Here is a 72,089-nt window from a genome sequence, read left to right on the forward strand (position 1 = left end):
AATTTGTAGATTAAATTGGTAATTTCTAGTTTTCTTCTAATTCAACTTATCATAGTATTTTTGCTATTGGGGAGTTAATTGATGAAACCTACAATTCCCATCATTACCTTAGTAAGAAGTTGCTGCCTTACGAGTTCAAGTACAACCTCATAGAAAAGACATGCCTAACCATGATATAGGCTACAAGGAAGTTGAGGTACTACTTTCAATCTTATAAGGTGCAAGCAATTTCAAAAATAAACCCTTTGAAGTACTTATTCGAGACTACATCTCTTATGAGAAAGTTGGCTAGATGGTTGGTACTCTTAATAGAATTTGACATTGAATACATTACTAAGAAAGTAGTCAAGTGTAGGGTTGTGGCTGAGTTTTTATCCTAGAACGCGATTGAAGGGGATGACTCTTGGGATTTGGAATTTCCTAATGAGAATCTAGGGGCAATCGAGATCCAAGAATGAAAGATGTACTTCGATGGAGCCGTGAACGCAAGAGATGTAGGCCTATGAGTAGTTCTGATCATGCCAGAAGGAGAGATGTTGCCAATGGCCAAAAGGTTGGATTTTAAAGTGACTAATAAAATGGCGGAGTATGAAGCATGTTTATTTGGATTAGAAGTGGCTGTAGTAGCAAGAGCTAGACATCTAATGGTTTATAAGGATTCAATGCTGGTAATTCAATAAGCCTTCAAGAAATGGAAAGTAAAAGAAGAGAGGTTGAAGCTGTATGTCAACTATCCTAGGACTTTAGTGTGAAGATTCTCCAAGTGTTCCTTTATACACTTGCCTCGGGATGAGAATCAGATGGTGGATGCATTAGCTACTCTATCATCCTTGTGGGTCAATCCCTCACGACTGTCAATGAAACCTTTGGTAATTTTAAAGTCAGGTGCGCCTTGTTATCAAGGGAATTGAATTATGCAAGTTCATATAGGACCAGAAGAAAAGCCATGGCTCTACGATCTGAAGAAGTTCATAGAAGACAGGGAGTATCCAAAAGAAGCGACAGCCAAGGTAAGGTATACGCTACAAGTCCAAGCCAGGAATTACATCAACCATGAGGGAGTCCTATATAGAAGAATGATTTCGAGTGTACAGCTTCAGTGTGTAACTAAAGCAGAAGCTCAGGTAGTAATGGAGGAATACACAAAGGAGTGTATGGGCCTCATATGAGTGGAATTGTATTAACTAGGAAGATCATGCGGCAAGGCTATTACTAGTTGACAATGGAGAAGGATTGTATAGTGTAGTGAGAATATTCCAAGGGTGCTAGCTATACAGTGACATGAGTCACGTGACTCCAACCGAGCTACACAACTTGACGTCTCCTTGGCCTTTTGCAGCTTGGGGTATCGACATTGTTGGAGAAATAAAGCCTCCTTCGAATGGCCATATATTCATAGTCGTAGCCATCGATTACTTCTCGAAATAGGTAGAAGCTGAATCATTTACCACCGTGGGGGCAAGACAGATGGCCAGATTCATAGAAAGAAACCTGATCTGCAAATACAAGGTCCCTCACCATGTTATGACGGATAACGGGGTGCAATTTATGGGTGAGACATCAGACCTACTGGCGGAATACAAGATCGAGGCATCATAGGTCTTCTCCGTATAGAGGCAGCCAACAAGAATCTAAAGAAGATACTTTCAAACATTGTATAGAATTAGAAGGATTGGTCATTTTGATTACCCTTCGCGCTTTAGGGATATCGGACAACTGAGCGAACGTCGACTAGACAGACACCATACTCTATGATTTATGGAACTGAGGCGGTATTGCGAGTTGAGTGAGAATTGAAATCTTTGAGACTTATATTAGAGGCAGAAATACCGCAGTATTAATGGGTTGAGCAAAGGTACCAACAACTAGCCTTGATTGATGAGAAAATGATGAAATATACTAAACGCAGTTGTACCAGAAAAGGATAGTTAGGGCATTCAATAAGAAAGTAAAGCCAGAAAAGATTAGAGCTGATGATCTGGTTTTTAAACATACAAGACCTACCACATTCGACCCAAGAGGAAATTTCAGGCTAAACTAGGAAAACTTATACTTGGTCAAGAGGATTCTGCCTAGAGGTGCAGCCAAAATCTCAGGCCTAGATAGGAATAAGTCATTGAGCCAATAAATATAGATTGTCTCAAGAAATACCATATGTGGAAAAGGAAAATAGAAAAAATAGTTTGCCAATCATAAAAGCTGAATAGGTTGGTCAGAAAAAAGTCAGGGCAAAAGAGAGAAATAGTCAGCTAGAACATCTCAAAAGACTGGCTGATAACAGAAGTTATTTCGTGAGAAATCAAAATATTCCCATCTGGGCTTTTATTGAATGAATAAAGTTATCTTGAATTGTTATCAAACATATGTATGTCTATTTGTCATTCTACATGCTAACTGAGAAAAAAAAAACTAAAAGTTCCAAGCAAAGTAAATGAGATATGAAAAAAAAACATATTTATTTTTTTTTTGCATAATTTGCATCTACATCCTTAAGATAAAATAGCCAGTTCTCGAATCAAGCAAGGCTAAGGGAAATCAATATTTGAAGTAGCCAAATCTACAAAAATAAGTAAGAAGAAAGAAAAAATAAGAAAAAAGAAAAAGCTAAGTTGAAAATCTAAAAGGGCGGCTTAGGCAAAAATAAAGTCTGCTAAGTTGAAAAGTCGAAGGGCGACTTAGGTAAAAGTTAAGACAAAAGTCTGCTAAGTTGAAAACCCAAAAGGGCAGCTTAGGCAAAAGTTAAGGCAAAAGTAAAAAAAATAATAGAAAATAGATTTGGTTGTATGGCCTCCTGATGTAATTTGTCGCACAAGATTTTATACAAAGACTGAATTATAAAGATGAGAAATAGGAGAAATAAAAAAGGTAATACATTTTATACCTTCAAAAAATAAAAGGCTACACAAAGGTTTCAGGCCTTACATACAATCAGAAAAAGAAAAGGTACAAGCAAAGGGAAGTCAAAAGCCGGAGTTCCCTCCTAGACTATCCATCTCATCGTCGGATTCAACATCCATCCCTTGGGGTCTGTAAGGCTGACAGCTGGAGAGTCAGGGTATCAATCCGTCATTACTGAGCATCAAGTTAATGCTACTAGTCGTCTAACTGCCCCTGTAGTCCCTCATGGTCCTTTTGATGAAAATCCAAAAGGAGAATTAGTTAGCACATTTCACGCATTTCATGCATACATTTTGTATTTCATGATTTATTATTTATTTTAGTTCTTACCCACCAATCCTCGCCAAGGATGAAGAACTGTCTCCTCGCCGCCCCAACCAGTCGATGTACATGCTCAAACTGGTCTCTTTGAACCTATATTTGTATATATGTCACTAACCTTTTCAAGAAAGCTAAAGTGATGAAAATGCAGAAGGGAAGAAAAAGCTTACATGGGTGCAATTGCTCGGGATGAACTCTGAAGGGAAATACTGATTCATAGCGAGATGGTGCTGTATCACACAGAGTGGACTCCAATAAGAAATCATCGAATTATGAGGGAATCAGACAGCCCCGGGGACCACATCTGACGTAGCCGTAGGTAGTGCCTCAGAAGTCACACTAGCGGATGAGACTGCGACATGGGAAGGCTGGCTGCACCGAGAAGACCATCCTTTAGTTGGCTCTCGGATAGCAAGGGCCTAGTGAACAAGCTATGGATAGGTGAATAAAAGAGCAACACACAATACATGGTAAAAAAAAAGAGTTCCAAATAATCTGAGAGAATACCCGAACAGTGGTGTCATCACTAAAGGGTGAAATCCCTATCAATTGTGTGATGAATAAGGTGTAATTAATAAGTCATGATCGGATGGTTAAATCCTCAAGCTCGTCATACCCATTCAAGCACTCTGCCAGCTCTTCTCCAGCTCCATAACATGGAAAGAGGAAGAGGCAAAAGAATCCGACGCCTGTTGTGACCATGCTCCCAACCATAAATCCTTTCACCTAGGTACTAAGCCCGATAGGCAGCCTTGCTAGTAGCACTCTCCTAGTTCGAGGTCAGCCATGTACAACATATAAGGCTTCCATTGGTCGCGTTCCCCCAACCAATCACTGTGGATTTATAAAACAGAAAATGTAGGCGATAATATAAATAAAACATGAGTATAACTAATGAATTATGTTTACCATATTCTAGGTTAGGCTGTTGATCCACGTACAGTGCACGTGAACCTATGACCACTTCTAGGCTACTGTTCTGCTCGAGCCCCAACGGCTCAAACGAGGAAAAGCTCGCGAGGTGCAAATGGGCTGTGAGCCTATTAGGAGGCTGATCTTCAAAGACCAAACTTGTAAAAGTAAGGAGTTAGCGCACACAATATTTATATAAATCAACTAAAAGAAAAGAAGTCAAGACAACTTATGTGGATCGCGTGCTAGAAATTGCAAATCCTTTTGCCACCACGGATGATGACATCCCTCTGATGATAAAGGTATGTGAGGGCCGCAGACCCTCTGTCATAAGATGAAACTTGGTATAGGTCTTACAAGGGTGCTAGATAGTGAAAATTCAGCGAGCTTCTAGAGTCACTGATAAGGTCGTACCAGAAAGGTACACCAAGAAAGCTCAAGTCATCTAGTCAAACTCCTGAGCATTCCGAGGAATGAAGCCCCGGAAGTAGAGAGGGATGCACTAGTAAGCAAGGCATCTCGCATTTTTAAGCGTCGGAGAAAACCCTAGCAAGTCAATGATGGAGCGCTCTCGAGCCTCGGGATGCCGATAATGGATCGCATCATTAAAAGGCACGGGCGTGCTGAAGAACTCGATGTTAATGATAGCAGAAAATGAAAGGGGAGAAAGAGTTAGCTCACCATCAAGAGTATGAAAGGTGTCTATTGTATCCATCCATCTCTCTAGCAAAGCATAAATTGAGTCATGGACTCTCCTAGTGACCGAAAGAAGTGTGGCCACGAACTGGCAGAAGCCAGTGTTCCTAATCCTGCCTTGAACCGAGCTAGGTAGCTTGTCAAACTACTCACGTGCATTGTAGAAGTTTTCGACGAACCGAATCGACACTACATTGCCTTGAAAAGTATAAAATAGGTATTTAAGTATCATGCACATGCAAAAGACTCTAAGAAGGTAAATATGTTTATCCAGTGTTATTTTCATGAAAAAACCTTAAAATACCTTTGTCTTGCCTATATACAACCGTTTGTATTGTGTAGAGCCGAATCGGCACTATACGGCACTACATAGTGTTGATAGCTATACGCACAGCTGATTCAACTGTACATATAGCCGATTGCTGTATAGCTGAGGGTTCTCAAATCCCTTTAGTTTTTTTTTCAAATTTGTATATATTTTGAGTGATTAACATGCATACTGTGTTTCTAAGTTGCAGAAAATAAGTTTAGGTCAAGAAATTACCTCTCCAATGGCTCAGAAGGCGCTATGTGTGCTCAATTTTGCTAGAAGAGGAATCTCCTCTCCTTTCACAAGCCCAAGGTCATTTTGTCAGAAAATCAAAGCGGTAAACTCCCAATCTGGTGCACCTAGGGTTCGTCTAGTAAGTTTAGAAGAGGAACTTGCCATTTGGAGACTCATTTTGTGGAGATTGGCTGAAAAATGAGCAAAAAATCAAAGAAAGAACAAAAGAAGCTTTAGAGAGAAATTAAGAAAATGAGTAAGGTGAAGAAAGAAGAATGGATAAGCCTATATGTATGTACTAAGGAGGGGCAAAAATGTCATTTAGGTCCCTGACCTGCCAAAATTGAATTTTAGTCCAAAAGTTTATACAAGTCTGCAAAAGATACATAGAAGCACAATTGATACCCCGAGGGGGAGTTTTGAAAAAATTACAAGTTTGGTCCTTGATCCGGTAAAATTACATCTTAGTCCCTACACGGGCCAAATGCCAGTATAGCTTCTGGAAAGAATTAGAATAAGTCAAATTATGCACCAATGTGGGAAATTTCAACCCAAGTGAAAAATTACCAGATCGGCCCAAAACAACAATATTGTTTCTTGGAATAGAAAGTAGCTAGAGGGAGGTCTCTGCAATCACTAAATCATCGGGCGTAGTTCCCAAATCATCAGACGTGGCTCCCAAATCATTTGGCGTGGTCCCTATTTTAGCAGGCGAAGTCCTCAAACATATAAGTAGACTATCACGACCCGATCTGTGGGCCCGTGACTGACACTAGAGAATGGGTAGGCTTAAGGCCACCAAATCTCGTAGTAAGCCTGACTATTCACTAACTCAATCAAATTAGAATCCGGACTCAATCCAATGCACTTTTTCCACAATTACTCTTAAATCAACGGGTACTATAAATTTAAATTAGGTCCGCCAGCATAATTAGGCGAGACTTGAATTTATATAAAATTACAAATTGATAAGTCTAAAATTTCTACTGTGGAGAATCTAAAATTTCACAAGTCAAACATACCAAAATCAATTACATCAACCCGATGATGAAGGAGTCGGGCTGCTAGATAAGAACTGCGAGAATACTAACAATCACCTGAAAAGCAGTTAAATTAAGACTGTCAGTCTCAAGAGAGTTAAAATCATATATCCCAAAATGAATAGTAATACCCCAATAAAAAATTTGTTTAATTAAAATAAGGTGCATGTCATGCTATGCTTATGCAAAAATAAATAAATTTTATTTCATACTACGGGACGGAGCACCTCAGTAGAACCCTAGCCCATCACTAACAGTCTCGACTCTCTCACTCCAAAAGAACTGGCGCCTAGAGAGCGAAGCTCGACCAGGGTAATTAAATCCAATTCGGTCACTTAATTATCACTAACAGTTTTAGCCTTTCGGCTCTCTTACTCCAATAAGACTGGTGCCTAGAGAGTGAAGCTCGACCAGGGTCCTTAAATCCAGTCCGGTCACTTAAGTTTTCAAATAAGCCGGCGCCCAGAGAGCAATGCTCAACCAGGGACCTTTACTCTAGCAAACACACTCTACTCAGCCTAGAGAGCAATGCTCGACCAGGGCAAGTCCTAAATTTACCTTTTTAAATTTACCCTTTTATCCTTTTATTATCAGTCTCGGATTCATACCGGTGTGCACGCTGTCCTGATGTAATCCATCAAGTGGCATGCTCTACTGCCGTCCCACCCCGAGTCAACTCATAATCAATAAAATCATAATGCAGAAAATGAAACTTATATAAATAGTGATTAAATAAATAATTAAAATATTAAATCATGTAATCAGAATTATTTTGTAAAATCTTAGCTTGACACATGTAATAGATATATGACTTTAACTCACAGCTTTGACGACCTCCTAGCTCTGCTCTGATGCTTCGGGTGGAGCGAGCTTAACTAATGGATTTATTTAATCACGGGAATAATTTAATCAGAAAAAGTAAAACATTTGACAATTAAACCTAGGCTTAGACTCCTAGAACTGACTGTCTAAAAATTTTCGACTTGAGTAAATTCTACCGAAAATTCGGCAGAACCTCCCCTAAATTATGGACATTTACCCCCCGTATAACGGGTCTAGGACCTGCCATAAAACACATCAAATATACAACGATAAATTAACGGGAGTCGGGTCACTAAAACTGCATTAATTTTCCCGACTCCACAACACAATACAATCGCGACTATTGGCAAACAGTCTGACAAATTATTTATTTTAATTAAAAACCTCACATAACTTTTCTAATATTCAACACAACAATTAAACACATAATTTTTATCAATGAATTCTAAAATTAACGGGTCAAAGAATTACCAAGACGCTTGATTGCTCGGTCGACTCGCCTCCAGCCGCCGAAGTCCGATCGATGATTCAAATGCACCAACGGACTTGAAACAACGCGCTGATGACGATCCCAGCTTCTAATCTTTCGATTCGACCCTCGATCATCTGGAGAGATTTACGAACGATATCGACCGTCAATTTTCAAACGAAGTCCGATCGCCACGAAACCGATGCCATTGGGAAGCTTGAGCTGAGGAGAGTCCGAATATGTTCTTTGATCGACCATCCCTCGCCGGAACTCGCCGGAAAATCCAAAAAATCCGGCTGCCACCCATTTTCTCCCTCCACCGCGAACTTCCAACTCCGTCCACCATTTGCGGCACCACCATTGCCAAAATGAAGCTCAGGCCGAGGGGAGTTGATCGCCACCCGACTCGGCCGCCAAAGCAGCCGGAAACACCCAGAATGGAGTCCGAAAGCTGAAGAACCTATAGAGAATGAAGAGGGGCCAAGGATCTTCCTCTCAACAGTGCTTCTCGCCAGCCGCTTTGTCGGCCAGCTCCGCCACACCCAGATAGTCTGCCACTGACGACCGCAAGGCCGATCTTCTTCTCCCCGCGCGATCTCTCTCTCTCTCCCGATTCTCTTCTTTCTCCTTTTCTTTTCTTTCTTCCCTATATTGACATTTGGTCCCTGAACTTTTCTTCTTTACCATTAGTCCCTCAATTTTTTTAATTACTAACAATTTCGCCCTGCAAAATTTTCGATTAACCCTTAAACTTTTCTTTAGCTCTTCAACTAAGCCTCTAACTATTTAATTTGGACCAAATTAGAATTATTGAAAAAATATATAATTACTTATTTACCCTTGCTTTTAAATATAAAATTACCAAAATACCCTTACCGACATATTTAATTATAAAAATACCAAACATACAAATTTTCATTAAAACCCCATATTAATAAAATTATATTTTTAATCCTTATTCCAAAATAAATTTTCAATTTAACCCTAACACATAATTAATTTAATTAATCAATTTGCTAAATATTTTCCAATTAAAATTAACACTATTAGCTAATTAAAATGTCACTTCCCCAATTATTTTTTATAAAATATTCTTTACTAATTCTTTCATAACTTTCAAATATATAAATTAGTTTATACATTCATATTATGAAAAATTGAATGACCGAAAATATAATCTATTTTTCAAAGAATTTACTTTAACTAATTTCTTAAAAATCAAACAAATCAGATATACAAATAACTCCTTTGTGGTGCCTAGCATTAAAATTCTATTTAAATCATTCCAATTAAATCAAATAAAAATAAAGTAAAATAAATTTAAATAAAAACTCATTTATTAACTATTACTAATATTATTATTATTAAAAGAAAATCTCGAGTATTACATAGACGAAGTTCTCAAACAATAAAGCAAGCCAAGTCCTTTAACCTAAGCAGGCGAAATCCTCAAATCTCCAGTGGAGTGAAATCGGTAATTTTCCAGTGAAGCGAAGTCCTAAGCAGGCAAAGTCTTCAACCCAAGCAAGCGTGGCCCCGCATCAAATCATCAATCGAAGTTCAAGCTTATGAGGTGTGGCTTCTACAGCTCTCATGTCCTTTTGTTGTATCTTTGATGTCTAGGATTTTTCTCAATTTATTTAATATAATTGCATGATCATAAATTTCAATAAATCAGGGCTAGTTGTTAGCATCCCTTTTCAGGATCCAAATATTGAGAAAAAAATGAAAAACCCTATGATGAAAGTTATTATTTTTTTGAGTCTCAAGCGGTGAAGAACAAATAAACCCAATGCTGGGGTCGACGTTAATCCAGCTGGAATTAGCTTTTTGAAATCAATATGGACCTAATTGTTAGAAAAAAAAATAAGTTTAAGGGTCAAAATGACAACCTTTATAAAATCAGGGACTAAACTGTAAATTTTAAAACTTCCTCCATAGAGCTAATCGTTCTTTATAGAATCGATTGAATTTTGACTCCTCGACATCATTTTTAAAATAATTTTACGTTCAAATATAAATTCTAGAACGTTTCCTTGATGATAATCATTATTTTATCGATAATTACTTAAATTTTAAATAAATAATGAGATACTTATCGATATTTCCTAGAATTTATCCCTTTATAAAAGAAACCCTAACTTTAGAAATGGTAAAAGGTGTTTAGGATTTTAGAGAGGAGAGGAAGAATTAAGATTCGACCATAAGTGAAATTAAGAGAAAAGAAACATGAGAAAGAAAAAAAAAAAAGAGAAATTCAAAAGAAGCATAAAGAATTGCACTGACGATTATAGTTAATATTTGAACATTCAAGCCACTTAGAAAAGAGTGATTTTAGGAAACAAGCCACTTAAGAAAGAGTGTTTTTGGAAACTTCTTTTCAATCGATAGAGGATTTCACAAAGCTAAATCCAACTCTGGATTCCCATCTAGTTTTTGATTCAACTACTTCCTCATCGCCCGAGATTCGGAGATCCAACCTACACGGTGACAACCTAAGGGTTTCTTCCACCATACATCTACATCTATCATAAAAAAAAATATCACGACCCGATCTGTGGGTCCGTGACCGGTGCTAGGGAATAGATAGGCGTAAGGTTATCGAGACCCGTAGCAAGCCTAACTAATCAATAACTCAATTAAAAATATAATTTTTATCTATTATAACAATATTTCAACACTAATATCTAATCATACAAATACATATTTAAATCAGTCATTCGGCATAATTAGATAACTCTTGTCCAGATGGTTTAATGTGCCAAAGAAAATAAAAGATTTTAGGATCATTACTGTGGAAATCTAGAATTTTAATAATCAAATATTAAAATAAATTCAATTACACTAAGTTCGAAGAAGTAGGATGTTGGGCTGCCAAGGAGAAGAATTACAGAAGACCTAATTGACACCTGAAAAATTAAATTGAGACTGTCAATTTCGAGAGTGAGTTAAAATCATATAATCAAACTATACCAACAAACACTCATACAAGGTAAGATAAATATTTATTTATACATATAAAAAAAGTACACACATCATGTCATTACTACACAAATTTAATTAATCAGAAGTTAGGACGGGAATAATGGCAGAACCCTAGACTCCAATTCTATTAGCCCATAGACTCTCTTATTTCTAATAAGACTGGAGCCCAGAGACCAAAGCTCTATTAAGCTCCCTAAATCCAGTAGGGTCATTGAATTACCAATGCAGTCGGCGCCTAGAGGACTAAGCTCGACTAGAGACCCTTCCTCCGATAATTTTTGAATCTATAAGCCTAGAGAGCTATACTCGAGTAGGGCATATCATATATATACCTGTCTATGTTTTTCACCGATACGCATGCAGTCCTCATCTAACCCACCAGGTGGCATGTTCTATTGCCGTGCTCATCCCAAAATATTTATAGACAATAATAAAAATAATAACCACAATAATAATTAATAAATTACATTTCTATATTTAACATCATAAATTATTAAGGTATAATGGAAAAATATCAATAAAAATAATTATAATCACAATATCAATAATGATAATAATAAAAATAAAAATAGTGACAGTGACACCAACATTAGCTGTTAATGATGATAATAATAATAATAGTTCTAGTAATAATAATAATGATAAAAATAAAAATAATGAGCATACGATGATAATTATAAAATTAATAATCATAATGATAATAAAGCAAATAAATAACATGACAAAAAATTAATTGACTACATGACTTTATCTCACATATATGACGTTCTCCTGTCATTTCTTATATGTTTGGTGCAGCTGCCAGATGGGATGGAGGATCTAGAAATCCATAAATATTTATTAATAATAATTTTTATATAAAATAATCCTCCTAACTCTAGACTCTTTAAGAAGTTTCGGGTTATCTCCTACTAAAATCTCGTCTAGCCGGTGTTAGTAGATTTTTCGCCCAAATTCGGAATAAGACTAATAGCTATAAGTCTTCAATCTCTATTAAATTCTAGAATCACTAAACTAAATCAAAACTCCAATTATTAGTCTAATTTTTTAACCAGTCGCAAACTTCTACGATTTAATAATAATTTCCTAAATCTCTAACCAATATTATAAAAATAAATGAATACTGAAACAATAAGCTCGAGTGCGAAGTCTACTATACTGAGCCGGGAAACTAACTTGATACGGTCACATGGACGCCCAAAAGCACAAATTAGAATTTCGCCTGCCGGCACGCGTCTGAGGTCACCGAACTCGATCGCTGGAAAATTTCGACGACGACGAGAATTCAATCTGAAGGTACCAAATTGTAAATCAAAACATGGGGAGTCCAAATATATGGTTACTTCCGCCTAACAACCACTGAAAGGTCATTAAACGATCCAAAAACCGAATATCTCCGACAAGGCTAGTCCACTTCTGATCACCGACCAAGAGGCATTGTTGGCAACTGCAATGTCTAGACACAGGCTTTTAAGGGCGACAAAACTAATTCCGGTCTCGATTTGACCAGAAAACACCGTCATAGGGGTGTTCTAGCGACGACAGTAAGAGGCAAGCTTCTTGCCACCTTGCTTCATCAATCTCTAGTATTTTCAGGTGAAACTGATGGTGGGGATGAGCTCACAATGTTGAGGAGGCTCCACGATAGTCATTTGACGTCGAACAGTGGTCGAAACGAGAAGAATGGAAGAGAATGGTGGCAGCGTTAGCAGTGAGGGGAGCTATCGGTGAGAGATATTGCTCAGGGGCCTCATTGCAATATCTTGCAACAGTCAAACTTACCATTAGGCCCCTCAGATAAAAAGAAGAAGCTACAGTACTCCTGATTTATATATATGCACAGGAAATTTGTTAATTGTGGGGTTTAAATAGTAAATTCTTCTTTTGTGTCTAATTAAATAATAATTCATTAACTTCCATTACTCAGGCTACCAAAATATATCTTTAACTTAAAAATCACGTTTAATTTAATATATCTATAAATGAAGTTAATTTACATCAAGATAAAATTCAAATTAGGATAAAAATAAATTTAAAATACAATAAATAAAATAAAAATAAAATAATTTGATGAAAACATAATTATTCAAATATAAGTAGTGAAGATAAATAATAATAATTTAGCACGTCTAGACATGGATCAAAATATTTAATGGTCCAAAAAAATCAAATTACTAAAATACTTAGAAAGTAACATTTGAATAAAATAAAATAAAGTAAAAATGGAGATATTACATTCTTTTCTCCTTAAGAAAATTTGTCCTTGAATTTTGAAAGAAATTAGGCTTACCTTAAGCTGGCAAACTTGAGTATCCACGATCATGACTAACTGCTCCTTATGAGTCAATTCTTCACTTACCTCCACATACTGAGGTTGCAACACGTGCGAATGATCCAAAATATACTTTCTCAACATAGAAATATGAAATACCGGATGCACATACGAGAAATTCGGTGTCACATCCAACTTATATGCTACTTCTCTAATTCTATCGATAATCTCGAAGGTTCCTACATAACATGGGGCCAACTTGCCCATCTTACAAAATCGCATCACGCCTCGCATATAAGACATCTTCAGGAATACATGCTCTTCGATGCTAAACTCCACAAGCTTCCGCTTCGAATCCACATAACTCTTCTGCCTACTAAAAGCTATCTTCAATCTCTCGCGGATAATAGGAATATTTTTTTGAGGTAATCTGAACCATCTCTGGTCCTGCTAACTTTCGTTCACTAATTTCTTCTCAGCACACAGGAGTTATGCACTTTCTGCCATAGAATGCCTCATAAGGAGTCATCTCGATGCTCGCATGATAGTTGTCATTATAAGTAAACTCAATCAATGGTAGGTATCAATCCCACTAACCACCAAAATCTATGACACATATCCTAAGAGTATCTTTTAAGATTTGAATTGTCCTTTTCGATTATCCATCAGTCTGGGGTGGAAAGCTTTGCTCAAGTCCAAACTAGTACTTGGCTCTTCTTGTAGCTTCCTTAAAACCTCAGAGTGATTTGTGGTCCTCTGTCAGACACTATAGAGATAGAAATCTCGTGAAGACTTACAATTCTCTCCAGATACACCCTTACATACTTAACCACAGAATAAGTAGTCTTCACGGTAGAAAGTATGTTGACCTAATCAATCGAACCATAACTTCCCAGATAAAGTCATATCCAGCTGAAGTCTTAGGCAAACCCAACACAAATCTATAGTAATCCTTTCCCATTTTCACTAGGGTGTGGGAAGTGGCTGTAACAAACCTGATGGCTTTTGGTGCTCAAGTTTAACCTGTTGACACGTCAAACACTTGGAAATAAACTCTGACACATTCTTTTTCATCCCATTCCACTAATTAATGCCTTTCAAATCGTGGTACATCTTAGTAGAACCTGGGTGGACACCGTAAGCTGTGTAGTGAGCCTCTTTTAGAATCTCCTTTCTGAGATTATCCACGTCAGGAACACATAATCGAGTGCCCATCCTGAGAGTATCATCATCATCTATAATAAAATCATTGGCTTGACCTTGTTGCACCTCTTCCCAATTTTTTTTAACTATGGGTACTAACTTTGAGCTGTCTTGATTTTGTCAACAAGTATAGACTGGACCTTGAAATGCGCTAACATCATTCCTAATTCTAATATCTCTAATTGTAATCCTTGATCGTACAGTTCATGCAACTCTTTAGTTAGAGGTCTTTTCTCTGTTTTGATGTGAGCAAGGCTACCTGCTTACTTCCTGCTTAAAACATCTGTCACTACATTTGCTTTACCTGGATGATAAAGAATGGTACAATCATAATCCTTCAAAAGCTCAACCATCTTCATTGCCTTAGATTCAACTCCTGCTGGAATATACTTCAAACTCTTGTGATCCGTATATATTTTGCATGTCTCCCCATAAAGATAGTGCCTCTAGATATTAAGAGCAAAAATTACTGCTGGTAGCTCCAAGCCATGAGTGGAATAATTGTGTTCATGCCTCTTTAACTACCTGGATGCATAAGCCACTACCTTATTATGTTGCATCAAAACATAACCTAATTCGACTCTAGAAGCATCACAATACAAAACCACCAGTTCCAGATGGTAAAGCCAACACTGGAGCTGAAGTCAAACAATCTTTCAGCCTTTAAAAGCTCCTTTCACACGCATCGGTCCACTGGAACCTCACATTCTTTTGAGTCAACCTAGTTAAAGGTGCTGCTATTCTTGAAAAGTCCTACAAAAATTAGTAGTAGTAGCCTACTAATCTTAGAAAGGTACGAACTTCTGTCATTGTAGTTAGTCTTTGCCAATCAGTCACTGCCTCCACTTTCTTGGGGTGCACTTCAATGCCCTCTTTAGACACCACGTGTCCTAGAAAGACTGCACTCTCCAACCAAAACCCGCACTTGGAGAACTTAGCATACAACTAATGCTCCCTTAAGGTCTGAAGTACCATTCTCAAATGCCACGCATGCTTCCTTTCACTTATGGAGTACACCAAGATATCATCAGTAATTATAGTGATAAAGCGATCTAGGAACAGCTTGAACACTTGATTCATCATATCCATAAATGCGGCAGGAGCACTAGCGAGTCCAAATGACATTACCAAAAACTCATAATGCCCATAATGCATCCAGAACACCGTCCTAAGAATGTCCTCCTCATGAATTTTCAACTGGTGATATCCCGATCATAAATCAATCTTGGAAAAGCATGCGGCACCCTAAAGCTGATCGAATACATCATCAATACGAGGAAGCGGATCCTTATTGCGAATCGCCGCCTTATCCAACTACTAGTAATCAATACAGATGCGTAAGGTACCATCCTTCTTCTTTACAAATAGTACTGGAGCACCCCATGAAGATATACTAGGTCTGATAAACCCTTATCTAGAAGGTCCTACAAACGCTCCTTTAGCTCCTTTAACTATACTAGTGCCATTCTGTAAGGTGGTTGGGAAATGGGAGTTGTACTGAATATAGTATCAATGCATAACTTAATCTTCTGATCGGTGATAATATTAGAAACTCCTTTCGGAAGACAACAGGATACCACAAACAACATGATCATTCTCCATTACACTCTTCCCTAATGGCATGTCCTTTACACTTATAGGATATCCTTGATATCCACATCATATCATTCGTCTGGCTGCAATAGTTGATATAAGGTTAGATGGTGCTAAAATTTGATCACCTTAAAACAGAGCTTCACATCGCATGAAATCTTAAAAGTCACCTTCTGTTCTCTATAAGATAAAGTGGCGCATTCTGAACTACCAATCCATTTCGCATAACAATTAAGCCCGTCATCTAGAGAGCCTTAAGCTAACACAATTTACCTTGAAAGAATTATTTATTTATAATCACTAATAATAATTATTATTATTATCTTGAAAAACACTTTTATAAAATTGTAAAATCTCTAATAATTTTCTTTTTATAAAATTCTACAATATTGTGCACCAGAGTGATGATACCTCTCATCACCAAAGGGTTACAATGCATGATTCTGATGCAATATGCATTAATATAAAATCTATGATATATGATGCATGTCCTAAAAATGAGCTATGATGCTTACGGTGTACTAGACTCGGTATTTACTGTGTAAGTCTAATAGTGAAATGTCATAATGAATTTCTTTATAGGGCTAGCCACAATATTGTATTTTAAAACACTTCTATTTTATTATAAAAATAAGTAGTACTCGCTTAAGCTTCTCTAGGTTCCAAGCACTCAAAAGATACATACCAATCACTATTTTTATTCTTCTTACAACTATAAAACTCAACCTTATATGCCCTTACCTCTACTCCATATCCTAAGTACTAAGTTTGGCTTCACTCATTAAGAACGTACTTGATATAATAACAAGACAATTTATTTTATGATGGCAACTACACTCTGCACCAACCTAAATTGTACTACTCACCTCTAAAATAAAAATCAAAGCATCTAAGACTGGCTTGCACTAATCATTTGCAGAAAGACAATGGGTCTACCTTGCCTTCTAACATCTTGCAAAGAAAGAAAAGTACACCATCACTGAGTAAAGAACACCACGAATCTCTGACCTTGCTTCCGCAACTGCTCTTATCCTCAACATAGTATCAAAGATAAGCTCACAAGTCAATAAAGAAACAACAGACTCTTTAACGGCAAACGGTGAGACTAGACTCAATGAAAACAAACGAGGACGGACTTGATCCTAGCTCAAAATAATGATAATAATAATAATAATAATAATAATAATGACAATGATATGAACTTTAGTGGTTAATAATGATAATCATAATAATAGTTCTAGTAATAATAAAAATGATAAAAATAAAAATGGTGGGGATATATAATGATAATAATAAAATTAATAATCATAATGATAATAAAATAATTAAATGACATAACCAAAAATTAATTGATTACATGACTTTAACTCATAAATATGACGTTCTCCTATCGTTGCTCATGCATTTGGTGCACCTGCCAGATGGGACGTAGGATTTAGGAATCTACAAATATTAATTAATAATTATTTGTATATAAAATAACCCTCCTAACTCTAGATTCTCTAAGAAGTTTCGAGTTATCTCCTATTAAAATTCCGTCTAGTTGGTGTTACTAAATTTTTCGCTTAAATTCGAAATAGGACTAACAGCTATAAGTCTTCAATCTCTATTAAATTCTAGAATCACTAATCTAAATCATAACTCCAATTATCAGTCTAATTTTTTAACTAGTCGTAAACTTCTACGATTTTGTTATAACCGATCGGCTTATCAAGCTGACCCCTTTATTTCTTTTTGCATTTTTGGTGTATTTCAATGTATTCTCGGCCTTTGTATGGTTTTAGGTCTTTTTGGTTTTGTGATCATAGTTGTAGGGGGTTGTAATAGCTAGGGTTTTCTTTTCTGCTTTTTTTCTTTATTATTTTTTTCCTATTTATTATATGTTAACCCAATACATGATTAAGTGACTAATTAATACAAATTGACCACATAGACTTAGGGCTAAAAACTTATCCAATATGAATTTGATAGTCTAATAGGCTAATCTATTTTAATTGGACCTAAACCCTAAAACCTAATTAGATTAGTGGTCTTTGGCATGTTTAGTTAGGGATTGAATTTAGTTAAGATTGAGATCACAATGAATGGGCCCTCTCATAACAAGTAATCCATTAGGCTTAAAGGCTAGAATCCAAAGAGTATTAGGCTAGAATAGGTGGGTCTTATACATAATTGGTTACTAAGCTAGATTAATAACTTAAATATGGGCTGGGCTTGAATAAAATGGGCTAGAGTTATGTGTATTATGTGTTGATTTGGCATGCTTGTGTATAAAATGCTTGCATTTATAGGGAATATTTTGTTAAACAATAAATTTAAAGACTAATATACACAAATAAGTAAGTTGGCTTCTGGATCCATCTCTGGACTCTATGGCATAAGCTTCCTTATGGAATCTGAGAAACACCACTCATTAGTAAAAGTGTTCCAGTGATTACCCGGGTGGCGACTCCCATCTCCGTGCTAGTCTTAATGACTAGTTAGCGTGTTCCCAATTAGGTCGAAAAGCCTTACAATGACGTAGTCGCGCCAGAAACCGCCACGCACACTTACACCTTAAAATTGGACATGGCATAAAAATTACAGTCCATTAACTTAATTAAGATGGTAAATGGCCTTTAACTTAAAATCCATAAAAACTTAATGGGCTCTGCCATGCTTTAATTAGGTTAAATTGGGCCATATTAGATTTAGGATCACAGAATTGAGCCTCTTCATAAAGAGTATTCAATTAGGCTTAAAGGCTAGAAATTAAATCATAGTTTGTAATTGGGCTAGACTAGGTAGGGCCTTGTATATAATTAATTAGTAAGTTAGGCTAATAACTTTAATATATGGGTTGTGATTTAATAAAATGGGCTAGATTTAGGTGGACCTCACATGTTATAGCACTTGATGTGTAGAAATACTTATGTTATATTTATAGGGAATAGCCAGTTAAATAATAAAATTAAAGGCAAATATACACAAATAAGGAAGTTAGCTTCTGGATCCATCTCTAGATTTGTGGCATAAGCATTCTTATAGAATTGAGAAACAACACTCATTAGTAAAAGTGTTTTGATTACCCGGGTGGCGACTCCCATCTTCACGCTAGTCTTTAGCGTGTTTCCGATTAGGTTGAAAAGCCTTGCAGTGTCGTAGTCGCTATGACTTTAGAGGATGAAAGATGAAATTTCTCAAGTTTGATCCAATCATCACCAATCAGGGTTTTGAGAAGTATGTATAGGCTTTTAGCACTTTTTTGAGACATATTGTTTTGAATTTTGAAGATAAAAATCATGTATGGAGAAGTGGGAAGGGTGCATATGCATTTATAGGCATCGAATCAGAGTTAAATCTATACTCTACAACTGCAGAACCGAATCATCTAAGCATACATGCAATAGGCTGTGGCGGAGCTGAATCGGCTTAGCATATAGCCGATCGGCTATGTGACATCATCACATTTTTTTCCAATTTTTTAAAAATCTTTTCAGGCATTTTCTCGGTCCCTAGTTATGTGTAACCCCAAAAATTGCAATATAAAGGAGGAATTAAAAGCAAAGAGGGATTTTAACACCAAAACCATAAAATTTTCATACATCTTGAAAAGATTCGAAGTTCATATAAGGATAAATAGCAAAAAAGTGAAAGTACAAATAACACAAGAAAAATCAAAGGTCGAGGTTCTCTCCCAAATCACCCATCCTATCGTCTGAATCGGTGTCCATCCCTTGAGTCCGTAATGTAGACAGCTCAAGCGTCAGATTATTAATCCTGCATTACTGAGCATCAATTTGATGCTACCGATTGTCTACTTGCCCTTGTAAGCTTTCATGGTCTCTCTGAGGAAAACCCAAAAAGGAGATTAGTCTATATGTTTTATACATGCATACATACTGCATTTCATAAAATATTTTTATTCTTACCCGCCAGTCCTCGCCAAAGATAAAGAATTGCCTCCTCGTAACGCTGATCAATCGGTGGACATGCTCAAATTGGTCTCTCTAAACCTATATGATTACTATTATATATCACTAATTTTTCAGAAAGAAAAGACGTGAAAATGCAAAGGAGAATGTTATTCACGTGTGTACAAGTACTCAGAGTAAACTTTAGTGGGAGGCAATGCTCCATGGCAAGTCGGTGCTCTATCACACCATGAGGACTCTAGTATGAGACCATCGGGTCTAGGAGGAATGGGATGCTCTCAAGAATCACGTCCGATGTGGCTATGGGAGGTGCCTCGGAGGCAGTACCGATAGAGGAACCCAAGATATAGGAGGGCCTAGAGCACCGAGCGAATTGCCTATCGGTCAGCTCAAGAGTAGCGGAGGTACGGCAGATAAACTGCAAACAAAACATTTGGATAAAAAAGTGGAATAAATAAAAATAAAAGATCCAAGAAAGTAACTCAAATGAAGTACTTACGCCATAGTGTTATCGTTGATTGGCACAGTCCACAGCAATTGAGGGATGAAGGAAGTATAGTCTATCCTCCAAGACCAAATAGTAAGATCCTCGGGCTCATCATATCCTGTTAAACACGTCGCTAGCTCCTCCACAGTGAGATCTGATGTCTAGAACATAGAGAGAAGTGGAGGCGAGGGGATTTAACATTTGTTAGGGCCTCGCTCCCACCCATAAATTCTCTTGCCCAAATACCACACCTGATAGGCAAGTCCAGCTAACAGAATCTTCCTATGCTTAGAGGTTAGCAGCAGAGAGCATGTAAGTATCCTAGTGACGATGCTCCCCCAGCCAATCGCTTCGGATTTGTAAACCGAAAAGGTGAGTAACTTTATACATAAATTACAAATAAGACTAATAATTCTTATTTACCTTATCCCAATTAGAGAGTTGGTCCACATGTGGTGCACGTGAATCTGAGCCCACTCTAATGGGACACTCCTACTCGAGCCCTAGTAACTCAAGTAAGGGAATGCCTGTGATGTACATATGGGCTATGAGCCCACCAGAAGGCCGATCTCCAAGGCCCAGACCTACAAAACAAATCACCCATCCTAGAAAGTTCTCGAACCCGCTAAGAGGACAAAACCATGAGGCCAGTGGGGGCCAAAGCAGACAATATCTCATGTGATCTAGTTTTGAGTCATTACATATATGTTATCAACCATTTTCTACCCCATTTCAATGTGCAATTCGATTCATTCATGTACTCCCGTACCATAGAGTGCTGCCATCCTAGAAGCCTGCCAGAAGCTGCTTCTTATCCAGGCATCTTATCCTTGCCCCGACATCCACTTTCCGCCCTCATCAGACCGCTTCTCTAGGCCAGGTTGTCACAGAAATCAATAGTCGTAATGCAAATAAAAAGGGAATGGGCATAAATGAAAAAGATAGAGTGGAACTTACATGTACGACATGTCAGAAGTTGCATATCCTCTTACTCCCATGGATAGTGATATCCATCCAGTGGTACAGATAAGTGCAAGCAGCTGACCCCTAATTGTAAGAGGAGACCTAGTCTAGATCCCACAGAAGGGCCAGATAATGAAAGTCTATTGAATTCTCTGAGTTACTGAACAAGGTAGTCCTAAAAAGGTATACTAGGAAGGCTCGGGCCATCTGATCTACCTCTCGAGCATTCTGAGCCACGAAGTCTCTGTAATGCAGAGGAATGCTTTGGTAAGCAATGCAGCGAGTGTTCTTGCACACCGGGAAGAATCCAAGTAAGTCTGTGATATAGTGCTTCTAGACATTGGAAGGCTGATCGTGAATTGCATCATCAAAAGGGATAAGGATACCCGAGAAGTTTATCCCTGTGATAGCAGCAAAAGAAAGAGGAGACAATGTCAACTCACCGACTGGAGTGTGGAAGGTGTTGGTGGTGTCCATCCACCTCTCAAGCAATATATATATGGAAGTATGATTCGTCCTCCTAGTAACGGATGGAAGTGTAGCCATAAACCGACGAAAGTCGGTATCACCGATCCTAGCCTGAACATAGCTTTGGAGCTCATCAAATCAATCACTGGCCCCATAAAAGTTTTTGACAAACCAGATCAATACAACATCACTCTAGAAAAGCGCAAGCACATGTTTTAAATATAATTCACACGTAAAAGACTCTAAATAGGTAACTATGGCATTTATTTATTGATGTTTTATGTTAAAATACCTTAAAACCCATTTTCCACCATGTGTTCGGATTGTGCAGAATCGAATCGGCTCTATGGTTTAGGGCATGTAATTGTTTTCAACATTTTTCATAATTTTCATACATTTTGAGAAAATAATGAGTGTATATATTATGTAAATAATATGAGACAAATTTTAAAGCCAAAAAAATACCTCTCTAACAGCTAAAAAGCCTAGTGAGTATTCAATTTTTCCAAGAGAGGGATTTCCTCTCCCTTTACAAGTCCTAAGTCATTCTAGCGAAAAATCGATGGTGATAACTCCCAATGGGTGTAACCAGGGTATGTCCGGAGAATCGAGAACACGAGACTGCCATTTTGATACTAGTTTCATGGAATTTGGTTAAGAATTGGTTGAGAAATTGAAGGAAAAACAAGAGGATTTTAGAGAAATTAAAGGAGAAAATGAGATAAGATGATATATGAATAGGAATGAGGATATATATAGACCTTAAAGAGGGCAAAAATGTAACTTAGGCTCCTAGCTATTTGAAATTGCATTTTAGTCCCTAAATGGACCAAGTACCAATACGAGTACCCAGAAAACACATAGAAGGCTAGTTTGCATCCCAAGGCAGAAATTGTAAGAAAAACTACAAGTTTGGTCCCTAACCCATCAAAAGTGCATTTTAGCCTCCGAACAGGCCGAATACCAACATAGCTTCCAAAGGATGTCAATTGAGTCAAATCATATTCCGAGATGGGAATTTCTAACCAAAAGCACCCAAAAGTGGAAAATTACCAAATTAACACGAAGTGGCAAATTACCTCATGAAGTGGAAAACTGCCAAAGAGTAGTCTATATGAAAGTAAACGGGCGTGGTACCCATATTAAAGGGCGTGGGTCCCATATCAATAGGCATGGTCTCCAAATCAATGGGCGTGGGTCCCATATCGACGGGCGTGGTTCTTATATCAATAGGCGTAGTTCTCGAATTGACGAGCGTAGTTCCTAAATTCAAGTAGGCGAAGTCCTTAAAACTCAAGCGGGCGTGGTCCCCATATCAAATTAAAATCCTTTTCGAGCTTATGGGGCGTGGCTTCTACAGCTCATCAAGATATCTTTTTTGTCGTATCCTTGATGTTATGATTTGTCTCAATTTATTTAAATAGCATGCATGCTTATAAATTTTAATAAACCTAGGATAGCTGTTAGCGCTCGTTTTCCGAATCTAAATATCGAAGGAATTACGAAAAACCCAATGATGAAACTTACTACCTTTCTCGAGTCTCGGATTTTGAGAAGGAGTGAATCCAAGAGAATGATGGGAATAGTTGGATTCAAAATTACTTTTCTAGAATTAATTTGGACCTAATTGATAGAAAAAATAAAGTTTTAGAGGTAAAACGACAATCTTCATAAGTTCAAGGACCAAATTATCAATAATTTCATAACTTTTGCTCCCTAGAGCTAATCGGCTCTGTGTACAGCCAAATCGGCTCTACACAGAGCCAATCGGCTTAGCATAGAGCCGACTAGCTCTACACAAGATTGATTGAATATTTTTCGAATTTAATGCTGTTTTATGCGTATTTTTGGCCTAAAATGCCAAAAATTGGTAAAAGCAAGTTTCTAACCTAATTTTTCCCTTCTGCACAACTAAAAAATCAGTTTTTGGCTCGCAAATAAAAAAAATAGCAGAAAACCAGTCTCAAACCTCTAGAGCCGATCAAATGTGTATAATATTAGGCAGATTTTCAAGATAGCTAATCTCAAGCCTCTAGAGCCGATCATATGTGTATAATATTAGGCAGATTTCAAGATTTTTGACGGATTCTTACTAATTTCATGTACTGTAACTTAGTTTTAGTGTTTTACTTTACAAATTTTTTTGTTGTAAGCAGGTTGTAATAGCTAGATTTACTTTTTGTCCTTTTATTTTCACTTTTATTTATAATGGATGCTAAATATATGTTTTATGATTGCCTAATTAAAACTGGTTAGTTAGACTTAAGCCTTAAAATTGGATTTGGCATAAAAAATGTAGTTCACTAGGTAATAAGATGCCATACTGGACTTTAACTTAAAATCCATTTAGAATTAATGAGTATTACCATGCTTTAGTTAGGTTAAATTGGGCCATATTTATAACGCATCTGCCCAATCTGGACTTAACTATATGATCTTCTATCTTCACTTTTTCAGACCGTGGAGTCTAGCAACTCGAAGCTCTAACTGCTACTGCTGCAATCTTGAACTGACTCTTAAACATCCTGCATAACACTAGTGGGGAAAAATAGGGGGTGAGTAAAACTCAGTGAGAGGATAAACAAATAACAAAAGGGAACAAACAAGGATTGAAATAAACACGTATATTATTATACCATTCTTGAATACTTTTCTACTGAAGAAAATACTATTATCATTCTGAATATAAATATTTGATAAAAAACACTCGAGCTGGATAAATGAGATTTTATAAATCTATTTAAATAAAGAATCAGTTCAATATGCATATGAATATGCAATTTCTTTTACTAATTTGAATTCAACTATCTGCATAAACTCTATCAAATTTGAAAATATTGATACTAATTTAAATTCTGAGATTATACCAAGGGTAAATGGAAATAATATAATAAATAATTCAGTGGAAACTAATATATACTCATGGATGTACCCTACTGATCTCTAGCAATTTTGACCACTCAGATGTCTCACCTATATAGACCCCAAAGTGTAAATAACTAGTCATATGCGCATAGACAATAAGCCCCCAAAAGGCACCATCTAGCATATGTCCCAAAGACTATGTGTATACTAAGCGTTGTTCCAAAAATATTATAACTTGATAACACCCGTCTAAGGTGATTTCATAGGTCACATAAATGAGTATATACTCATTTATCCAGCTAAGTAAAATCATAATTGCATATAAAGTAAAATAAAAAATACCATTATATGTTCCTAATTTTTATAGAAAATGATAGAGTTGAGAAATATATTTAAACTAAGTAACTTTTCATAGAAATATTTCAACAATTTATAGAAATATAATTATAAATAATATATTACTGAAAAGTACGATATTATAAGTTTATCTACTAACATGGTATGCAGGGCCTAACCGACTGTACCTTCACTTAATTTTCAGCTAATTCTCTTCGGACAGCTATTCAAATGCACAACTCTATAATTCATGTATAAACATAGAGTTAATCTTAAATCTATTTCTAATATTCCTCAACCAACATCTATTATTCTATATCCAAAATCTAATTCTAGTCGTAATCTTATTTTAGCATAATCTTATTAATTATTTATCTATTTCAATTAATTAATTCTATCGAAAATTCGACAGCACTTTCCCTATAAAACATACTAATTCTCCCCCGTAAAATGAGTCCACAACTTGCAAGAATATTAACACAACACATCCCACCACAATTTTCATTTGGGACCTTAAAAATAAAAAAAAATTAAAAAAAAAAGTGAGAATATAAGTTTTTAAAGTAGAATTTCAGTTATATCGAAAAATTATGAATTATAATTATTATCTTCAGTTAGATCTTAAACCAAAAGAAAATATAACACCTATACTAGAATTAGGCTAATAGAATAGTATATTAACGAGTTTAATTATTAATATTCACGTGCATCGTACGTGTATGAAAAATTATTCATCTATTTATTTAATTTCATAATGATAAATAATAAAATGAAATATTTAGATTTAAAAGAAATCCATAATTAAAATTTATTTATTAAATAGTGCTATGAGCAATGCATATCATCTAAAATAATAAATTATTAACTCATCATTAAGATTTAATAATAATTTCAAAGTAATTGACATGATTTAAACATAAAAGCTTTATAGAACTTTTATAATAATTTGGATAATATATTTATATTTTAAAATTTTAAAAAGATAAATTATCAAGCTTCATTAAATTATACTCATCCTAAACAATGATATTGATTTAAAATATATTTTAGATATCTTAACCTAAATATAATATTAGAATAAAAAGATTAATTTTATAAATTTTAAAGTAATAAAAGAAAATAATAGTTCATACTAAAAAGTGTTAGCCAAATATAATTATTGTAAATTGGATAATTATTTAATTATATTAATATGCTCTTAAAACATACGTGATTTTTTATTTTCTTTAATAATATATTAAATTTTTATTAATAGTTATATAAATAATTAGTAAAATTTTATAAGTCATAAATAGTTTTATATAAAGATAAATTTACTGTAGAAAAAAGATTTTGTCATTATTTTAACATTATAAATATTTATAATGATAAATTTAAATATATATATTATGCATTTGAGACTTAGCTCAAATTGCAAGAGATTTTGAATTCAAGCCTTTTATGTCTTCACTATATAAAATTTCACCTTTATAGCAAACGTAAAGAAATGGTTTTTTTTTCGGTATAATTCACGGCCCGTGGAATTTTCTTTAAATAAAAAATTATATATATTATTTTATACTTAAATTATAATGAATCAAATAATTAGTACTCCTGTGTGGAATTAAAAAAACTAGTTGATTTAAAGGGATGATATAACTGTATCTTGAAATTGAGCATCCATTGAAACTTAGCCTTCCACACTTCATCATGTTTTATTATAACAAAGGGCGTGATATAATCATAAGATAGAACAAACATTTAAGAATGGCAAAACTCTACATGATAAATCTATCTTTACAAATGTTGTAAAGAAACAACATTTATACATTCTGAACTAATAATAATGTCTTCGCCTCTAGAATAGAAGCCTGAGCATTTTGCAGTTCTGCTTCCAATTTTTGGGATAAGAAGCTTGAATCCGAGGTTGTCTCTTCTAGCAGTTTAGTCATCTTCTCAGCTGCTGCTGTCTTAACTGCTCTTAGCTCTTCTAGCCTTCTCAGCTCCGGCAGTAATTCTTCTTCCATTGTTTTGATCTCTTCCTCTTTCAGATCTTTGTCAAACACATTCTGCTGATATTCGAGAATCATGTCCTGAATTTCACAGATTCCATTCTCTCCCATCTCCAGGAGAGTTTCTTTTTCCTGAACGACACCCTGAAGTGCAAGTTCCAACTCCGCTAGAGCTCTTGACCCTTTCTGAATGTCGGTTTTAACAGCTTGTATTTCATTATCTATCTTCCCAGACTTCCTACTCAGATCGTCAATCTCACGTGTTATAATGCCAAGCTTCTCTCGGGACAGCTTTATCTCAGCTTGCAGCTTGATCTTCTCTTCCTCAGACTTCAGCAAATCAGTAGCTTTACCGCCTATATGCCAATTCTTCTGTGAGATGTCTAGTTTCTCAACGTTATCTATGGCAAACAGGATCTTTTCGTTCTCCTTTCTGCGGTTTTCTTCCTCCAGTTTGGATTTCAGAATTGTATGGTTGTTTCTTAACTCTGCTTCAGTTTGTCGATCCCGCCCCAAGGCAGCCTCAATTTCCCGTTTGGAGGCTAAAAGATGGGCTAATTCGTGTTTCTTTTCGTCCAGGTAAGTTGATGAAGCGTTCACCCTTGCCCTTGCTCTAGCTTCTCGCTGTTCAAAATAATTAACTGATTGACAAAAGCTTGAAAGAGAAAATTTAAGTGCTGACAACTTCTTATCTGTGAGAGTTTTTCTTTCATGTATTTCTGAAGAAAGTTGCTGCAAGGATCTTAAATCTTGCTGCTTGACCTGAAACCCCTCTTCTGCTGCTTCAATTTTTCTCCAAAGCTTATCAAACTCCAGAAAAGCTTTCTCAAGTAAACCTAGAAGAGCAAGCGTTTTGACAGAATCAGAAACTTTATCCTCTGCAGTTTCGAGCTTCATCTGGACCAACTTTAGATCTTCTGAAACTGTGACTGTAGTAAGATTTGATGGATCTGTTTCCATATCATAAAAGGTTCCAACACCAATCTGATCTTCTTCTGGTTGATGATCCCCTTGATATAGGCTAGGTCCATTCAGCCGAGCATCAGAGCTAGCGAAAAGAACTGCTTCAGTATGCAGAACTGCTTCACCAGATTTAGCAGATGCCAGAACACTATTCTCCAGTTTATTTGCTTCAAGATCGCTAGGCAGCGAACATGACACGTTATATTCCCCTCCATCAACTTCAACAAGCTTTTCTGGGCAATCAAGTTCCCTAGATTTCACTCTGTTCTGGCTACTGGAGAAAAGCATTCTTTTGAATTCATCCCTTTCATGCATAGCTTTTTCATACAGACCCATCAATTTGTCATTTTCTTCATGCATTTCCATAAGTTGATGCTCTAGGTTCTTGACAACTGTTTCCATGTCACTCTCCTTTACTTTGGCAAATTCAATAGGACCTCCATTGCTATCAACTTCAATATCTTTTTGTTTATCAATCTCCATGTCATTTTCTTCAGTAGATTCGGCTTTATTCAATGTTTTATAGTTGCTTTCAGAAGCTGCTCGTTCATACATCTCAATGAGACTATTCTTTTCCTCAATTAAGGCTTTGAGCTTTGTCTGTAGTTCAGTGTTTGCCTCAATGAAAGCTTCTAGCTTTTTTTGTAGATCATCATTCTCCTTAGACAGTATAATTGCTTTCTCATGAGCTTCTGCTTCTCTTTGACTTGCAGCAGCTATGGCATCAACCATCGTTTTCAGCTCCATTTGGCCATCAATATTGATAACCGGTGCATCAGTTGCCAAAATTGGAAGCTCAGTTCGTGATGTTTCTTCTTTTATGTCTCTAAGAGATCTCTCTTCTTCAAGTTTAGCTAGCAGATCATTTGCATGCCTACAAAATCAATCATGTCAGTAGTCTCATCTTACTGTTAGATTACCACATTCTAAGCAGATGTTACTAACCAAATCTCTTCAGTTAAGATAAATGCTAAAGATAAATTTCTAACATCTAAAGTTGTCAAAAGAAATTACCTTTGCAATTTTTCCTTCTCTTCAAAGCAGAACCCCAACTGCTTGTGGAGTGTGTCGATTTCCGCCTGGTTTTGAATGGCCTACAACATAATACAATTCCAGTTACATCATTTAAGCAAAATTTAAGATGACCAAGACAGGTGATTGCAAAAAGTACTTATTTACCTGCATGCGAAGGAATTCATTTTCCTCATTAATGGAAGAGCGCCAAGGTGTTCCAGCTTCCTGAATTTAAAAAGACTATTTGAGTTACACTTGTTACAAAATTAAATTCACACTCGAGTCCTATTTTAGGTGGACCTATGTGCTAAAATAGTAGGAGAAACATGTAGTGCAAAACTCGTCAAATCCTTGCCTAAGTGCAATTGTTTAGACTTCAGAAGAAGTCATATCCAAACTCAAAGCACAAGTATGGTCCACATTCTGTAACTCTCGTCCATATAGGATAATAATAAATTTTATAGAATGTGCTCACTTGTATAAAAGGAATTGGCATGTGCTGACGCGGAATCTACTCTATTTTGGATTATATTCTCCAACCGAACACAACATCATCTCCAAAATTTTGAAGGGTTCTACCTAGATAAGCTGTTAATCAGCAACAGCGTTTACCACATATTTAAAACCATTAAGGCTTTTAAGCAAATCCACATTTCAAGGAAGCTACTGCCTAATGCAACAAACATAATATTTTATGGTCTGTGGTAAAAAGCTCTGAAGTAATTTTAAGAGTAGAAAAGGACAGTAAGGAAAATAATTCAAACCATGAAGAGTGCCAATAGATGTTGTCTTTTTTATATCGTTAATCTTCCAGGAATAACCCCCCATCATTGGCATAGCATAAGTACGAGCCCATAATGGAGAGAATGATCTCTTCATCACTATTATGCTCCCTTTCGCCATTCGAATAGTCAATGACGTATTTGCATGTTTTATGTACGGAAAATTAGCAACTTTCTATTTATTTCTTTATCCATGGGAATGTGGGCATGTAGACTCTCTAAACATATTTACTTTTTTGGTTGAATTGTATTTTTTAGGTCTGAGAACCTAGGTTCTACATCAACACGTCAGAGTGCAACTAAACATGCAGAACTATTAGAAATGCAAGATAAATTGGTAGACAACAGAACCGGTGAAACATAATTAACCTGATTAGAAATTACTGGATCAGCATGAACTTCAGCATCTAAATTAGTTTTCTGCAGCCACAAAGAAATCAAATAGTCAAGGTAAAGAAGAAAAATGATAGTTAAAATACTTAACTTTCGAAGTTCAAATGAAGCTTGCAAGGAACCTGAACTGTGAAGGGATCTGATTCGTGCATAAGTTTCCAATCAAGAGCTTCTAGCAACTACATGAATGATTAGAAGAATGATGCACAATCCGAAAGCTTATACTTTGACAACAAAGTCCAAATGCAGACATATTGTTAAATTTTTAAGTTTCGAACCTTGTTCTGTAACACCATGATCTGTTCATTCATCATCTCTCGTTCGCCTTCTTCATAAAATGATTTTAATCTGTGGATGGATTATGGACAAGAAAGTTAATTGATCTTCAGACAAAAGAAATTAGCTGAGAAATACTTTTCACAAGGAATCTGTAAGCAAGCATATGTTACGATCACATGAAACAGACCACCCCACCACTAGGACAGTATTATATCTCTTCTAATGCTAAAAAGATACCATTTTTTCCATCTTTTAGCTGGAATTATAAGCAAAGCTATCACATACTAACAAGGATTTCCTCAATCCGTGAAAATTAGCCTCTTGACTTTTACAAGATTATGCCTCCATCTCCAATCTCATCAATCTTTTATGTATATCTAGCTGATACTTTAAGAAAGGACAAGAAATGCACAACACTATATTATGATACCAACAAAAGAGGAATAAAGGTTGTGAGCCAGAGAAACAAATGCTGAAGTAGAAGAGAGTCAGAGGGTTTAAAACATGCCTTCTAATTTCTTCTTTTAGCCGCAAATTTTCCATTGCAAATCTTGTGACTTCTTGGTTCCTATCTACCCGGGTTCGTAAAACTTCAAGTTCCTTCAGATGTTCCTCCCTTTCTTTCAATAAGTGTGTCTCAGCTGAAATCTTTCCACAAGCAACTACCTCTAGTCGTTTAATGCCTGCTTCTCGGAATCGCAACCTCATTTTTAGGCCTTGTATCTCATCCGCTCTTTGCTTGGCCTAGTTCCAAAAGTATAAACTTAGTATCAATTTGGTTAAATCACATCTGAAATAATTCACAAAACTGGAAGTTGATAATAAAACATAAGCAATGCAAGGTTCAACCATCCAACTGACTATTTAAAAGTTGAAACTGATCTCTTTTGCAGTATTGTCCAGATGTAAGAAAATGCAACATTCAGTCAAATAAGCTAGAGAGTTTGCAGTAATAAAACCCAAATTTAAAAAGGAGAAAATGTTTTGCACATACCAGTTGTATAGCTGTCTGATTTTCAGCAGCCAATGCCTTCAACGCAATATCCTTGTCCTTTTCCCTCTTGAAAGCCCCAACAAGAGCAATATCATAGTCTTTCTTCTGATGCAACAAAATGAAAAGATAGTTCACTGTTAATAACAGGTTACACCTCCGATCCAGATGCTGTTCCAAGCTTAAGAATGACAAGCAGATACCTGAGACATCCTTTTTCCAGACACAAGTGGGCTAAATGATCCATGAAGCCCCTCCCAATTAAAGGATCCAGGTGATCCTGGAAAGCTTATAACCGAACTATCATTATCCAGATTTTCAGCTCCACCATTGGCTAAACTGCGTAAACGGGACACTTCTTTCTGAAAATAATGTAAACTCCCATTATGATTACAAGTGATCAAAGTGCATGAACGTACATAGACTACTATTTCTAAAAAGAAAAGGTTCTGCTACACTAAAACCAAAGGATAGATAATCGTTTGCTGATGCTACACTACTTCAAACGAGAATATCTTTAATTCTGGCCACATTGATACCTTAAGCTGTTGAATTTGCATTCGCATGGCAATAACATCTCCTGATGCATCTTCATTAACAATTGCCTAAAGAACAGAATAGCAATAAGTTTTTATAAGCAATGACTGAAAAGAGTTAAATAAGAAAAGGCATGAGCTACCAATAATATCATGTACCCCACATCAACCAGTTTCACAGTCTATGGGATTTATTGACATTTAGATGAGTTTATAATGAAATTTCAACCTTCCGCTACCTTTCCCATGGAAGTATGTCATTCAGTCCTATGTTAAAATTACCACAACTGCATAAGTTGGAATAACCAAGAATAGTTAACGTACATTGTTCTTAATGAATTTTGCACGTTGTGCAAACTTCAATGTGCTTAATGTCTCCAGTGAACAGCTGCAAGGGTACCAAGACACAATGATTATCAAGTGAATCATATATAAAAACATAATCTTCCCAGAAGTCAAAGGGGAAAACTCTGAAATCAGGTATACAGTGACCTTCAAATTTAATGACTAATAAAAGGAGAAACAAACTTATTAGGTACTGTTTGACTAAAGAATCTGAATTTTATTTCAAATTTTACTAAAGAAATATTTTACGTTTTAGAACTAGGGATATTTTTTACTAAGATTTTACGATAGTAATTTGAAATTACACCTCTTCAGTTGGTATATTTTATATTCACACTCAAAACAAGTTGTCATCCATGTTTCAGATCCATAAGTGAAAAGACAGGCTTACAAAATATAGGCTCTGTTCTTTTGCATAAAATTAAACAGAGAAAACTGTTCCCTTTCTATAACTTTTAGACTTTGAGACATGGAAAAACCATATTATCCTAATTTCATACTAATGCACAGTTACAAATTTGTAAGGCTTAAAATCAAGAGAGAAACAGGTGTTTGCTTGTGTATTCATATCATATCAAAATGCAACTCAGTTTCCACAATGCCTCTTCTTAAGGAAGAATCAAAAATCACAAAATTAAGTAGGTAACTAACAAAGCATCTAGAAGGAAATATTGTATAAAGCAGATGATAACTAACCAAATAGATGGGCTAATATTTGCAATTATTGTGGTTTTTGAATTCCCACCTAGTGAATCCTGTGAAGAAAAGAACAAAATTTGATTGGCAAACTTGTATGCATGTATCAAGCTATTTGAGAAAAAAAAAAAACTCAATTTTCCCAATTATAGTCCATCAGACTACTGCTTCAGACACTTTAATAAACTAAATTTTATGAACTTGTCTAGCCGATTATGTATAGTCTACCTAGAGAAGGGTTCTTCAAACTTCTTAATATAAGCTTTTCTGAATTAATTTGCGACTGTTACAATTTGAACTGTCAAATTTGTGCTGGCACTGATTAAAAATAGTATTGATTGCTTCGATATATGAAATCTAAATTACAATTGGAGAAAACTAGGACAATGGCACTACATAAATAACATATAAAATAAGTAAGAACTAAGTTCCGTCCAACTAGAACTATTTCCTGGTACCAAGCTTTTTTACCACTGCTAGAAGGGAGAACTCAACTATACTTGAAAGTTAAGACACTTAAATGTGTATTTTTGCTCAAGAGAACTCCCTAGAACTAAAAGTTAATCATAAATAGATCTTCGACTTGTGCCCACAAAAGTTTATGTAAAAAAGAGCTTATTTCAAGAAACATCCACTTGCATTGCACAAGGACATATATACAAGAAGCATAACTTTCACTAGCATATGGTACAAATTACGAAATATTTATAATTCAAAAACCAGTATGCTTTATTTTACAAAATCCGAATACAATCCTTTTAACTATTCTGATAATACAAAGTGCTTACCTGAAGCAAAAATGTAAGCTTAGAATCTCGGTAAGGAACATGCTGTGACTTTCCATTGGATATGCTTACAAGGTTCATAATCACAAGTCTGCAAACATCAAAAAACCAACTCAATGTTGAAAGACTAGCTAAGAATGAAATAAAGTAAACTCAATGTTGAAAGACTAGCTAAGAATGAAATAAAATAAACTTAATACTTCTGAAAATCGAAAAGAACAACTTCTTGAAATATTTTATTAATGAAATAAATTGAAAATGAAAAGTAGCAAAAACACGCACCCCAATGTTGAAAGTGACTTGTTGATATTGGTAGCTTCCTTCAGACGTTCACCTTCAGCACCAGAACTCTTCTGCCTGCACAAATTAATTGTAAAAGTGATTAATATTTTATTACTTGTCTCTCTTTCTATTGTCCCCTATTTGTACCACATGACAGTACCTTTCAGATCCTGCTAAATCAACAAGATTAAGCCGAGCAAAACGATGGTGGGTTACACCTTGAGATTCCCACTGCCACAAAGAGAGTCAGAATGCCTCATTATGTTAGCCAAAGCACCAAGGTATTCAACTTCAATTAGAAATTCAAATAAAAAACCTGTCAGATATATTCAATTTGAAATCTGACATAGATCTACTAACCTTACTTTCAATGATGCATGTAAATACACTGTGAGAACGACTACTTGCACGATTCATGTTAGTGGCGGCTACTTTTCTATTCGCAGAACCCTGAAGAGAAGAAATAGAAGGAAAAAGAAAAGAGAATTTCGAGTTAATTATAGATCTCAAATCTGTATTGGAGATAGAAATTTCAATGCAGATTTATCCCCTTCAAAGAATCATCTAGAGAAATCATTCTTTTCTTCTTGATGGAACTCTTAAAGTATAAATAACCGTTCTAATCCCAATTACTCCGAAATAACTTATTCACTTGTGAAACAAGCAGCGAAAGCAATAAGCGAACTCGACATTGCACTAAACTTTTTAGACAAAACTTCAAAATGAAATTTTGTTTTCCAGAGAAAGATGATGTATTCAACTGATCAACATGCAGCTACACAACATCATAGCAGTCATTTAAAAGGAAAATGGAAAAAGGAAAAATGAAGAAAGAGAATCAAGATTCACAACCTATAAAGTTATAAAATGACTCAAGTAGGTTATACAAGAAGACTAGTCCAGTACATTAGAGCACATATCCATGTGAGGTAACTTCCATACCTGAATAAGTTGTTGAATCACATCCCGAGCACTTGTAACTTCTATCTCCTTCAGATTTTCCACATAAACCCCTTTCTTCACATCTTCTCTTATCTGTATACACCCACCAAATATTATCGTACAACTATAAAACAGCAATGGGTCTTATGTGATCTATAGCAAACAAGAGCACAAAGAGAATATAAACTTTAAAAGGAAAAAAAAAAAAAAAAGAAGAGGAACTCACATATAAGTACACAGAAATAAGAGAAAAAAAATGGATTGCAGGCTTCATATTGGTTTTCTTATCTAAGTTATAACTGCAGAACTAAAAGCTTCACAAAGAGATCCATACCTGTAAATTGTTAGTTGATGGGTCCAAAAGATCAAGAATCTGTTCATTGTATATTTCCAAAAATGAGCATTTACAAGTATATTTTATCTTTTCATCTTTACGAGCTTCTTTTTCCTGCATACAAATGAACGATGGGTCATAGCAATTAAATTATGCACAAGAAAGTAAGGAGGATACATTAAACAAAAATACATGATACATGAAATGCTAACCCTTAAAACTCAACTCAAGTAATCCTTAATCCCTAGAGTAACCCTAAAGAGTAAAACAAAATGATAGAAACAAAAATGCCCTTGGTATTTTAAATTCCTAAATCACTAAAGTGGACGTCATGATAATAGCTCAAAAAGATGATTTTCATGTTTTAAACAAGATGGACTACCACCTTGAAATTGAAATGAAGCTTGGTGACTCTAAGTGGAAGGCTAATTCTTCAGTTCATCAAATAACCGACTATTATGAAATCAAAACCTCAATGTTGAAATTTTTAGGAGGTAATTGGCACATGAGACAAACATGTCATTTTACATTTTGGAAATGAAATACCTTCTATCAATAAAGAAAAAGAAAACAGAGGAAAACAAATAACACATCCATTGAGTATAAACATATACCATTATATGCTACAACTAAAATAGAGGCCCTCACATTTCAACAGCATTTTGAAAATGCAAAGGCACAAACCTTCTGGATTCTTGAGAACAAATATTCAAATACCCTAGGTGTCATCCCACAGTTAACACTGTGCCTTCGAGTGCCTCCCTCGATGTCCCCAAGCATTGTATGAGTCTTCCCACTTCCAGTCTGCATATGTAATAAAATATAAGAATTATTACCAATAATTCCATATCCAAAATGTAGAGGAGGCATCAGCCAATATAATTACGAAGCATATTCAACAACACTCGCATACAAGAATTTCAAAAATTAAAACAGTAGTTGAAAGCTTACTTGGCCATATGCAAACATACAACTATTATAACCTCCAACACAATTATCCACCATTGGCATTCCAGCCACTTTAAACAGTTTCTCCTGTATAATACACAAAATTAATTCAGACAAATTAAGGTATCAACAATTATATACCAATTAATTGAAAAGATTAAAAAGAAAAGAAAATGTACCTGACTAACAGCCTCATCTGCTACGAGATCAAAGGTAAAACGTGACTCAGGATGCCCAGTCCAAGTAATTGTTTGACAGCTCTCTTGCTTCACGCACTTGCTATAACCTTGTAGCGATATTTCTGAACTACTAAGTGGCCGTATTCTTATAATAACCTTACCAAATAAATAATTAAGCACGATTATGATTCTTCTGAAACAATTATCTATTTGTAACTTTAACTACCAAACTAACATATGTATTTCGACAAGAAAAAAAAAAAAAAACAACAACACTTTATCTTCAATTATGCAATAATTATTCAATATAACCACAAAATTTGAAATTAAAAAAAAAAATTAACCAAGCTATTTACCTGCACATTATGATCCTTCCAGAACGACGGGTCCTCAGAGAACTCGAAGCTCTGAGTCTGCGGCGGAGCCACCAACCCAGTGGTTCCTTCAGCACTGTCGTCCTCCAAGTCAGGGATACTCCGAACTGCTGACGTGGAAACTAGAGAAACGCTATAATTTAGTAGATCTGGCGTGCTTGGCACCGCCGCTGGCACGGACTCCGAGGAAGAAGAACGGTTGTGAAAACCGAAACGGCTCTTGAGGGCGCTTGCTGCCTCCGATATGAACGGCATTTTTATCAATTAATTTTCTTTTTGCAACGACTGATTTTGGAGATTAGCCAAAGAAATGTGAAGATTTAAGACACACACAGACAGCGAGAGAGAGAGAGAGAGAGAGAGAGAGAGAGACGAGAGACGAGAGATTTTGAAATGGAAATATTTTTGAGGGAAAAGAGAGACAGAGAGGCGATAAAATCTGACGATTGACTGGGATAATCGGATGGTGGAAAGAAGTTTTAATGGACGGTTACGATTGCATCAAATTCAAATTTGGAGACCGTTTGTGCTTTCTATTTTAAAATTCTTTTCTCCGTTGGAGCCACTTTAGTGTCAGGTTATTCTATATATCTTTCAGATAAATTTACTATTTGACCATTTAACATTTAACGCGGCGTTTTGTACCTTTTTTTAAGGGGAAACCAATTTTGAAAAGCTTTTATTATACAGGTCTTGAATTTTATTTTAATATATAAGTTTTTTCTGAGTTGTTTTTATTATATTAAATTTTTTTATTATTTTTAAAGAACTAATTACCGACCCATACTTTCAAAGTCAATATAATCAAATGAGTAAATCGATAAATAAAATTATAATTTAGTTCTTAAACTTTTACTAAATATAAAACTCATTCAAAATAAAAATTTTATCACGTTGGAGTGAAATAATTAATTTTACTAGGAATAATAGTTAGTCTTACAAAAAATTAATTTTATTATTTAACAGAAGTAATTTATTATCATTTTTTACTTATTATAATTTTTAGCACAATTTAATTCTAAAAATTTAAATATTTTAAAAATATTTATATTTAAAACAACATCATCAAAATTATTATATAATTAATTTTAATTATTAAAATAGAATATTATTTATATTTAAAAATATTTATTTTTATTATTATTTTAATAAACAATAGAATTTAACTATGCTAAAAATAGAAAATTTTACTCTTAATTTGATAAAAAATACGCTAGCTTAAGTCATTTCATGATCTTGGAAATCTTTGATTTTAATCTTAACAATCAAAATTGAGTAATACAAATTTTATATTTTTAGTGTCTATTATATAGTATTAAAGTGGCTTAAGCATTGGACAAATGGTCTTAAAGAAAATCATATAGCATTGTTGAAGTTGCAAAAGTACTTGGACACTTTTAAAAGCACGGGGATATTTTTCTTAAAGTCACCTAGAGATCTCCCAGCTAGACATTGACATATAGTAGTTAAAGAGTCTTCTCCCTGTGAAGCATGATGGTGCTTCTAAAGCGCAATGGCACTTTTAACTCAAGTGAAAGGCTAAGTTTGGCAGAGGATAGCACGACCTCATATGTGAGGATGCTTCTAAACGTGAAGTAGTGAAGCGCGAGTACGATTGTGAGGCGCCGGGGCAGTTTTCGCACTTAATACCGATCGTTATGGCGTTAGCCGATAAAGCAGCGCCACGTGTCAAGAGTCGTTTGAATTCTAACGACTATATTCAGAAATTTCATGGGTGCCTTCAAAGCGCGAGGGCGCTTCTATAGCGAAAAGTTATTTTTTGCCAATCGCATTTACTTTACATTTAATAAAGTGTGAGCTATTTGTAACGTCTTTAAGAGGTTGGTATGTATATGAATACCTCTCTTAAAGACTTAGACAAAAGGTTTTTTCAATTTTCTAAGTGCCCAAACTCTTGCAAAGTGATTTATCATCTTTCTATATTTTAATTATCTTGTAAAGGGTTGATTTGTTACTTAAACACTGGGAGAAATGGTTTGAGAGGTAGCCTAAGAAGAAAAACTCTTGTAAGGTTTGGTGTGAACCTAAACATTAAGTTTTAGGGTGATTTTGGAAAAACTCCTAAGAAAAATTTGAGTGTGAGCTTGGCAACACTTGGGTTTGAACTTGCACTTGTAAAAAGATTGGTGATAAGTTTGAGTATGAGCTTAAAAATATTTTGGTTTGATCTTGCACCTGCAAAAGGATTATTAATAGTGAAATACCCAATTATAGGTTGAGGAGTGGATATAGAGTTGGTTAATACATGAACCACTATAAATTTTTATATTGATTTTTCTTTCTCTTCTATATAATTTTTGATTGAATTTTTACCCAATTGTAGGTTGGGGAGTAATTGTAGGTTGGAGAGTGGATATAGGATTGGTTAATACCTGAATCACTATAAATCTTTGTGTTGATTTTTCTTTTTCCTTTATCTAATATTTTGATTGAATTTTAAATTTCTCATTAACCTTCCATACACCAACTCAACTCCCCTTCTTGGTGCATCAAGGGACAACAAAATAATTTTAGACGAGTTAATATTTGATAAGAAGTTTAAATATTAAACTGTAATTTTATTTATTAATTTGATAATTTGACTGCAATGATTTTAAGCGAAAGGGGTAATAGTTAGTGTAGGCATCTATTTTTTGAATCTAGATATCGAGGGAATTACGAAAAATCCGATGATGAAAATCATTGTTCCTCTTGAGTCTTATGGAGTTGAGAAAAGTCAAGATCCAAGTTAGGGTTACAAGTAATTAAGCCAAAATATTATTTTTCGAAATCAAATTAGACTAAATTAACTAGAATAGTTAGTTTTTGGTCAAATAGGTCAAATAGCCAAGTATAAGAACTAAATTATAAAATTCTAGAAGTATACAACCATTAGACTCGGCTAGCTCTATACAGTGCCGATTGCCCCAAAATTTAATTTTTCATGTCACTTTTTGGTGTTTTTCGATTTTAAACATCAATATTTATCAAAACTAACTTTCTAGAAGAATTTTACTGAGAATATCTAGCTTTGATATTGTTTTTTAATTAAATAGATATTTATTGATAATTATCTCAATTATTTAAAAAGTTTGTATTATCGATTAAAAAGTTTTGGTAAATCCCTTTAATTATTCACAATTCTTAGAATTATCGATAATTAAAGGGATGATTATCCTGACCTCTAGGGTTTCTTCCACTTTCTTTACAAATAGAAAAAAAATTTGTGGGCGGCGGTTTCGAGTGCGCATCCAATCTTTAGCAACTACGGCTCTGCAAGGCTTTTCAACCTAATTGGAAACACACTAACTAGTTACAAAACTAGCGCAGAGATGAGAGTCGTCACCCGTGTAACCGTGACACTTTTACTATGAGTGACGTTTCTCGATTCCATAAGGAAGCTTACGTCATATATCTAGAAACGGATTTGGAAGCCAACTTCCTTAATTGTGTATATTTGCCTTTAATTTTATTATTTAATGGGTTATTTTCTATAAATGCAACATAAATTTGTCTAAACATCAAGCATTACAGTATATGATATCCACCTATATCTAGCCTATTTTTATTAAAGCACAACCCATACTCAAATTTATTAACCTAACTTGCTAATTAATTACATACAAAGCCCACCTAGTCTAGCCCAATTACCAATTATGTTTTAATTTTCAATCTTTAAACCTAATATGCTACTTTTAATGAAAATGTCCAATTCAATGATCTTAAATCTAATATTGTAACAACCATACTTAAGGAACAACAACAATAATTATTATAATTATAATAATAATGATAATGATAATAATGATGATGATGATGATAATAATAGTGATTTTGATGTTGACAATGATGATCTCAACCTAGAAGTTTTAAAAATTTGATGCATGTGATTAGCGTAAAGAAATTTAATTTTTTAATTAGATGACTTATAAAAGATTATTAATGAAACCTTATTTTTAAAAGGATTTTAAAGTTAGAAAAAAATATAAAATAAAAAAATTTATCAAATCATATTTAATACGTTTAATTAAACAAAATTTGCTAAGAAAATTATATAAAGTGTGATTTACTTCTTGCCAATATCACCCTTTTGTATTATCTTAGTATGTATAAGTATAATTAAATTTTCCTAATTGGAGGCTATAAAAAATAATTATTTGGAAAAAAGGTAAATTTTAATTAGTAAGATGGTATTGGATTTAATTAAAAGTAGTAAACAAATTGATTAATTAAGTTAATTAAATGTTAGGATTAATTTGATAATTATTCATAAGATAGGAGCTAAAAGTAATAATTTATTTAATATGAGGTTTAAGTGAGAAAATAGACTTGATGGCATTTTTGTAAATGAATGTGGCGGTATGGGCATCAGGGTAATTCTTAAATTAAAAGTGAGGTCAAAATAGTAATCTTGTATTTTTTCAATTTGTAATTTAGCCCAAAATTAAAGGATTAGGGATCAGATTGAAAAGATAATATCAAGTTTGAGGGCTTAGCTGATATTCTTAGAGGTAAATGGTTGTTAAGTAAAAATTAGAGGACTAAATGTTATTTTGGGAAGAAAAAAGAAAGAAGAAAGAGAAAATGACGAAGAAGAAGAGGAAGGAGAAGGAGGTAGAGCTGCCATTAATGGTAGAAGTTGGGAGGAGACTGTCTGAGGCATGATGGTAATGGCTATTGGAGGAGGAGACGCCAGCGAATGCGATAATAGCACCAGCGACGGTGATCAGCGACGGTAGAAGGCGAAATTTGGCAAGAAAAAGGTAGGACTTGATGACTCTGTTCATGGAGTTTATGGCGACCATTTGCGGCATTCTTGGGCTCAAAATGATCACCAGCTTCTGGGCTTCCTTTTCCGCCCATCGTCATCCCTTTAGGCTGCCAGAATTGCAAAGTCTGACGAGGTAAAGAGTGAAAAGATAGTTCGAATTTTTCAAACTGGGCTTCTTTCTCGGCCATTGCCGTTAAGTTTTCGATGATCAAAGGATACATTCAAACTCCTCTCGTCACAAGCTTTCTGATGACACCTGTTTCGTAGCGATCGGACTTTGTAAAAAAAATTGATCTGTTCGAATTGTCGATCAGACTGTGAGTTGTCAAAGGCGAGTTCACTGATTTATCAAGCGTCTAGATAAATTCCTTAGCCTATTAATTTTAGAAGCTATTAATTAAAAATTATATTGGTATTAATTGGCAAATGATTTAATGTATATAAGTAAATATCTTTAGAAATTAGAAGTATCTTATTAAATTGAGTAAATTTAGCAATTAAAGACTATTATTAGTTGCTTTATAAATATTAATAAGATGAAGCTAATTAATTAGAATAAGTAATTTAGTGGACCTTAAATTGACAACCAGAAATTCTAGAAATTTAATTTAATAAGTTTCGATGATTGATATTTTAACTAAGTGATTAGTCTATAATTAAAACTCGAGTATGTTATTAGTAAATAATTGATATAATAATATAAGAATATTATATTATGTTAGAATAAACAAATTAAAAATTTATATATAAATGATTGGAGAGAATAAGTAGAATTAAAATTAGATATATGATAAATAATATGGTTGGAATAAAATAATTAGTTTGGGTAAGATGCTTGATTTGTGAGGTAGATTAACTATTAAATTTGTAATACTTAGGCTTAATTATAATAGTCAGTAGATAAATATTAACGATGGAAAATAAATAGATGGGAATAATAATTATATAAAATTTTAACTAAAATATTACTGATTATATATATATATATATATATATTAATAATAATTTAGTAACTGAAATTTGTTATTCCCTATTGTTGATAAAATAAAATATAATTATTATAAAAATTTAACATCATAAACAAGTTTAGTATAATCATTAGACTATAATGCTGATCTAAATTTTATTTTTTTTAAATAAATTGACCTATATATTATATTTATAAATTCGTTAACTAAATTATTAGATTTGATTAAGATAAGATCTTATAAAATTCAGAATTATAAGCACTTCAAAATTAAAAAATAAAATTTTCTTTAAATTATAATTCATTTAAATTTTATATTATTGTAGGCGGCGGTTTTGGGCACATTTCCAAGTGTTTTTAGCGACTATAATACTACAAGGCTTTTCAACTTAATCGGAAATAGGCTAACTAACCACAGAGATTAGTGCAGAAATAAGAGTAGCCACCTGAGTAATTTACCGAGGCACTTTTACTAATGAGTGACGTTTCTTGATTCCATAAAAAAGCTTACGCCACAAATCTAGAAATGGATTCATAAGCCAACTTCTCTATTTGTGTATCTTTATTTTAATTGTATTATTTAACGAGCTATTTCCTATAAATGTAGCAGTTATATTTCTACACATCAAGCACTATAGCATGTGAGGTCCATCTAAGTATAGCCCATTTTATTAAGCCTAACACATGTTTAATGTTATTAATGTAGTTTACAAGTTAATTATGTATAAAGTATTTCTAGTACAGCTAAATTATAAATTATGCTTTGGGTTCCAACTCTTAAACCTAATAGACTACTTTTTATGATAAGGATCAATTAGGTGATCTTAAATCTAATATGGCCTAATTAGTTCATTTAAAACATGGCAAAAGTTCCCTAAATCTATATAGATTTTAGATTAAAACTCAATATGACGTCTATTTACCTAATAAACTACAATTTTTATGCTAAGTCCAATTTTAAAGGCCTAATATTTATAGGCAATTACACAACATATATTTGGGATCCATTTAAAATAAAGTAAAGAAAAATATGTAGAAAGTATATCTAGCTATTGTAACCCATCCTATAACTAAATAAATTAAAGAAAAACACCTAAATACTAAATATAGTACATAAAATCATTAAAAACTACATAAAACTTGAAAATGTGACCTAAAAGTGCATACAACCGATTGGACAAGGGCATAGAGCCGATCGACTCTGGGAGGCTTGCATGATTATTTCGTAAGTTTTTTCAATTTTCCACGCTCAGAAGCCAATTTTCACATGCACAAGGGAAAAATATGTAAAATGAAATTAGAAGCATAAAAAAATATAAAACTTAATAAAGAAAACCAAAAAGATATATAAACCCTAGAAATCAATCTTGACAATAACAAATATAATGTTTTAAGGCATAATCTAATTTCAATCATACAACTCTAGAAATCTAATTCAAATAAGCACAAAATTAGTTATATTTCTCTATCAATAAACTAATCAAATTCAAAATCCAATAAAAGCACAACATCAGATTCAAAATCCTACATGTTCCTATTATCAAATTCAAATCCAATAAAATCAACATGTTAAATGGAAAGAAATCCTATTCTAATAATGTGAATCACATTTGTAAGTTTAAAAAAGTAAATCTAATCATGTTTTTAGTTTCATAAATAAACATAAAGGAACAACTGAGAAAAAGATGTTGATGATGTGGATGTAAGGGAACCTTCAGGATATCACTGTAGGTTGTTGTTCTGCGATTCTCAAGAGACAAGGATGTAGTTAAATTAAAGATTGGCTGAGAATCTAGTTCTGCTTGAGATTAAAAAACTTATGTCGTTCTAAATGGGTTTCTTAATTTAGAGTTCTTTCTTAGTGGCTTGTTATAAACTAATCCTTTAGATCTGTCGATTGAATTTTTTGAGTGCAACTTAAAGAATACCTTGAGGAATATTGCTAACCCTAAGCATAAGGTATCATGTATTATTTATAGTAGAAGGATTAGGAAATCCTAGAGAAACGGATAAATATTCAATTATTTAAAATAAACTATCGATTATCCCCTTTCCTTTATTAGATTAGTATCCAATAAAATAAATTAAATCTTTTATATTGAAACAATTATCATAAATAAAATTAAAAAGATTCAATAATTATCATAAATACCTTCTATAAACTTTTTTTTATATCAATTTTGGTATTTTAGGTTGAAAATGCGCGTGAAAGAACATCACATTTCAGAAAATGACCAATCGACATTGTGTAGAGCTGGTCGGCTCTGCATAGAGCGATTCAGCTTTATGCTAAGCTGATTGACACTGTGTAGAGCCGATTTGGCTATACGGAAAGTCAATTGGCTCTAAGAGGTTTGACAATTTAGTCCCTGAACTTATAAAAACTTCAGTTCCACCCCTCAAACTTTATTTTTTCTGTCAATTGGATCCAAATTTATTCTAGAAAATTAATCTTAAGTCCAATTATTCTCAACCCTTACTCAAATTTGTCCCTCCTTAATCTCTTGAGACTCAAGAAAGGTAGTAACTTTTATCATTAGGTTTTTCATAATTTCCTTGATATATAGATCCGGAAAATGGGTGCTGACAGCTGCCATCGGTTTATCGAAATTTATAAGCATGCATGCGATCAAATAAATTAAGACAAATCATAATATCAAGGATACAGTAAAAAAAGGATATGTTGATGAGCGGTGGATGCCACACCCTGTAAGCTCGGATTAATATAGGAATTTGATTTGATATGGGGACCACGCCCGCTTCATTCGCCTGCTTGAGTTTTAAGGACTTCGCCTATAATTGGAACCACGCCCGTTGATTTGGGAACCACACCCGTTGATTTTACCTTTGTAGAAATTTTTCTCAGACTATTTTCCATTTCACGACATAATTTCATTGTATTTGCCACTTCGGGTCAATTTTGTAATTTTTCAACTTCTGGGTTTTTTGGTTAAAAATTACCACTTCGGAGTGTGATTTGACTCAATTGATGTCCTTTGAAAGTTATATTGGTACTTGGCCCACCCAGGGACTAAAACATAAATTTGAAGGGTCAAGGACCAATTTATAATGTTTCAAAAATTCCTGCCTTGGGATGAAAATTGACCATCGAAATGTCTTCTAGTGACTTGTGTCGGTATTTGGTCCATCTAGGGACTAAAATATAATTTCAAATGGTTAGGGACCTAAATGATATTTTTGTCCCCTTTTGGACATATGCATATCTTTCCACCCCATTCATCATTCACTTTACCCATTTCCTTTTTTGCTTTCTCTCAAATCTCTTTCCACTATTTCTTCAATTTTTTTCTCATTTCTCGACCAAATTCCATGAAATCAGTCTTGAAATAGCTGCTTCTTCTTATAGATTCTCAAGACGCACCCTAATTGCATAAGATTGGGAGTTTTCATTGCCGATTTCTCGCCAGAATGATCTTGGTCTTGTCAAAGGGGAGGAAATGCCTCTTTTGGCAAAATTGAACACTCATCGGGGGTTTTCGGCTGTCGGAGGGGTATTTTCCAAGCTTTAAACTTTATTTTCTATCACTTATACACTAAATATACATGTTATTTGCCTAAAACACGAGTAATTTTTACAAAAATTGCAAAAGGTATAGTGCCCTAATCCATAGAGCCGATCGACTCTGTGTAGAGCCGATTCAGCTCTGTGCTGAGTCGATCCGCTCTATACAGTCCGAATCAATCGTGCATAGGCTGAAATTGATTATTAGGGCATTGTAGCATAAAATAACAATAAACCAATAACATACTTGGTTGTTTGAAGTCTTTTTATGTGTGCATTATGTTTATATACCTGCATTTGCACTATTTCCAAAGTGACGTTGTATCGATCCGATTCACCAAAAAATTTTGTGAGGTTAATGAGTGGTTTGACAAGCTCTCAAGCTTTGTTCAAGCTAGGATCAGCGATACTAGATTTAATCAATTTGTTGCTACACTTCCATCGATCACTAGGAGGACGGATCACACCTCAGTATATGCCCTTCTTGAGAGGTGGATGGACACCACCCAAAGCTTCCATAATCTTATGGGCGAGCTGACTCTTTCCCCGCTATCCTTCACTACCGTTACAGGGATAGACTTCACACGTACCCCTGTACCCTTCGACGACATGACTCATGACTAGCGCTCTGATGTTCGAGAGTGCTACATTACAGATTTACTCAAGTTCTTGCTGACGTGCAAGAACATTAGGTGCATTGCTTACCAAAGCATTCCTTTCCACTATAGGGGATTCGTGCCTCAGAACACTCGAGAGGTGGATCAGATGGGTCGAGCCTTCTTAGTGTATCTCTTCAGGATCACTCTATTTAGTGATTCAGGAAACTTATTAAACTTCCACTATTTGGCCCCGTACAAGATTTAGACTAGGTCTCCTCTTACAATTGGGGATATCCAGCTGTCGCTTACTTGTGTCACTAGATGGACATCACCATCCATGGTAACAAGAGGATCTGAGGCTTTTAGCACGATATACATGTAAGTTTTACTTTGTTTTCTTTATTTCTGCTTTCTTATATTTACAGTATGATTATTGATTTTCATTTTGTAGGTTTGGGCCTTGGAGATCAGACTTTTGGTGGCTCATAGCCTATTTGCACATCTCGAGTTTTCCTTTGCTTGAGTTGTTAGGGCTCGAGCAGGAGTGTCCCACTAGAGTGGGCACAAGTTCATATACACTACATGTGGATCAACTCCCTAACCTAGGACAAGGTAATAAAAGATTTATTAGTCATATTTGCAATTTATCCGTATTAGTTACTTATCTTTCTTATTCATAGATTCGCAGTGATGTGCATAAAATACACACATCTAAATGGGGTTTTTAAGATTGATTTTATGGACATTTGGATGTGAATTGGTCCCAACACTCACCTTATGCGTATGTTTGTGTGTATTAGGTCCAAAAGAAGTCAAATGATGATAAAAGGAAGAATTTGAGCATAATTGGACACCGAAGCTACCGAAACAAGCTAAGTACTAGCATGAGGAAGCTGAACATGGCCGTGTTGGTTTCAACACTGGCCGTGTTCCCAACAAGGGCACCAAGACGGCCGTGTTGGGTGTCAGTAAAAATCAAAGAAAAATAAGTTCTTAGGGAGCACGACCACAGAGAGTAGCACGACCACAGAGAGTAACACGGCCAGGAACACTAAACCGTGTTCCCAACACGGCCAGGAACATAGCTGTGTTGGAGGCGACAAAGGGAATTAATTAAAAGAACGAAGAGAGGAAAGAAAGAGAAGGGAGCGGGGGAGAACGTCCTAAACCCTAACTTTTCTCTCCCTAAGGGTTTTCTGAGCTGAAACCAAGGGAAAAGGAGACTTGGATCAAGGTTTCAATCGGATTCCCTTCAAAGATTGAAGATTGGGCGAGGTTCGTTGATTGGTTTTCAAATCGAGCAAGAGGAACAAGAATCGATTCAATTCGAGCAAGAGGAATTGGGGTTGTTTACTCTTATCCAAGGGTGTAATCGGGTTTTCTCTACCTTTACTCATTGTTGTAATTGAATTCTTGTGTATTTTGATAATGAACATGATTAGCTAGATTGATTAAATCCATTGGGATTTTTTTACTATGTTGGCTTAGTATTATATTGTTGGATTGTTTGGGTTAGTTTTGTATTCTTTTTGCTTTCAGTATTAATAAGATAATGCATTGTTCATGAGACGTTGTGAATTGTGTGTTTAGATTGCTTTGTGTGATTGAGAAGTCCATTTGGCAATTAGAATTTTGAATAGCAAGAACTGGTTAATAATCGCTTAGAGATAAGGATAATTAACTAGCCGGATTAAGAATTAACAAAGCTTAATAGAGGCAGATTAAAGCTTAATGCTAATTTAAGAATCAATCGTTAGGAAGAGATTCCAACTTTAGGTTATTAGGTTTAGGACCCTTATCTGACTCGGAGCGCTCTCTCAGATTATTGAGACGACGTTTGTAGGGAGTTGAGGAGGAGGATGGAGTTATAGTTCAGGTTCAAGGAACTGACGCAATGGAGAACCTCAACCCCCAGGCCGATGAGGATCAGAGGATGATGTGCGAGTTTGCTCGACCATCTTTGGATGGGACGAAAACTAGTATAGTCAAACCTGCTGTAGCGGCCAACAATTTTGAAATAAAAGCCAACGTGATCCAGATGATCCAGCAGAGCGTGCAGTTTGGAGGATTACCCAGCGAGGATCCCAATGCACATATCTCTAATTTTTTAGAGATTTGTGACACATTTAAGATAAACGAAATAACCGATGATGCCATTCGACTGAGATTGTTTCCATTTTCCTTGAGGGACAGAGCTAAGAGATGGTTGCAATCCCTTCCACAGCAAACAATTACTACCTGAAGGGCATTGGCTGAAAAATTTTTATATAAGTATTTCCTCCCGCTAAAACTGCTAAACTTAGAAATGACATATCTTCTTTTGTGCAGTTTGATGATGAAAGCATGTACGATGCATGGGAGAGGTTTAAAGATCTTTTGAGATGTTGCCCACATCACGGAATGCCAGTATGGATGCAGGTTCAGACCTTCTACAGCGGGTTAAACCTTGCAACGAGGCAGATGGTGGATGCTGCAGCAGGTGGGGCGCTAAACAAGAGACGCCCGGCGGTGCTCAACCCGATAGAGGAAATGGCCATGAACAACTATTAGTGGCAATTCTCTAGGAGCCGACCAGGAAGACAGGGAGTGGTCAACCAAGTGGACTCTACAGCAGCCTTGGCAGCTCAAGTGGAGCTTCTAGCTAAGAAGATCGACCAACTCCAAATGCCGGTTCATGCAGCAAACATTGGCTGCGAGTTTTATGGTGGCCCGCATTATAGTGCGAACTGTACTGCGGGAGGTATGTTTGCTTCATCCTCTACTACTTTTCCATCTAATTCTGCTATGTCTTCTGATTTTGAACAGGTGATTATATGGGAAATTCCCCAAGGCAGCAGAATAACCCTTACAGCAATACATACAACCCTGGATGGCGCAATCATCCCAATTTCAGTTGGAGGAACAATAATGCCTAGGGTCCGCCAAGTTTTCAAAGACTTCATCAACAGCTACAACAACAACCAGCTGGGCCTGCACAAGCTCCTCCTCCATAATAAAAGAAGTCAAATTTAGAGGAGCTTATGATGAAATTTGTGACGTCTACGGAAACGAGATTCCAGCAGACTGATAGTGCACTTAGGAATCAACAGGCCTCGATTCAGAACTTGGAGACTCAAATTGGCCAAATTTCTAAGATGCTTTTAGAGAGACCTTCAGGATCGCTCTCTAGCACTACAGAGTCAAACCCGAGGGAGCATTGCAAGGCTATCACCTTGCGTTCAGGTAAGAAATTGACTGGTTCTTCGCCTTTAGCTGATAAGGATAATACAATTATGCAGGTCGAACCAGCTAAGGACCAGACCTTGAGGTGGTAGAGAATGAGAGAAAGAAAGAAGACAGTAAAGAGCCTGCAAGGAGCATCACTTTGGCCCATATCCCTGCAAGGTTGAGGCAGGATAAGGTGGACAAGCAATACAGTAAGTTTCTTAACTTATTTAAGCAGCTGAAAATTAACTTACCTTTTATTGAGGCGATTTCGCAGATGCCGAAGTACGCCAAGTTCTTAAAGGAGATTTTGAGCAACAAGAGGAAGTTGAAGGATCTTGGTCAGGTAGTGCTTAATGAGGAGTGTTCAGCTATTCTCCAGAACAAACTGTCACTCAAGCGACGAGATCCAGGGAGTTTTACTATCCCTTGTATGATTGGTGATTTATCAATTAGTGGTGCATTGGCTGATTTAGGAGCTAGTATTAACTTGATGCCCACTAGTTTATTTGCCAAATTAGGGTTGCATGAACCTAAGCCTACTAGGATGAGTGTTCAGTTAGCAGATAGGACTGTTAAAATTCCTAGAGGTATTGTTGAAGATGTACTTGTAAAGGTAGATAAATTTATCTTTCCTGTGGATTTTGTGGTGATGGATATGGAGGGTGAGAGCACTGTGCCTCTTATCCTGGGTAGGCCTTTCCTAGCTACATCGAGGGCTGTTATCGATGTAAGCGATGGAAAGCTTAAGCTTAGAGTTGATGATGAGACCATTACCTTTGACCTAGCACTTCCATGAGACAGTCACTAAACTATGATAATACTGTATATTCTATTGATGTGATTGATGATGTGGTTGAGTCCCATTTGCAAGAAATTTTATGATCTGACCCTTTGCAGGTAGCATTAGCTGAGGATGAGGAGGAGTTGTCCAACGAGCAAGTTTTGGAGCAACTCGCTATTTTATTGGCTTCTGAGTCGAGCTTGTCAATTGATCCCTATCTTTTTCTTAACAGGTTTGGGGTGCAGAAGGTAAAGACTTCATTCGAGGACCCACCAGTCTTAGAACTGAAGGAGTTACCGAGCCACTTGGTTTATGCCTTCCTGGATGAAGAGAAGCGCTTACCAGTAATCATAGTAGTTGATCTAACTCCTGAAGAACAAGCCATGTTATTGGAAGTTCTAAGGAAGTACAAGAAGGCCTTTGCTTTCAAGATAGCCGATATTCCGGGCATAAATCTAAGTTTCTGCTCTCATAAGATTTTATTGGAGGATAGTTTCAGTCCGGTTGTTTAGCCTCAAAGATGACTCAATCCGAACATGAAAGAAGTGGTAAAGAAGGAGGTAATTAAACTTCTTGATGCAGGTTTGATATATCCCATTTCTGACAGTTTGTGAGTGAGTCCTGTGCAGGTTGTACCCAAGAAAGGAGGTATGACAGTGGTAAGGAATGAGAAGGATGAGTTGATCCCGACTCGGACGGTAACAGGCTTCCGAGTTTGCATTGATTATCGTAGGCTTAATGATGCAACTCGGAAGGATCATTTCCCTCTTCCTTTCATTGATCAGATGATTGAACGTTTGGCAAGTCACATGTTTTATTATTTTCTTGATGGCTTTTCAGGTTATTTCCAGATTCCTATTGCACCTGAGGACCAAGAGAAGACTACCTTCACCTGCCCTTATGGGACGTTCACTTATAGACGGATGCCATTTGGACTGTGCAATGCACCGGCTACATTTCAGCGGTGCATGATGGCTATCTTCGAGGACATGATCGAGGAGTCTATGGAGGTATTTATGGATGACTTCTCTGTTTTTGGTAATTCTTTCTCTCTTTGTTTGGCAAACCTTGAGCGCATGTTAGCTAGGTGTATTGAGGCTAACTTGGTACTAAACTGGAAAAAATGCCATTTCATGGTGAGAGAGGGGATTGTTTTAGGGCATAATATCTCTCAGGCTGGGATGGAGGTGGATAGAGCTAAGGTAGAAGTAATATCTAACCTACCTCCTCCTAGTTCTGTTAAGGCTGTTAGGAGTTTTCTAGGCCATGTAGGATTTTATAGGAGATTTATTAGAGATATTTCTAAGATTGCTAGGCCTCTCACTCAATTGTTAGTTAAGGATGTACCTTTTATTTTTGATGATGCATGCTTGGTTGCTTTTGAGTTACTTAAGAAACTTCTGACTACAACCCCGATCATGGTTTCTCCTGATTGGGGCTGCCTTTTGAACTGATGTGCGATGCTATTGATTATGCAGTTGGAGCTGTGCTTGGACAGAGGATTGAAAAGAAGTTCCAACCCATTTACTACGCTAGCAAGACTTTGACAGGAGCCTAGGAATACTACACCACCACAGAGAAAGAGTTGTTGGCTGTTGTTTACGCCTTCGACAAGTTTAGATCATACCTCGTTCTCTCCAAAACCATCGTCTTCATGGACCACTCGACATTGAGGTACTTATTCCTGAAAAATGATGTGAAACTGAGATTGATTCGGTGGATTCTTTTATTACAGGAATTTGATGTCGAGATTAAGGATAAGAAGGGCGCGGAGAATCTGGCAGCGGACCATTTATCGAGATTGGAAACTCCTCACTTAGATGCACTTGATGAGACGGCCATAGACGATCGATTTCCAGAGGAGCATTTATATGTCACTTAGGTATACACTGATACTCCCTGGTTTTCAGATTACGCTAACTATTTGGTTGCTAGGGTTCTACCAAAGGGTATGACTTATCAGCAAAAGAAGAAATTCTTCGCCGATTTGAAATACTACATTTGGGAAGATCCCTTTTTGTTTAAAGTATGTGCAGATCAGGTGATTCGCCGTTGTGTATATGGCGAAGAGACTCTCTAAATATTGAAGCACTACCATGAGGGACCCACTGAAGACCATCAAGTAGCAAACCATACAGCGAGGAAGGTGCTAGAGGCAGGATTCTATTGGCCTACGCTCTTCCAAGACGCACAGAAATTTGTTCAGGTTTGTGACGCTTGCCAGTGCGCAGGTAATATCTCTTCTCGTGATGAGATGCCCCAAACTGGCGTGCAAGTTGTTGAGAATTTTGATGTTTGGGGCATCGACTTTATGGGACCCTTTCCCTCTTCATATGGTAACAAGTACATTCTAGTTGCTGTTGAATATTTCTCTAAGTAGCTTGAAGCTCAGGCTGTAGCCACAGATGATGCCAGGGTTGTTTGTAGGTTCCTTAAGCGATTGTTTGCTAGGTTTGGCATACCTAGGGCGCTTATTAGTGATAGAGGAACACATTTCTGCAACGCCCAATTAGAGAAGGTACTTAAGCAGTGCGGAGTTACTCATCGGTTCTCTACTCCCCTATCACCCCGGACTAGCAAGGTGGCCGAGGTAACTAATAAGGGTATTAAACGTGATTTTAGAGAGAACCGTTAGTACCGATGGGAAGGACTGGACTCTTAAGTTAGATGATGCATTATGGGCGTTTAGGACTGCTTTTAGGACATCTATAGGTTTTACGCCCCTATCGCCTTGTTTATGGAAAGTCATGTCATTTGCACATTGAGTTAGAGCATAGGGCACTTTGGGCCCTTAGAACTTGTAACTTTGATATTGATTCCGCAGGGTAAGGAGCGGCGGTGGTGAGTGAGCTAGATGAGCTACGCCAAGAAGCGATGAAAACTCCTCAACTTACAAAGCAAGGACTAAGAAATGGCATGATCAAAGGATTCGTGAGCCTAAGGAGTTTCATATCAGGGATCGAGTGTTGCTTTACAACTCTCACCTTCATCTGTTTCCCGGAAAGCTGCAGAGTCGTTGGTCTGGACCATTTCAGATCGGACAAGTCTTTCCATATGGAGTGGTAGAGTTGCATCATCCAGAGAAGGGAGACTTCAAAGTGAACGGCCATCGGCTGAAGCGATACCATTGTAACTCGTTGGATAGTGAGCAACGAGTTTATCTGGCATTGTATGGAAGGGTGATCCGAATGAGTCAAGCTTAAGACTCTGCAAAATAAATAAATAAATAAGCACTTCTGTACATTCGACTTGGATTATACTTTCATGTTTTTGATTAGTTGTAATTATTTCATTATTTTCCTTTGACTTTATTATAGTTGCTTAACAGTAATTAGAGTTTTTAATTTTATTCAGACTAATGTAATCGGTGAGGACGAACTCTTTCGTTTAACCATATTTATTTGTTTTATGATCTAATTACGTGCGTATATATGTCAAATACAGGTAGGGAGTAAGGCGACTCGAGATGGCAAAGGAAAGCCCGGAAACACCCCGTTTCACCACACTTTTCGTGGCCATCACGGGCTACAACCCAGGCCGTGCTCCTCACCACGGCTGGAGTCAAGCTCGTGATGAGAGATGAAGAATAAGTGGTCACGGCTTCCGAAGGCATCACGGGATCCTCAGGCCGTGGTCATAAACCCCGCTAGTGGCACGACGCTCACAAGAAGGCTGAAGGCTCAGCACGGGCTAAGTCCTAGCCGTGCTAGTCAGCACGGCCTTACCCTCACCCGTGTTGACCCCATGCCTATAAGAAGGGGAGCCCTCCAAAAAAATTTGCTTCCCTTTTGTTTTCTTAAGCTCAAAGGTGTTGTTCTTATACCCTTATCTCATCCTTCTCACTTTCCTCAGCGAATTCAAGTAAGTCTCTTCACTTGTTGCTTTATATTTTTTTCATGATTTGACTTTTATTTTATACATATACTTTTGTTAGGACATGCTAGGATATCTTGGTGGCTTTATATTGTAACAATATGACCTCGGTTAGGTTAATTTACGTTAGTTGTTGTGTTTGCGGTAAAGTCGGTTATGAAAATGATAAGTGTGGGGTTTGGCGGAAATAAAATTTGCCTACGGCATGCAAAGCATGAATAATGGTTAGACTAAAGTTGTAATTGCTGGTTCACGATAAATTAGATTGGTATGTATCGGCTTATTATTTTATACAAGTTTTCAATTAATCGAATTATAATCATTATGCTGTTGATTTTCGGTAGATTATTTCTTTCGTTAACTTGAATTCTTACACAAAAAACTAATAATTCGTTGCATTAGGTGATATGACGGACCGCGATAAATCTCGTAGAAAGCAACTGAAACGCGTTGCTACCAGCAAGCGATCGCGTGGTGAAGGAACGTCTTCCTCCACAGCGCTAGAACCAGCACCAGCACTAGCACTTCCACCTCCACCACAACAGCAAATAATCCGACCTCGAAAAGCACCTGCTGTGAACCCATCCACACCTGGCCATCATCCATTGTGGACATTCCCTAATGTAGACAATGAAAGTAGATTCCAAGTCATGAGATGGAAGCAAGTGATGGCGGGCCATTGCATAGACTTCACATCCCTGGAGAGAGTGGGATTGGCTCAAGATGTGCGCACACTGTTCGAGACTCTGCCGTATGCGAGATTCTTTGACATCATTGAGCCAACCTACCGTGAGCTTACGATCGAGTTCCTCAACACCTTCTTCCTACAGCAACAGATCACAAACTGGCATCAGCCTGATGCAATTTATTTCAGGCTTGGGGGAAAGGAGTTCTCGATGTCGGTCCCACAATTTGGCATGCATTTGGGATTATGGACTGAACAAGAAATCTCGGGGGAGGAGTATCGGGGATGTCTCTACATCCACCCAATTTCATACGACACCATGTGGGACTCATTGGTAATGAGGCCGGAAATATTCTACCCAAGCAGGTCTAAGGCGTCTAGCCTATCGGACCATCTCCGCTACCTTTACACCCTACTAGCTTACACTATTACAGGCCGAGGGGATAGTTTTGGGGCGTGAATACGATCGATGTCTTTATTCTCTAGGCTATGCAACATCGGAAGAAGCTAGACTTGGGATATTTATTGGCTCGCCAAGTCCGCTCATTTATGTGAGACGCCCGGAAGAAGATGCATTGTTGTTTTGATCAAGACGTGACTAGGTTAGCTAAGAGATCGGATGTATTGGATGACTGTCTGCCTTGAGCTTTCAAATATTGGTGACATGACACCACTAGGGATCGGACAGGATGATCAACATGCAGATGATCACGGCCACTAGACATCCACATGGTATAGAATATAGGCTCGTGAGCACAATAGTCAGGGGAGGCTAGAGGCGTGGCTAGAGGAGCCCAACATCCATCGGTACCGGGATTCGGATGTTAGGATTCCTAACCCAAACCTAGAGTGTTTATGCCCTCATCCCGGAGCCTCATCCTCTCATTCGGCAGGGACATCGAGCGTTCGGACCGCTATGGCCGACCGCCCAGATCGAGTCTGCGATCTACAAGAGTGAGTAGTATACCGAGTTTGTGCGGTTTCAAGAAGAGAAGAAGGCATGCAGTTTGGCGGTTTGAACAGATGCTTCAACAAATTTCATGAGTGGATTAGAAAGGCAGGCCACCCAGACAGACTTCATAGTAGAGCAGATTCAAAAGATGGCATAGACTGGAGCACAAAATCAGCGGCTCATTGATGATATGGAGTTCGATCTGGCAACATGCTTCACGGACCCAGATCCACCATCGCCCCCTTCCTCAGCAAATTTCACTGCCCCCCATCTTCCAGCAGATCCAACTAGTGAGGATACACCATCAGCAGACTCCTAGCGAAAATTTTTTTTTGTGATATTTTTCTCTTTCCTTTTTCTTTTTATTTTCTTTCAGTTTATTATCTCCTTTTACTTTCTTGCTTGTAGCATGCTTAATTTTATGTTATTTCCCTGCATTTGTCTTTTATGTTAAGTAGAACACTATGCCTTTCTAATTATAAAAAAAAAATCAGCATGATCTTCAATAACCATGATGTGTGAATCATATGCTTGCTCAGTTTTAATCTTTCTAACATTGTGGACAGTGTTATACTCAAGTGTGGGGTAGGTACCTACCGATGTTGTGACTATCTTGAGTTTTGTTTCAATTAAGTAGTTGATGACTTTTTCTCCTTTGAATGGATTCCCTTATAGCTTTAATCGAACCTTATTGGAAGAAGGCAATGAACGAATCTCTTAATTACAATCCAACCAGGTTAAACTGGTATTTTTTCTTAATTCTTCCATTTTACTTTATCTTAGATATAGAACACTGTTAATATTGCTGCTTATTATTGTGATTGACTGTTAACTTTGGTTTGAGAATTCATGCAATTTTAACCCACTCAAATGGTGAGATTTTGAGCCAATTGGTGCATCATTATTTTTATGCTCCCTTTTGTTTCATTAGTGAGCATTGTACAAAATCTCTGTTTCTAGAACTTACTTTATGATTTTTTTTAAGATTACATGAATTGTCGATAATCGTGAGATGATTTGGGCACTTAGGATTTACACAATTTGGCCAAAAGCCTAACCCTGTTTTTCCTTTAGTGAACCAATTTTCAGCCTTAGCCTTTCCTTTCGTGATAATAATAACAGTGACACTCATTTTATCACTTCTATTCATTTTATCATTCTTTCTACCATTGTTGCTAGAAATTATGTAAGTTTATGCTGCATTTCATTTTGGATCAATCTGCATTCATATATTTCACTAAGTTGCTAGATTTTTCATAGATGCTCCTTTCAATTAAAAAAAAAAAACACAAAATAATATTTTGGATATTCAGTCTTATTGTATGTGTCAATAACCAACAACCCCTACATAAGCTGTTGTAATATATATACATAGTATATAAATTGAAAAAAAAAAGAGTATTAATTTAGTTCATTTCGAGCATCATCTTGTTTTTAAAGCAACTTAGTGTTCATTTTGGTACAGCACTTGATCCTTCGTTACTTTCTTGCATTACCTGCTTAATTTCCAGCAACTTGTAGCCTACTTTCCATATTTATCCGTACCCTACCTTAACCCCATTACAACTTGGCTCAAGACCCTTTGATCATGATTATTGATTATTCTGTAGTAGTGGAGATTGGATCTATAAGCAAGCCTATGGTAAGCACTTTTTCTGTATTTTTGCATTGAGAGCTTGGCGATCTTCTTTCACCTATATACACTTGTGTGTTTTGAGTGACATCTTGTGAGGCATGGTTCTCAATTTCTCAATTTAGATGGTTTATCATTTTAACTTTAGCAACTTTATTAAGTTTGTTCTCTCTCTTAAGGATTTAGTCATTTGGGGATTTTGGGGAAAATCATTACAGAGTTTTGAAATTTGTTTTGAGCTAACTTCCTGCAATGCATTTGATTGAGTTCTTTGATATCTGTTTGAGGAGTGAGTTGTTGATTGCTTGAGGACAAGCAAAAGTTTAAGTATGGGGTAATTTGATAAGCATCATACTACACATGTTTTCATGCCCGATTGTTTACATTTTTATGTATGATTATCCCATTTTATGCTAGAATCACCTATCTTTTGTTTCCTTTCTCGTTTCAGGTCATTTTTTAAGGACACCATCAATAATCGAGGGAAATACGTGTGATTACGAACCAGAATCCATCAAATTGGGCGAGGACTAGCACCCCGAGGGTTGAGCACGGCCTGGACTCCGGCCGTGCTGAATTGCCAAGAAGCTATCCCCAATTGTGCCATTTCGACGGCTCGGCCACCACGGCCAGGATCAAAGACCGGCTTAAGGCCGCGGCTTGGAAGGAGTCAGCCTGATAGACTCCCAGTTCAACCCGCTGACTCGGCCGTTTTGAATCATCACAGCCTGGACTCCGACCATGCTGGATCAACTATATAGGCAATTTTGAGTTCTTTTGGAAAGGACACGAATTTTGGACTTAATTCCAAGACACACATTTAATCAATTGTTTCCTATACCTCAATTGTAGACCTTGAGAGATCAAATTCATCAATTGAATGAGGGATTTCACTTGTTCCAACATCGAATTGAAGATCAAGACAAACTTTGGGAGCATTCAAGAGGCAGCTAGGGTTTGAGATTTCGAATTTGCTAAATTAGGGTTTCTCATTCAACTTGAAAAAGAAGGGTGTACATGCCTTTGATTTTCTTTTCCTTATTTTGTTCCTTAATTGCTTTAACCATGAACATGAGTAGCTAGATCTTTTGAACCCATTGGGGTTCACCTTTGTTGATGGATTATGCTTAATTATTAGATTTGTAATTGTCATTCTTGCAATCTTCTTGCTATTTAGTAATAAAAGTTTGATTCAGTTAATTTGAGATGTTGAATTAATTGTTTGTGGTTTGTTTCTTGACATTGAGAAATGCTTGTTACAACTGGACATTGAATAGTAAGAACTGGTAGTTAACACTTAGAGATAAGGTTGATTTACTTGCCGGATTAAGAATTAATAACTCTTAATAGTTCTAAATCATGCTTAATGCTAATCTGTAGTAATCCAATAGGAAGAGATTCCATTAGATTAGTGCAGGTTTAGGAACTCGGTAAGCTCGAGAGAGGAACTAGGTTCAATTCAGGATTTAGGCACGGGTAAGCAAGATCGACAATCCATAAAATCCATTTTTAGAATTCCATCACTTAGGCCCCCTTTTGGGTTTGTTTCTCTCTTTGCAATTGTTTTCTTTGATTGTTTGTTGTCTTTCATTTACTTATTTGCACTCATAACCATTAGCTGGTAATGTTAGAACTTTCACACCCTATTTCAGACTAGATAACATAGCAAACAGCAGTAACTCTAGGTTCACCAGATCTCCAAGGATACGACCTTGATACTCACCAGTGCTAGGCTGCATCGGTAGGTTCAGTGCCTTAGGTGTAAGTTGCATAAATAGACCATCACGCAGTGATTGGCTCGATGAGCATTGTCATTGGGATCCCTACATGCTCTTCGCTGCCGACCTTGAACATAGGAGGATTCTGTTGGCCAAACCTGCCTGTTGGGATGATGGTACTTAGGCGAGAGGATCTATGGATGGGAGTGGGGGCCTAATAGAAGCCGAGTCCCTTTGTCTCCACTACTCTCCATGTTCTAGACATCCGATCTTGTTGGGGAGGAGCCAGCGACGAGCTTGGTGGGGTAAGATGAGCCTAAGGATCTCACCATCCATTCCTGGATGAGGGATTATGCTTCTTTCATCCCTCAACTACTACGGCCTATGCCTTTTGATGATGACACTATGGCTCAAGTATTTCTTCTAACTTATTCTGTTGAGTCTTTATTCTCTTTTATTCTGCTCATTTATCCACCCACTTTAACTGTAGTTTATTCAGTGTACCCCTATTGCTTTTGAGTCAACATATGGGCAATCGGCTCGTCACTCTAGGCCTTCCCACATCTCTAGTTCTTTTGTTGGTGCTGTGTCCGAGGCACCTCCTACGGCCATGTCAGATGTGATTATGAGTAGCATCATATTCCTTCTAGACCTAATGGTCTCGTATTGGAGCCCCTATGGTGTGATAGAGCACCGACTCGCCATAGAGCACTACCTTCCGCTAGAGTTTACTCTGAGTACTTGTACACATGTGAGTTGCATTCTCCCTTTTATTTTTCACACCTCTTCTTTCCTAAAATGTTAGTAACACTTAAGAGTAATCATATAGGTTCAGAGAGACTAGTTGGAGCATGTACATCGACTAGTCAGCGATATGAAAAGGTAATTTTTCATCCTTAGCGAGGACTGACGGGTAAGAAAATGATCTATGAAATGAAAAATGTACGCATGTATCCATGTATAAAATATACTAACTAATCTCCTTTTGGGTTTTCATCAGAGGGACCATGAGTGCTTGCAAGGGCAGGTGGATGACTGACAACGTCAGATTGATGCCCAGTAGCGTAGTATTGAATCTTAACGCTTCAGCTGTTTATGTTGCGGACCCAAAAGATGAACACCGATAGTGACGAAGGGATAGAGGATTCGGGAGAGAACCCTTGACTTTTAAGTTTCTTGTTATGCTTGTATCTTTTCCTTTTTGCTATTTTTCTGTAAAAGTTTAAACTTTTAAAGATATAAAATTTCATATTTGTGGTGTTTAAATCCATTCTTTACCTTTAATTTCTTCTTCATATTCATATTTTGGACTTACACATGACCGGGGCATGAGAAAATGCTCGAAAAGTCCTCAAAAATCCAAAAAATACATGGTGACATCATACAACCAATCCAGTTGTGTGCTAAGCCATTTTATTTCACGACAACCGATCTACCTCTATACTTGTAGAGTCTAAATTAAACTCTGATTTCAGGCCTTTTAATACACATGCACCCTCACACTTTCCCATACACGATTTTTATCTCAAAAGTTAAAAACATGTCTCAAAAAAGTGGAAAAAGTCTACAAACCCTTCTCAAAACCCTAATCGGTGATGATTGGATCAAACTTGAAAAACTTCATCTTTCATCCTTCAAAGTCATGTAGCACACCAAGCTTGATTATGAATTTCTTTATTTTACTATCAACTTTTGGTGCCTAAGAGACCATGTTCTTAGATTCAATGGGCAAGAGTTATGTCTCATGATTGAAAAGTTTTCTGCCATTCTTGAAGGCCCTGCTTTTCCAAATCTTGATGATCATTTTCCTAGCAAATTGGTGGAGTTGTTTGATATGCTCCCAACCGAAGTACTTTCCTATTCTGTTGGCGAGTACATTACCTTACTTCTCTAATCTCTTGTTGTGAGAAGAAAGAAAGAGGGACACCTGCTTGGATTCGGATGCTGGGCTTTTGCCTTTATATCCAATTTCTACTGATTTTTCCTCAGGGAGGGGGAGATATCAGGATTGCTGGTATCATTAATCAAATGGAGCATGGAGCAGATCTTATTCCCATCATCTTAGCTAAAATTATCATTGGATTAGACATTGTAAAAAACCCATTAATAATTTGGTGTCAACCTCATCCTCTTACAAGTATGCAATCAAATATCTTTTCTTTTATTATTATTCTTACCTTAACTTTTGCCTAAGCTGCCCTTTTGAGTTTTTAATTTAGCGGGTTTTTGTCTTAATATTTGCCTAAGCTGCCCTTTTAGGTTTTCAACTTAGCAGACTTCAGTTTTACCTAAGCTGCCCTTTCGGGTTTTTAACTTAGCTTGTCTTTTCCTCTTTTTTTTTTGAATTGGTTGTGTGAAAATTTTCAGATATTGGCCATCCCTAGGAGCATCGATAAATACGAGCTAAAGCACGTGAAAGTTCGATCTATTGTTACCCCGCGGGACCATGATGGCCGAATTTCTTGGATGAAAGGCATTCCAGACAAACTTATCTGCTGGACCTACCCCCTAGTGGAGAATCAAGCATGCCACACTTATGGTGTATGGCAATTGCATGCCTTTATCCGGATTATGAGAATTCACCTTTTACACACATTCGAGAATTTTTCACCAGTATGGATAGAAGCAATAGATTTTGGAATTCTCTCCTGAATTCGAAAGCTTCTCAGTGAGATAGGATTTTCTAGACAAGATGGAGAGACTCTAGCCTCGTCGAGACATAAAGTGCCTGGACTTTAAAGGTGATCTGACCACAAATGATAACTTCAAAGCTTGGATCGAGGTTTAGATTACTACTTCTCCTAGATTTACAAGATTCAAGAGGACTTAAGAGCTAGTTGCTGACTCTAAGAATGCAGATGAAAATGCAAAGAAGATGAGAAGATGAAAATATGCTCCTCTTTCTAGATCCTATTTATTTTACTTAAGTTTTTAGCTTAGTTTATCCTTTCAGTTAGTGGGCAGGGAATAAGTAGATATATGTATATTTGATAAAAACTCTAAATAACTTATTCATTTAGTAAAAGGCCCAAATGGGTATATTTTGATTTCTCATGATACAACACTTGTCATCAGCCAATCGTTCCAGATTTTCTAGCTGATTATCTTCTCTTATTGCCCTGATTTTTGCCTGACCAGTCCTTTTCGGGTTTTCTGATTAGCAGGCTATATTTTATATTATATTTATTTTTTATGCATAGTATTTCTTGAGATGATACATGTTAATTGACTCAGAGAACTCATTTCCTTCCAAGTCCGAGATCCTTGCAGCACCTTTAGAGATAATTTTCTTTACCAAGTGCGGGCCTTCCTAGTTAGGTCTGAACTTCCCTCTTGGGTCAAATGTAGTAGATCTTGTTCACTTCAATTCTAAATCACCGGCTCTGATCTTTCCTGGCTTCACTTTCTTATTGAATGCCCTAACTATCCATTTTTGGTACAATTACATATGATATAAGGCGTTCATCCTTTTATCATTGACCAGAGCCAACTTTTGGTATCTCTGTTTGACCCACTGATATTATAGCATTTTAGCCTCTAATACAACTCTTAAAGACTTTAATTCCAAGCCAACTGGCAAGATTACTTCAGTCCCATAAACCAAAGAGTACGGAGTCTACCCTATTGATGTTCGCTCAATTGTTTGATATTCCCAAAATGCAAAGGACCTGAAATGACCAATCCTTATGATTCCACACTATCTTTGAGAGTATTTTCTTTAAGTTCTTGTTAGCTGCTTCCACCGATTCGTTTGCCTGAGGTCTATACGGAGGAAACCTGTGATGCTCGATCTTGTATTCTACTAACAGGTCTGCTGTCTCACTTATGAATTGCATACCATTATCTGTTACAAAGTGATGTGGGACTCCATATCTTTAGATCAAATTCCTTACTATAAACATAGCCATTTGCCTTGCCCCCACAATAGTGAATTACTCAGCCTTAACACACTTGGAGAAATAGTCGATCGCCACTATTATGTATCTGTGACCGTTGAAGGAGGTTTTATTTCTTTGATGATGTGATTCCCCAAGCTACAAAAGGCCATGGGGATGTTAAATTATGTAACTCAATCGGAGGCATGTGACTTAGGTTGCTATAAAATTGGTACTCACGACATTTCCTTACTAGAGCTATACAATTCTTTTTCATTGTTAATAAGTAATAACCTTGATGCATAACCTTCCTAATTAACATTATATCGTTCATATAAGACCTGGACACCCCTTTATGCATCTCCTCCATTACAACCTACGCTTTCGTCTTAGTAACACATCGAAGCTGGACACCTGAAGTCATTCTTCTATATAGCATACTTTCATGGTTGAGGTAGTTTGTAGCCTATATCCGCAGCACATACCTTTCTTTCATAGTTGCTTCTTTAGGATATACATTCTCTTCTATAAACCTCTTTAAATTATAAAACCAAAGGTTCTCTTCTAGTCCCATTTGGACTTGCATTATTCGATCTCCTTGATAATAAGGAGCTCTTGACTTTACGATCACTAACGGGTTCATTGAAAGCTGTGAGGGGTTATCCCACATTGACGATAAGGTAGCCAACCCATCCTTCATCTATTTCTCATCTTGCGGCAAGTGTATGAACGAACACTTAGAGAAGTTGCAGACCAAAGTCTTGAGGTAATTGATATATGGCTTCAACCTTTCCTCTTTCATGTCCCATTCCTCCATGGCTTACTAAATCACTAGCATGGAATCACCGTAGACCATCAATTGCTTCGATCCTACTACAACGGTCGCTTATAATCCAAATAAACACACTTTGTAGTCTGCCATGTTATTGATCACTTTAAAGTGCAATCTCTTGGCCATCGATAACACTTCTCCTTCTAGCATGATTAAAACTACTCCTAACCTTGCTCCTTTTACATTTACAGCTCCATCAAAGTACACATTCCATTCTTGAATCTCGATTGCCCCTATATTTCATCAAGAAGCTTCAGATCCCAATGGTCATCTCTCTCAATTGCACTTTAAGCTAAGAATTATGTTACTGCCCTACCCTTAACCACTTTCTTGGTGATGTACTCGATATCGAACTCTATTAAAAGTACTAACCATCTCACTAGCTTTACTGTAAGAGACGGAGTTTTGAATAGGTATTTCAGCGGGTCTATTTTTAAAATTGCTTGTACCTTATAAGATTGGAAGTAGTGACTCAATTTCCTCGTAGCCCATATCATTGCTAAACACATCATCTCTATGAGGTTATACTTTGACCATAAGGCAACAATTTCTTAATGAAATAATAGACCACATGCTCCATGTTATTAGGCCCACACTATACTACCATTATCCCCATGGCTTCTTCCTCTAAGGCCAAGTATAGGATAAACGGTTTTCCATCTTTTAGCGGCTTTAGTACTAACGGCTTTATTATGTCAAAGGCTTTTTGATAGTGTTCATCCTACACAGCAGGTTGATGTTTCTTCAAAACCTTGAATTTGGATCACAAACCATTGTGAGCTTGAAAGTGAACCTGTTGATGTATTGCAAACGTCCTAAAAATTCTCTAACTTCTTTCTCTATCTTCAGCACTAGCATCTCTTGAATAGCCTTAACCTTGTCTAGATCGATCTCTATTCCTTCTTGACTCATTATGTGCCTTAACAACTTCCCTGACATTACTCTGAATATGCTCTTCTTCGAATTGAGTCTAAAGTTATACTTTTTTGCTCATCCTAAGGACTTATCAAGAGCTTTGAAATGTCCTGCTTTTGTTTTAGACTTTACCATCATATCATCTACATACACCTCTACCTCTTTGTGCATCATATCATGAAACAAGATAGGCTCTCTGATAGGTCGCCCCTATATTTTTTAGTCCAAAAGGTATAGCCTTATAATAATATGTCCCCACTTGGTGATGAATGATTTCTTCAGCTTGTCTACCATTGCCATCATGATATGGTTGTACCCGGAGAAACATCTATGAAAGAGTACACCGCACTTGAAGTGGCACTGTTAACTATCACGTCCATGTGAGGAAGGGGAAAATCTTCCCTAGGGCATGCCTTGTTCAGGTCTCGGTAATCCACACACATTCTAACCTTACCATCCTTCTTCGAGACTAGGACGATATTCGCCAACCATTCAAGATAATCAACTACATCAAGGAAATTGGCTTTTACCTACTTAGCAACTTCTTCCCGAATTTTCTCTGCTTATTTTGGTCTTAGTCTTCCAATCTTCTACTTAATTGGCTTAATGTGCGGATAGTAGGAATGTAGTGCTCTGCTAATTTTTTGTCTAACCCCGACAATATTATCGTAGGACCAAGCAAATACTTCTTTTCTTTTCTCCATTATTTTTTCTAATTCTCTCCTCACTTCAGGAGTTATATTATGAGCTATTAAAATGTTTCTTAGATTTTTATTTGTGCCTTAAATTAAATGAATTAATATGTATAGAATTAATGTAAACATGCACATCCATGATTATCAAAAGGCACACTACCATCAGAAAAATACATCACACAAGTAGCAAAATCATTGTTCATATCATTGATCTTTGAAATGAAAGAAACATCATCCTCATAAAGAGCGGACGTTATTATATCATTATAAAGTACATCAATAATATCTCCTCTATCAGGGCAGCTAGCTCTTGTTGACTGAACTTCTCAGGCAAAGCAATGAACTCTTCTAGCTTTAGCTCCTCAACCTTGGTGGTGACCTTCTCATGGACTTCTTTGATGCTCAGCTCCACCACCCTATCGACAATCAGGTTCTTGAATATCTTAATTCCCAGCACCTCAGTCTCAAGTACTATAATAAGTTCAGCCTCCCCAAAGTAGGGCTTGTACTCCTGGATGAATACGTCTTTTAGAGTCTTACCTTTTGGTTTGTCCTCATCTTCATCCTCACGATAACCCAACCTGCATCGAGTCTTCTGACCTTGAAGTTTGGCAATTTTGCAATACTCTGTTGGCTCTTTCCTAGCCTCATTCTAAACATGAAAGCCATCTTTTTAAACATGTTCGCTACTTTAGGATCCATGTAGTTCTTGTAGAGAATAACAACTTGGAATCCAGTAGGGGCTTTTAGCTCTTTGACAACTTTTTAAATGGCTGAGACAACTTACCACCTTCAGTGTTGATAGTCACTATTTCACTTTCGTGAAGGAACTTAGCCTTCTGATGCATAGTGGAAGGAACTCTTCCTAGGGCATGGAACCATGGCCTCCCTAATAATAGTGAAAAAGTTACTAGGATGTCTAGGACAATGAATCCTCCTAAGATTAGATAGGACCTGTCTTCACCAGTGTTGAGAATGTTTCACGTCTCTCTTTATTTCGTCATAGGCTCTTATAACCATATCTAATGGTTTTAGGTCTTTTTTCATCCCAACTCAGGGAGTATATGAGAACGACACACATTGACGGCTGACCCATTATCGACCATCACACATGGATTTATTTTCCTTTTGACCTCCGCTGCTATATAGAAAGCCTTATTGTGGTCTCTTCCCTCAAGTGGTAAGTCTTCATCCGAGAAAGTGATCATCCCAATGGTCTTGTCAGTTACTGTTTTGATCATTTCCTCTATTGTGCTAATGCTTATACTAGACAAGGCTTGGATTAAAGCCTTTCTATGATCTGACAACAGCTCCTAGATGTTAGCTATCTTATATACTTTCTTCAGCTGCTCTAGTAATCCATTGTTCCCTTCAGGAGCTTTCTCGACTTGCTTCAATTCTTAAACCCCCGTGTCTTCACTCTTACCCATTGGTTCAGCTTCTTTGTTCGAGTCGATGTCCACCTAGATATCCTTCGGCCTTGGGTCTTGGACTTCACAATCATTTCTAGAGTTGTACCAGATGTCAATGGCCACAACCAATTTCTTTTCTCCCTCCTTCCAAACCTCTAAAAGATAAGGCTCACAAGTCGTTTGATCCTCAACCACTTGGCATAATATTCTTAGTTCCAATGTCAGCCGAAAGAGGCCTCCAATAGCAGACCTTGAAATCAAATTTGTCTAAGGGGGCTATCCCAATAGGTCTTCACATTATACCGAGGAATTTGCTCAACTTGCCATTCCCCATAGTTAACCCAGTCTTGAATCTCATGCTTGAGACGGTTGCACCAGTCCATCACATGCTCGAAAGCCTAGTGGTACTCACAATACTGACCATTGGGAGGTTTAAGACTATTCTTTAGCGATTGGGGCTTGAGTTTCTCGCTCTATTTTAAATGCTGGAACATCACGTATAGTGATGCCCTAACTCGATAAAGTTTCTTTGTGGGTTATTTGGTTCTAACTCTAGCTCTCGCTTGGATTGGGATGTCTTCGAAAGAATTCATGACTTCCTCTTTACTGAAGTTAGGGGTGATCATAAACACTTGGTTCGGGGGTAGTGTGTTATTATAGTTTGGTAAATGGTTTCTTCTGGTACTAGGCTGGTCTTGGTCAATTAATTTTTTAGCGTCAATGAGGTTTTAGATTTTGTATTTCAACCGGATGCAATTGTTTGTGTGGTGGCCGGGGGCTTAGTGGAACTTGCAATAGGTGTAGGATTTGTAACCAGGTGCATTTGAGGGTGGTTGTTGGAGCATGCCGTTTTGCATTAGCCTCTCAAAAACCTTTGAGTGAGGTTGTCTGAAGTTGGAGAACTTCCTCGGTTACTGGACAATATTCACATCTAAGGTCTTGCTGCCTCTAGCCTGATAATTTATCCTTACATCGGTTCGCATAGTCTTCCTCGTGTCATTCTCAATTTTTTCAACCTACAGCCCATTATCATATAGGTCCATGAAATTCTTTGGGTTCATCACTTGAAGCCTTTGGACCGAACTAGGAAGAACATTCCAGACCACCATACAAACTTGGTCATTTTCAAATGGTTTATTTTTTTATTAATCCAGCCTTATTCCTCCACCTAGTCAAGAAATCAAAGAAGGACTCGTTTGGCTTCTGCTTAGTGGACTCAAGGTCTCTAATTAATACCTCCAACTGAGTATTATAGTCATATTTAACAAATGAGTTACATGAATTATGCTGCTAAGTTTTGGCAGATTTTTCCAAACCATGATACTAGTTTACAATAGGTCCTTCTACAAACAATATAAATAGCTTGACAATTTAGCTCATACTCAACTGAGTAGTTCTTATGATAGTTAGATATTTCTTTAGATGAACTTTTGGGTCACCGGACCCGTTGAACTTGTTTATCTCGGGCATTCTGAATTTCACAAGTAGCTTGTCTTTACGTGTCAACACCAATTCTTCAAAATCATAGATTGAGTCTAAACCTTTGATTTTCAGCACGCCTTGCATCTTTTTAAGCCTAACACTCAAGCCACTCACGACTTCATTAGTGGTAAGGGCAGTCTTCCTTTTCGCTTGGTCCAATATATATTCGTCAAAATTCTAAAAATTTTAGGGTACCTTGCTTCTCGCAATGTCTTCAGCATTGGCATCCGTAACAGTAGCAATGGCAACAACGGTTGTAGTAGCTATTTTAGTGGCAACCGCAACTAGATCAACAACTACAGGGAGATTAGCTAGTGTGATCGGAGCAATAAGTGGGGCTTGATTTGCAGCTATCCCAGCCAAAAGTTATTGGAGTTCCTCCCAGATCATACCCCTCAGATCGTCAATGACAACATTCTTGAGGATTTTGATATCTTGTTTGTTAGCTCTTTAGTTGGTCATTCCATATGTAGCTTCAGTCTCACTTATGGAAGCTTGATGTCTTGACTTTTCAAGGAGCTCTAATACAATCTAAATTCTCGATGAGATTGGTATTCTCTTCAGCATTCCACTATCTTGCCTCTTCTAATCTAAAAGAGTGTCTGTATGGCTAAAAAATAGAAGGTTAGTATGATGCGTGTAATGCATGAGATGCATGATGCACATGCTATGCACAATGATAGAAGATAGAAATAGTAAGCAAACACATTCATATACAAATCATCCTTCTAACCTTATTACTCCCGCACTCGGTTCGTGGTGAGATTTTCTTCCCTAGAATTTTGGGTTTGGGCTTTTTATCAGTAGGGGATAGTAGGCTTGACGCACATGCCATTAGCTCTCGAAGCATATAAAATAGACAAGGCAATGTTTTCCAATATAATTATAAAGCCCACATATTTTAGGCCTAGAGCCTGATTCCATATGTTCTTGGGCCAAGGCTTTTCAATATATGGGCTTTGAGTACTTATGATAAGAAACATTTCAAATAGCAAGCAATAGGGTTTCTAGAGGAGATTACTACTGTCACTACCGTGAGCTCAGTCTTGGGTAAGGATGAAGGCTCCCATAAGTAAAAAGTGTTCTTCCTTGACTCATCTCCCCACTCAAGGGTTCATGTGACAAAGGAAATTTCCTCATTACTTATGAGAATGGTTAGCCAGTGTTGTAATTTTAAGGTACGATTAGAACCAAAGAACCACTAACCAACGTCATCAGGGTTATAAGGACCAAAGTGTACAATGTGTGAAAAATGGTATAGTGATGCAAGAATCACTCGTTAAATCATAAAATTAAAAATAAAGATACATTGGAATTAGCTACTCTTATCACCAGTGGAGTCGCCACTGTGGGCGGTAGTTTCGGGTGCGCACCTAAGTGTCTTTAGCGACTATGAAACTGCAAAGCTTTTCAACCTAATTTGGAACACACTAACTAGCCACAAAGACTAGCACGGATATGGTAGTTGCCACCCAAGTAATTCACCGCAACACTTTTACTAATGAGTGACGTTTCTCAATTTCATAAGAAAGCTTACGCCACAAATCCAAAGATGAAATCAAAAGCCAACTTCCCTATTTGTATATCTCTGTTTTTAATTTTGTTATTTAACGGGCTATTCCCTATAAATGCAATAGTTACATTTCTACACATTAAGCACTATAGCATGTGAGGTCCACCTAAGTCTAGTTTATTTTATTAAGCCCAGCCCATGTTTCAAGTTATTAATCTAATTTACTAGTTAATTACATACAAGGTCTTCATAGTCTATCCTAATTATAAATTATGCTTTGGATTCTAACCTTTAAACTTAATGGACTACCTTTTATGATAAGATCTAATTAGGTGATCTTAAATCTAATGTGGCCCAATTAGTTCAATTTAAAACATGGCAAGTCCCCTAATTCTATATGGATTTTAGATTAAAGCCCAATATGACATCTATTTACCTAATAAACTACAATTTTTATACTAAGTCCAATTTTAAGGCATAATATTTATATGTCTAGTTTTAATTAGGAAATCACATAACATATATTTGGCATCCATCCAAACTAAAGCAAAAAAATATGCAGAAAGTAAATCTAGCTATTACAACCCGTTCTATAACTAAAGAAACGAAAGAAAAACACCTAAATATCTAAATACTAAATATAGTACATAAAATCATTGAAAACTACATAAAACTTGAAAATTTGGCCAAAAATGAACACAGCCGATTGGATAGGGGTGTAGACCCGATAGGCTCAACGTAGAGCCAATCGGCTCTAGTAGGCATGAATGATTATTTCGCTAGTTTTTTTTTTCAATTTTTCACTCCTAGAAGCCAATTTTTACATGCACAGAGGAGAAAGAATGATTAAAATTGTAAAATGCAATTAGAAACATTAAAAAAATATAAAACTTAATAAAAAAATCTAAAAGATATATAAATCCTAGAAATCAATCTTGACAGTAACAAATATGGTGTTTTAAGATAAATTCCAATTTCAATCATACAACCCTAGAAATCTAATGCAAAAAAATATAAATTAATTATATTTCCCTATCACTAAACTAATTAGACTCAAAACCCAATAAAATCACAACATCAGATTCAAAACCCTACCTGTTTCTATTACTATATTCAAAATCCAATAAAATCAACATATGTTAAATGGAAAGAAATCCTAATCTAATCACGTAAATCACGTTTTTTCATTTAAAAAAGTAAACCTAATCATGTTTCTAGTTTCATAAATAAACATAAAGGAACCAGCTGAGAAAAAGATGTTAATAATGTGGATGTAGGGGAACCCTTAGGTTGTCACTGTAGGTTGCTGTTCTATGAGTTTCAAGAGACGAGAAAGCAGTTGAATCAAAGATTTGTTGAGATCCAGTTTTGCTTGAGATTAAAAAACTTTTATCATTCTAAATGGATTTTCTAATTTAGAGTTCTTTCTTAGTGGCTTGCTGTAAACTAATCTTCCATATCTGTCTATTGAATTTTTTTTATTGCAGCTTAAAGAATACCTTGAGGAATGTCACTAACCAAGCCTAAGGTGTCATGTTCTATTATAGTAGTAGGGTTAGGAAACTCTAGAATAACATATAATATTCAATTATTTGAAAATAAACTATCGATTATCCATTCCCTAAATCAGATTAATATCCAATAATAAGAAATTAAACCTTTTATATTTAAACAATTATCATAAAAATTATTTAAAAAATTTAATAATTATTATAAACGTCTTTTAGAAACTTCTTTTTTTACCAATTTTGGTGTTTTAGGTCGAAAATACGTGTGAAATGACGTCAAATTTCAAAAAATAGTCAATTGGCATTGTGTATAGCTGGTTGGCTCTATGTTAAGTCGATCGGCTCTGGGTAGAGCTGATTAGCTCTAATGGGCAAATTTTTTAACAATTTAGTCCCTAAAATTGTACAAACTACTGTTTCATCCCCAAATTGATTCTAGAAAAGTAATTTTAAGTCCAATTATTCTCAACCCTTACTCGAATTCGCCTCTCCTTAATCTCCCGAGACTCGAGAAAGGCATTAACTT

General features: G+C 36.3%; 1 protein-coding gene, 1 long non-coding RNA gene and 1 other non-coding gene across 5 annotated transcripts; all 3 read right to left on the bottom strand.

Annotated features, from left to right (window-relative positions):
• Positions 1 to 1,472: 1,472 nt before the first annotated feature.
• LOC125370824 lies at positions 1,473 to 12,629 on the bottom strand. Of its 2 annotated transcripts, none has more exons than XR_007216904.1 (5): positions 11,864 to 12,629; positions 3,727 to 6,468; positions 3,390 to 3,638; positions 3,229 to 3,312; positions 1,473 to 3,129 (listed from the first exon to the last, which is right to left on the bottom strand). It is a non-coding gene; the product is annotated as an uncharacterized LOC125370824 (long non-coding RNA). The 2 variants fall into 2 exon arrangements; XR_007216905.1 differs by lacking the exon at positions 11,864 to 12,629 and adding an exon at positions 7,705 to 8,321.
• Positions 12,630 to 26,431: 13,802 nt separating this feature from the next.
• On the bottom strand, positions 26,432 to 37,052 carry LOC8263729 (kinesin-like protein KIN-12E). Of its 2 annotated transcripts, none has more exons than XM_048378558.1 (22): positions 36,605 to 37,052; positions 36,249 to 36,404; positions 36,073 to 36,156; positions 35,806 to 35,925; positions 35,122 to 35,235; positions 34,788 to 34,880; positions 34,206 to 34,295; positions 34,006 to 34,076; positions 33,846 to 33,920; positions 33,567 to 33,654; positions 32,779 to 32,837; positions 32,062 to 32,125; positions 31,741 to 31,806; positions 31,405 to 31,563; positions 31,205 to 31,309; positions 30,719 to 30,954; positions 30,210 to 30,279; positions 30,060 to 30,110; positions 29,908 to 29,958; positions 28,922 to 28,981; positions 28,757 to 28,836; positions 26,432 to 28,616 (listed from the first exon to the last, which is right to left on the bottom strand). In XM_048378558.1, the coding sequence occupies exons 1-22, from the start codon at positions 36,875 to 36,877 to the stop codon at positions 26,591 to 26,593; spliced, it is 4,191 nt and encodes a 1,396-aa protein (XP_048234515.1). In that variant the 5' UTR covers positions 36,878 to 37,052; the 3' UTR covers positions 26,432 to 26,590. The 2 variants fall into 2 exon arrangements, with proteins under 2 accessions (XP_048234515.1, XP_015580625.1); XM_015725139.2 differs by having other exon boundaries at positions 30,054 to 30,110; positions 36,605 to 37,050.
• Positions 37,053 to 48,777: 11,725 nt separating this feature from the next.
• LOC112536366 lies at positions 48,778 to 48,884 on the bottom strand. Its single transcript, XR_003080396.1, has one exon. It is a non-coding gene; the product is annotated as a small nucleolar RNA R71 (small nucleolar RNA).
• Positions 48,885 to 72,089: the final 23,205 nt, after the last annotated feature.

This window comes from Ricinus communis, chromosome 8, assembly GCF_019578655.1.
Source record: "Ricinus communis isolate WT05 ecotype wild-type chromosome 8, ASM1957865v1, whole genome shotgun sequence".
NCBI classification, from domain to species: Eukaryota; Viridiplantae; Streptophyta; class Magnoliopsida; order Malpighiales; family Euphorbiaceae; genus Ricinus; species Ricinus communis.

Excerpts from the sequence above, each read along its gene's own strand:
- LOC8263729 (XM_015725139.2), bottom strand. The coding sequence starts at position 36,877 with ATGCCGTTCATATCGGAGGCAGCAAGCGCCCTCAAGAGCCGTTTCGGT. Across the intron at positions 35,236-35,805 it reads TGTTCTCAAGAATCCAGAAG|GAAAAAGAAGCTCGTAAAGA; the intron begins GTTTGTGCCTTT and ends ATTTGTATGCAG. Across the intron at positions 30,280-30,718 it reads CTAAAAGAAGAAATTAGAAG|ATTAAAATCATTTTATGAAG; the intron begins GCATGTTTTAAA and ends ATCCATCCACAG.